The sequence below is a fragment of the Molothrus aeneus genome, unplaced genomic scaffold (assembly GCF_037042795.1).
Source record: "Molothrus aeneus isolate 106 unplaced genomic scaffold, BPBGC_Maene_1.0 scaffold_80, whole genome shotgun sequence".
Taxonomy (NCBI): Eukaryota; Metazoa; Chordata; class Aves; order Passeriformes; family Icteridae; genus Molothrus; species Molothrus aeneus.
Window position 1 is genome coordinate 198,790 of NW_027099232.1, and position 69,319 is coordinate 268,108.

Genomic DNA, 69,319 nt, shown 5'->3' on the forward strand with positions numbered 1-69,319 from the left:
CAGAGCTGCTCTCTGCCCACCGAGGACACGGCAAGCAGCAGGGACCTTTCTCCCACTCTCCAGCACGGAGAAGTGGGAAGCCAGAGGGAAGTTTACAGACACCGGGAGGCGGCGGCACGGGGCGGGACGGGGCGGGCGGTCTTACCTTGCAAAGCTGGCGGCACAAAGGGCGGGCAGCGCCGCCGCCCCGCCGGGATTTTCCGGCCCGCCGTCGCTTCCAGCACCTGGAGAGGGGCGTGCGCGGGCTCGGGGGGTGCAGCCCCGTTCCGACGGCGCTCGCCCGCCCCCGCTCGCTGCCCCCGGCCCGCGGAGCGCTGCGACCGTGCCTCCGCCGCCCGCCGAAAGCGGCCCCGCCGGGCCACCCCCCGCCCGGCCATTCTTCTCAGCCATCGTGTCCCTTTTGCACTCCTGAACGTCTTTCACCCCTGCCGGCCATTTACCGAGCCCGCCCCGCCCGCCGCTCGCTCCCGCCCCTCGCCCTTGCCTCGCTCGGCAGCCGCGTCGTTGCCCCGTGCCAGCGGCGAGGGGCAGGGCTCTGGCTCGGGGGGCTGCAGTACCGCGCTCTGGCCACAGGGCGGCAGACTCCCGGGTCCGCGATTTTCCCGCGCTTTTGGCCGCCATTTTGAGAAGGTCAATGAAGCTCCGCGACATTGGCGACGCGCCGCTCCCATGATGGCGGCCGAGAAAGGACCCGCCCCCCCACCCCCCCCTCCGCCGAGAGAGGCGGTTACTCAGATGCCGGTCAGAAAACCGCCGAAATACGCCCGCCCGCGGCGCCGCTGACCGCACAGCCCGTGCCGGGTACACCTGAAACGCAAGAGAAAATCCCCTCGGGACCGCGCCGGCGTCGGTGTTCCGTGCAGGCAGTGCGGATACACACACCGCGGTCCTCCGGCTGCCCACCCTTTTGGCCGCCATTTTGAGACAGTCAAACAAACTCCGCCACGCGCCACGCCCAAGAGGGCTGCCTGGCGGCGGCGGGCTGCAGTACCGCGCTCTGCCCACAAGGCGGCAGCACCGCCGCCCACCCCAGCCGGGCGCGCCGCGCGCCTTGGGGCTGCGGGCAGCCAAGGCGGCAAAAAAGAACAGGGGCGATTCCCCCCCGCAAAAAACTCCTCTAAAAATAAATGCCAAAAACCTGCCTCTTACCCAACAAGAACCAAATAAGCCCCCTTTCTTTCAAACCTTCTTGAAATAAATTTTATAGTTCTAGTTTTCCTAGTTCTATTCACGCGCATATTTATACCGGACATTGATGTGTTACGTCATTTATACAATCTGTTATGTCTATTCCTATTATCTGTATTTATTCATATTTTGTGGTTTTATCAATATCATTATATATTGATTGTATATTTATATACTTCGATTTAGGTTTCTATCATACTTTTATTATTCCAAAAAAAAATCCCATCTCTAACCAAACAAATACCAAAAAACCCTTCTTTTAAACTATATTGAAATAGTTTTATATTTATAGCTTGCATAATTATATTCACTTTTATAGTCAGAGTTTATACTGATGCATTCTCTTCATAATTACATATCACATATATATTATTCACATCATATAGATAAATTATTATTTTTATTATGTACCATATCTACTGCTACAAATTATTTTTTCTAATGTTTTCAATTTTTATATCAAACTTGATGTATTCATGAGATATTTTTACAAGTAGATTTCTACCTTTCTATCATTTGTATTTGTAGTTTTTATCATAAAACCCCTGCTTTTGCCAAGTAAAAAACAAAACCATCCTTTCTTTTAAACTACTTTTAATAATATTGTTGTATTTATATTTACCATATCTCTAATGTTTTAGATATTATATCATAGTGATGTACTATAACTATTTTATAGCTACTTCCTATAATATATAAGAAGATATATACAGTATCACTTGTATTACGTGTTGTATGGATTTATGTCACTTTAGATTTACAATCCTTTAATCATTTTATATATATATATCTGCATAGATTCGCAACACATTTCTATATTTAAAATTTCATTTGAGTTGTGTTTATATTTATCCTCTCTATTGATATATTTATAAACATACACAACGCTCTATTAAAAAATACAATATCTTATTGGAATATATCATGACTTATGTTACCTGTTAAATTTTAAATATAGATCGAATAGATCAAAATAAAAGTTTATTCCCATTTCTGCACATCTACTTGTTTTGTTTAAAGATAGCTATCCTTAGAATTTTACATTTAAAATCCAATTCCTAAATACAAGGACAAAACAAACAGCATCGAATTCCCACCAATGTCTTCCAAAACCATCAAGATACCTCCACCAGCCAAACAACTGCCAGCGAAAAAAACACACAACACTCTTTTCACTGACAGTTCTCATCACATCAGAAAAATGGAACCAAACGAAAAGAAAACCCTGGAGAAACACACGCAGCAAATCACAAAAGCCTCTAAAAAAACCCAAACCAACTCGCTCAACTCCAATCAGTGCCACTGACCCTGAACGTCATTTTAAAAACTAACCAAAATCCTACATCTACACTAACTCAAAGAATAAGCAATACTCTGTCAAAAGAACTTTAGAAAGCGAACTAATGAACGAAATAGAAAAAAAAAAACCTCAACCACTAAAAAATAAGAAAATAACTACCCAAATAAAAAAAAAAATACTTAAAAAGACCCACCATATAAACACCCACGTTCCCAAAAATAAAACTGATCAACAACCACCAAATACGTCAAAGGACAACAAAAAATGAAAAAAAAAAGAAAAGAAAATACATTTGTAAAACAAAAGTCCCCCAAACCAAATCAACTTTAATTTACAACAAAAAAATTATTCCCAGCTGAAGAATAAACGCATAGAGCCTCATTCGATCAAAATAAAAATACCACCCAGAAATAAACACAAAGCCTAAAGAGAAACGCAACCATTAACAATATCTCCCAAATGATCCCGTAACAATACAACGTACACTACAATCAAACAAACCAAATCAATAAAAGCCCTGGAAGACGATAAACACGAACGCAATTAGAGAGATTTTAAAAACCCCGCTGCTATTAACGACACGACGCCACCTCGACCCCACCGAAACAAACGCTACACGCCCACGCTAATAAAAGCCACCGCGACAGAATTAAAATCCGAGCCGCTGCTTCGCGCAACGACCCGTAGAAACCATTGCACGCCTTTAAAAACAGAAACGCCCGGCAAAAAAAATATCCGACTACAGAACTCGATTCAAACCAAACCTTTATCGTCACCACCTGAACCGAGAACCGTACCGGTCAGGAAGAACGCCAGAGCCCTTAGCGCACACCCACTGCGACCCACACAAAACCGGGCGATCGATCCCTACAGAGCACCTCCGAACCACGACACCCAAGAACTTGCGGCAGCCGAACCCCGCGCTGCCGGCCCCGGACGGAGCGCGGCTCCCGGCGGCAAAGCGGCTCCTCCGGCGCGCAGGGGCGGCGCCGCCCCGGAGACCCCCCCGGCCCCGCCCGCTCCCCCTGCCCGGGGGACCCCGGCGGCGCCCGAGCCCCGCGCCCGGAGCGGACAGAGCGGCGGGCACCGGCCGGGCCGGCGCAGCAGCGCCCGCGCCGCCTCTGCCGCCCTCGGCCGGCCCGGCGCCAGCCGCCCTCGGCTCCGCACGGCGGCTCGCACCGGCAGAGCGGCTCCGCCGCTGCCGCGCCAAATTCCCCGTGCGCCTCGGCAACCGCCCGGCCCGGGCCGGCAGCGCTCCCGAGCGGCAACGCTCCGGGCCGGGCCGCGGCCACAAGAAGCGCCCTCAAATGCAGCGGCACAGCCCCGACTGCAGCCCTGCAAACGCTGCCAGAGCTGCGGCTTCCCGCAACTGAACCCCGAAACTGACGCCGCGGGCGGCGCTCACCTCGCTTCAACAAGGGCAAAGAAATGGGTTCTCCCCTTCAAGTTCATCCCCTGGGAGAGCAGAAAAGAAGGGGCTTTCCTCCAATGAAATCCTTCAAGCCGTGTGGAAAGGGGGATTTGGACCTCAATTCAAACCCTTGCAAAGGAGGGACACCAGCGCTGTCCCCTCCATTTAAACCTTAGGATGATGAAAATGGGCTGGCTGCCTTCAAATCAAACCCCTCAGATGACAACAATACTTTGCCCATTCCCGTTCAAATGGAACGCAGGGATTCCCTGTCACCCCGGGGATACCCCTAACAGCCGGGAAAAGGCAGGTTTTCCTTCCATCAACACCCTTCGAACCGCAGGTGAAGGCGGATCCCTCCCAGTTCGAACACAGACAATATCAGGAGAGCAGCTGCTTGCCTCTCCTTCTTTTGTCTTCACAAGCTCCGTTTTTGGTCCTGGGGAACCGGGGAGGGGGGGACTGCCAAGATCAAATCGAAAAGGGAAAGGACCAAAGTCCCCGCTCCAAATCCACACGCGCTCACCCGTTCGGCTGCTGCTTCCCGGCACAAAGATTCGTCCCTCGGCACCTCCTTGAAGCGATGCTCCGCGTCTCCAAGCGCGCATCCAGGTGTTCGCCCAGACGCTGCGAGAAGCTCTCGCAGTCCTTCCATGAGACAGCCCCGGGAGCCCCCCATGAACCCCTCTTCTCAGCAGCTCCATGCAAAACGGAGCTGAGGCGAAGCCTCCCCCTAAAATTGCCTCCCCCCCCCCCGGCAGGAGCCGGCCCCTCATCATCCTCACAGCTCACACCTGGGGCTGCTCCGAGCCCCCCATCATCCTCACAGCTCACACCTGGCGCTGATGCCACTCTCCAACAGCGCCTCTCCCCGTCCAGCACACAGCCCGCTTCTCACAGACACAGAGCCAACAGACATCTGCTCCGGGTGCTGGCTGTTCTTAGTCCGTCTGCTTCCACAATTCAGACACGGACGTGCGCTGATGGCACTGAGGGAAAGCTTTCCAGTGCACAAAACTGTCATTCTGGTAGCACGCTTTGAGACGCCTTCAGAAATAGCAGAATCAGCGCCACCTCCTAAGAGCCCTGCTGAGGAACCCCGCCCTCCTTGGGACACCCAATGCAGCAGAGCTCGAAAAACAAAGGGAAAAGTCAAGCTTGGAGTGGAAAAAGACAATAGAAATACAGCAGCCTTTCAAGAAAGCCTTCACACAGCAATAGTGGGAACCGGTCACATTTCTTCTTTCCTTGCTCTCTGTAATGAGCACACAGAATAAGAGGAACAGGAGTGGGCCATGGAGAAGGACAGAGGAAAAGACAGAGCGCCAAACACACAGGGTGCTCAGAATTCATGTGATGAGAGGCTCAGATGTGTTTTGCACAGCACAATGAATGGTCTGATTTTCAGAAGACAATTGAGAACAGACAGCAAAACTGCCTCAAGGGTACAGAGGCTTCCTAAGAATTCTCCTGGAACAGGTAAAGAAGAGAAACCACACAGACTATCAATGCAAGACTCGAAAACCAGCAAGAGATTTACTCTTGTGTATTAAATGTTAAAAATCACATGCATAATTATAGAATATTTTAGTTCAAAAAATATTTCAAAAAACAACCCTGACAGTTTACCTGCAACTGCTATAAAATATCTATTATATATATATGAACATGATGGTTTTCTGTAACCAAAACCATGAGACAAGGATGCAACCATGCAGGTACTGCAGAGTGAACTGATGCCCTGCATCAGACAGTCTTGTCAAACTCCTGCTGGCAGAACTGAGCTCACCCCAGCCCACAGACGCACTCGTCCGCACACGGATTCACACGCAAGTGACAGCTGGGGAAACAAGGAGTGGCAGAAAATCAGATTTTGCACACTACAGCCAAGACTTGTGAAAGGCTGCAGCGGAAAATGCTGCAAAGGAGCCCGTGGTACAAGAAATGCAGGCTCATAGGCTGTCTCCTCCAGACATGCTGCTGGAATATTCTGCAGAGCTGGCCACATGCACAGTGCCCCCGAGCCCTGTAAGCAACATCAGAAACGTCAGCACGTGTTTCACCAGGCACTTAAACCTTAAGACACGGTTTAGCTCCTAAGGAAGGCAGCCAACAAAGATGTTTGTAACATTTACCAAGGAACAGATAGAAAAATGACAGGTTGCTCAGATCTTGGACCTTTTCCATTTTCATTCCAAGTCCCAGCCCCACCATCCACTTACCAGCCCCGCAGTGATTTCAACTCCCCCCAACAGGTGCCATCACAGGCCCAGGCAATATTCTACCATCGACGGGGTTTTCAGGCACAAGGTTGCAACAGAGAAAAGAAGACAGAGACAGAGAGAGAGAGAGAGAAGGAGACACAGAGAGAGAGAGGGAGGCAGAGAGACAAGAAGACAGAGAAAAGAAGACAGAGAGAAAAGGAGACAGAGACAGAGAGAAAAGGAGACAGAGAAGAAAAGGAGGGTGGGAAAACTGAAGGACAGGAGTTAGAGGGAAAAGAAAGTGGTTAGAATTAGACCTCAAGTGAAAACTTAGGGGTAGAGTGAAAAAGGAAAAGACTGAGAGCAAAAAAGACAATCCAAGGAAAAGGAGAACACGGAGAAAAAGAAACAAGAAGAGCGAGGGTGAAAGTAATAAAGAAAAAGAAATAAGGACTGAACTCCAGAGGTAGGAACCAGTTCTTTGTTATTTCATCGTCTGAAACTTTTTCCTTGGAGTGTGTTTGGGGAAGGATGGGAGATAGACCTTTTTACCTTTCTGCTTTTGTCTCTTTCTGTGGTGCATCATATCCATCCCTTCCATAGCTGAACCAGTGGGTCTGGACTTTCTGACAGGAATTTAACAGAAAGCTTTTTCAATCTTTTGTCCCCCTAGAAGCAGCCCAAGTTTTTGGGGCAATCTGTCTCAAAACAATTCTGTCAAATTTCCTTTTAGTTCTCGATGCTGCTCAGGCCCATCAGACTGACACAAAACCCCCTCAGTCATGTCCCCAGCCCCGGTGGAACGGCTGAGCTCTCTGAACTCCAGCCTTGCACTGTCCCACCGTAATTACATTGCAATTGTAGATAGAATTGTGGCAGGTTCTGGGCCACTGGCTCTGAATCCTCCTGAATCCTCAGGGCTGACCACGGCATTTGTCTGTACTTTCCTGTCCCTGGGGCTGATCACTCCGTGCTTGCCAAGGGACGGAACGCTCGCTCTGCACAGCTCCTTGGAGCTGAGGGTGCCTGCCGACACTGAGAGATGGGTGAGTGAGCGACCCTGTAATGTTCAGGTGGGTTCGGCTGATCTCGCGTTGGTTCGGCTTATCTAGTTCGGTTGGGCTTATCTAGTTCGGTCGGGCTTATCTAGTTCGGTCGGGCTTATCTAGTTCGGTTGGGCTGAACGCGGTTCCGTCGCGTTCCGTTCAGTTCACCTCAGCTAAGGTCGGATGGATTCGGCAAATCGCGGCCAGAGTCGGCCGTTCGGGTAGGCTCGGCTCCACTCGGCCACACTCGGCCGTCGCCGGCTCCACTCGGCCGTCGCCGGCTCCACTCGGCCACACTCGGCCGTCGTCGGCTCCACTCGGCCACACTCGGCCGTCGTCGGCTCCACTCGGCCACACTCGGCCGTCGTCGGCTCCACTCGGCCACACTCGGCCGTCGTCGGCTCCACTCGGCCACACTCGGCCGTCGCCGGCTCCACTCGGCCACACTCGGCCGTCGTCGGCTCCACTCGGCCACACTCGGCTGTTGTCGGCTCCACTCGGCCACGCTCGGCCGTCGCCGGCTCCACTCGGCCACGCTCGGCCGTCGCCGGCTCCACTCGGCCGTCGCCGGCTCCACTCGGCCACACTCGGCTATTGTCGGCTCCACTCGGCCACACTCGGCTCTTCGGCCCTGCCTGACTCTGCTCCGCGCTGCAATGGCGGCCGCTGGCAGGGCCCCGCTCCCCGGCCTGAGCCCCGGGAGGGGACAGAGCGCCGGGACAGCCGCCTCAGCCCGGGTCACCCTGTCCCTGCCCGCCCCCGCGTCCCCCGGAGCGCGCCCTGCAGCGCAGAACGCGGCCTTTGGGCCAGGAGCGGGGACAATGCCCTCGGCTCGGCAGCAGCGCCGGGAGGCAGCGGGCGGTGCCCTCAGGTGAGCGGCCGGAGGGGAGGGAGCTGGGCCGGGGGCACCGGGGCCGGGGGCACCCACAGGGGGCCGGGGCTGCTTTGGGCGCTGCTGCGTGGGACCCGCTGCGGGTGGCACGGCTCTGTCCCGGGCCTTGCGGCTCTCTGGGATCGTGTGCCGTGGAATAAAGCTGGGGCTCGTCCCAGCTGCGGGAACAGCGTTTTATTGGGTGAGAAACAGAGTTCACTGTCTCGAATTTTTACACGTTTGTTAAGGGATAAAAGGCAGCGCTGGGGTGCTTGGCTGTTTGCCAGGAGCACCCGGTTCCCTTAAACCGTGTTCTCTAGATTCTGTTCCATTGCAGTGGTGTGTGCATATTCATTAGAGTTTATACATATTCAAAGAGTCCTTTTCAGTTTAGATGTTCTTTTGCTTGGTTGGAATCTTCGTGCCATCTTGTGGATTACACCAATATACTTTATTTCTTCCTGTGGTGCCATCCTGTTTTATTTTCACTCCCTCGTTATTTGATAACGAGGGTCAGTAAATTTTTCCTTTTTTTTCAGTGCTCTGGTTTCTGTTTCTGTTATCTTGTGTTTCAGATAAGATTGTCCCCAGGTGTGGGAAATCACCTCATTATCTGACACCATTTTCTGAGTTCCTTACATGTAACAGCATTTGAACATTTCACAGTCTCTATGATGCTGCAGTCTAAACTAGTGTCTGTTACAGTGCTGTTTATGAAAGCTGTGCAGTGCATACACGAACTGACAGATTATCCTTGATCCAGAGCAGTAGTTACAGACTGTCCCCTCTCGGGAGTTTTGTGGTCAATAACACCGTGCCAGAGCTCAGACATGAATGGCAAGGGCAATACCTGCATTTGTTATGTTTCATTCTGGGCTGGGCTGAGCTCTGTTTGCCGGGAAGCAGCGGGATGGGTGTCCCTGTGCCCACCCCCCTGGGTCCCAGAGAGAAGCTGCTCCTGTGGCTGCAGCTGAGGGGCACTGGGAAACCTGAACGGTCCTGATGGAAACCGATGCCAAACCGGGTTTGGTTGGGTTTGGGACTTGCCATTTTCCCCTGATCCGTGGGTTTTGCCTTAGGAAGCAGAAACTGGGCACCAGGACATTTTGTTAGCCTAGAAGGGACGAGTTTGTTTGTATTTATGTCCTGAGGCACCTGGATCGATTTGGGTCTCAGTTGGCACCCGAGAGCCTCCTCTGTGTCCTGGGCGGGGTGGTGGCTACCAAAGGGGTAAAAGCTGGAGCAGGAGGGTGGGTGGAGAGGAGAGCAGTGGCTCTGTGGGGATTTGCATCTGGAAAGGGCCCTCAGTTTCCTGGCGGGAGTCCTGGAATCAGAGCTGAGAGTCGCTGAGCAGTGAGGATCGTGCAGCTGCAGTGCCGAGAGTGCAGAGGCTGCAGTGGGCGTTGTCTGCTCGCTCTCCTGATGTCCCATCTCTCATGCTGGGCTGGCACCCAGGCACCTGCAGGGCTGCACACCCTCAGGGCAGGGGTGGTTTGTAAATGTTTTAAATGCTGCAGCAGCTCCCTCAGGCTGGATGAGTGTGAGGATATCCAGCTCTGCCTTAGGGCTTGGAGCACGGCAAGGGTGCAGGGCTCACGGTCAGTCTTGTTTAAACACTTGTAATAGCAAAATATTTTAAAGCAGAGACTGTGAGGCAATAACAAAGGCGAGTCTGTGGCAAGGATAGGTCCGAGCTGTCTTTATTAAAGATCCACACTGCTGGATGTTGTGTCAGAGCCCTCTGGGGACAGAAGGTGTCCCCAAAGCTTCATGAAGCCCTTGTTTCCTGCTGGCAGGGCAGGGTGTGAGCCCAGCCTCGGGGGCTGTGTGGCTCCTCCTGCCTGGAGCAGGGACAGCCCGCGGGGCTGAGCCCCAGAGGTTCAGTTGCTGGAGCAGGTGGGGATCTCTTTGTGCCTGGGAATTGTCGCTGCTGCGTTCCTGGCCCAGCTGCAGGGTTCCCTCAGAGCCCGTGCCCTGCAGCAGCACTGGGAGCTCCTGGGCTGGGCAGGGAGCAGCTCTGGCCTGGGGCTCTCAGGCCCATCAGTGCCCATGGAAACCCAGCGTTTGTTCTGCTGCCATCAGCCTCTCTGCTGTGCCAGCCTCGCTGCCAGGGCACAGAGCTGTGGGAAGGCTCCATCCCATCTGTGCCAAGCGCTGCCAGCGCTTCCAGCAGCGCTGCTGGGGCACCAAGGGCTGCCTTTGGAGCCTGGCTGGCACAGAGGGTGACACACTCTGCCCTGCAGCGCCCAGCTGCATCCCACAGCTGCACAGTTCAGCCAGCAGGGAGCAGAGTCAGCTCTGGGCCCAAACCAGGTTTTGTCCCCCAGAGAGCCACTGAGCTTCCTGAGGCAGCACACAGATGTGCCCTGGCCTTTGGGGCTGATGGTGAGGGCTGCCAGGGGATTGTGATAAGGCTGAGCTGGAGCTTTCTTAGAAAAGCCATCAGCTGTAAGGAGAATCTCTGGCAAACAGGTGGCTGGGGCACTGGCTGGGAGCAGGTCCTGGCCTTTTCTCTTCTCTGCTTTAACCTGTTCTTAAGAGGAGCCCAAAACTGCAAAATGGAAAGGAAGGGGGCTGTGGGAGTGAAAGTTGCTTTGCATTTTTTGAAGTGTTGCTGTGGATTTTGGTGTGTCAAGTGGCACTACCAAAACAGCATTGGAATAACCAAACTTCAGGACTCTGCGCTTAATTCCTTGAATGTGTTTGTGTGGGTGCAGGAAATGCCAAATCCCAAAGCAATTCCATGTCTGTAACTTCAAGTGCAACATCTTTAAAAGCAAGTGCTCAGTGTGGGCTTTCCGTGTGGGTGCAAATGGCCCAAGGCCTTTCTTGTGTCCCAAAAGCAAAAAGCCTTTCCCTGGGAGGTTTTGGAGGGGATTCTCTTTGGGATTTCTTGTGGTGCAGCATCCCGGGTGTCCCTTCCTTTGTGCAAAGTCCAGTGGGAAAGGATGGAATGGCTGCCACGTGGGCTCTGGGATAAAAATGGTTCTGTTCAAATGAGGCAGAGAATGCAAGATGAAAAATGAGCATCCTTTTATTGTCTGAAATAGTCAGGAATAAAAGTGCTGGCAAAGGACACGTTTGTGTTTGAATTGGTGTCACCTCTCATGGGTAAAACCCCATAGTGAGCCAGCAGAGCAGAGCTATGAGAGCTGGGATCCTTGGACTTCCACAGTGGACATAATTTTCTTTTCTCCTCTCTTTCAGGGCAGGAAAAATCATCCAACTCCTCCCATCTTTGCCCGAAGCTTTGGTGTTGGAGCAGCCAAAGGCAAGAGGCTTCAGCAGCAGGGCTCTGCGCTGGAGGGCTCTGGTCCTGCCCACGCTGTGGGGTGAGTCAGAGGGACACAGGGCTCCCCTTTTCCTCTCTGCTGGCATGAGCTGCCATGGCAATGCCATTGCTGCCAGCCCAGCCCCAGCTGTGCCTGCTGGAGAAGGGCAGAGGTGCAGAGGCAGTGCCAGAGTTCCCTGGGGATGCTGGAGCTGTGGTGCTGGCTGTGCCCTAGGGCAGCTTGGGCACTGTCTGTGCAGCCCAGGGCTGCTCTGGGCCTTCCTTCGGGAGCTCTCAGTGCATGCCCAGCTCTGCCAGGGCTGGCAGCCGCTGCAGGGCTGGCTGACAGCCTCTGCTGGGGCTGGGGGCAGGCACGGCCCTGGCACAGGGGCAGGGGCAGGGCTGGCAGCATTTGGGAGCCATGGGAGCAGAGTGAGGGGTGGTGCTGGGCACAGGGGTCAGCCTGTGCTGGTGTCAGCACAGCCCTGCAGGGCCCTGGCATCTGGGAGCAGCTCCAGCTCTCCTGGGGCCCAGGGATGGGCTCTGAGGGACTGGCTTTGCCTGTGCCTTTCCAGGGCACAGGAACAAGGGCAATGTGGTGCCAGAGCTGGGGCCCAGCAGGCTGTATTTCCCTCTGGGAAAGCAGAACAGACTCTGGGCTGAGCTGAGTTTCCTGCAAGGGCTCAGAATCCAGGGAAAAGGGAGTTCAGGAATTGCATCTGCTGCTGGGAACATTGCCTTAGGCTTGCTCAGTTTGTGTCTGTGAGCAGTGGGCTCTGGGCTGGAGAGGGGCTGTTGGCAGCAAAAGATGGAGTCAATGCTCTGCAGGGATGTGCAGGGAAGGACTGAGTGGGAGGGAAGGGCAGTGTTTAGAAATGAGATCAGCATTTCTCCCAGAATTGGGGTGCAGCAGTGATGGGGGTGGTTGCGTTTGCTCTGGGCCTTGTTATTCCTTGTGCAATTTGCAAATTCTGCTGCATGAGTTACTGTCCAGTATCTTTCTAACAAAAACTGACAGAAATTGAGGTTTAGGAGTAGAACTGAGGTCCATTCACTGCACAATCTTGCCAAGGCTGGAGGACTGGGATGATGGCTGCTCTCAGCAAAGGTCACTTCTCAATGCTGTGTCAGATTTGCCGCAGTGCTGGGCAGGAAAGGTGAGGGTTTGGATCAGGAATTGTGCAAACAAGGCCTGGGTGTGGTTGATTTGTTTTGTTTTTCAGTGAGCTGGGGCTGGCACAGGGAATGGTGCAGGTGCTGCTCTGGCACCAGAGCTGCTGCCCTTTGGAGCCATGTTAAAGGTGTGACCATAGAACACTTTGGGGGCTGTTTTCAGCACTCTGGGTTTCAGAGCTGCTGTCCCCAGCCCGTTGCCAGCCCTGGGACATCTGCTCTGGTTCCAGGCTGTCCTTGCTGGAGCAGCCTGGTCCCTGCCGTGCCCAAGCCCTGAGACACAGAGGGAGCCCTGTGCCCAGGGGCCTTTGGCACCTTGTCAGGAACGTGGCAGCAGCCCCGGGAGCAGGCTGGGGGTGAGAACTGGGTGTTGGGAACTGAGGAGTGCTCATCTGGGCTGGGGGGAAGGGGCAGGAGTTTCCATGCCCCTGGAGCTTTCCTGCTGGCATGGGGCAGCACAGGGAGCAGAATTCATTGTGCCCCTGCCACGGGCAGTGCTGGCCTGGGTGTCTGTGCTGTGCCACCAGAGCGTGGCACTTTGCTGCTGTCACTGCCACTGCCAGCCCAGCTGGGGGCTGTGCCCTCCTGCCAGCCCCAGCCAGGAGCTCCAGGGGTGCCTCTGTGCCCTGCTGGGAGCGTTTGCTGGGAATGTGCCCCATCCCTGGGAGCGTCCCTTTGTCCCTGGGCTGCCAGCCAGAGCTTTGGGCTGCTCAGGCTCAGGCTGGGATTGCCAAAGGCACCGAGAGGGAGCAGCACAGGGAGGGGGCTCAGAGAGGGGCTGGCAGAGCCCAGCTGGCAGGCTGGGCTGGCTGCTGCAGGTGGGGCTGTGTGCACTGCAGGCAGGGAATGTCCCCTTCCCTCAGCAGCCCTGCAGATCCCAAGGGCTCCCAGAGCAGGATTTTATTCCTTACCTCCCTTTGTGGAGATTCATTCTCCACATTGCCATGAGCAATTCTTGGATTTCTCTAGGAGCAAACCTCCCAGCAGAGCCAGATTGCAGTGGAGGCCAGAGCTGTGTTTGGAGCAGGGAGTGCTGAGAGCTGCGTCTGCCTGTGCTGCCCCAGCCTGAGCACAGGCACAGAGAACAGCCTGGGCAAAGGGATTGGGGCAATGGCTGATGCCCAGGGAGAAGAGCACAAACCCACAGCCATTCAGCCTGACAGTCCCCTCCACCCAGAGCTCAGCACACATCCTCACAGGGAAGCCCAGCAGCTGAAGGGAAAAAAACCCACAGAAGAAAAAGGTGAGTTATTTTGCTGTAAAGTTATTTCAAGTTGTTATTAAAGCCCAACCAACATTTGCTCTTGCTTTTGGTTGGGTGAATAACAAGCAGTGGGCACAGGTGATGCCATTCATGTGGCTGAAAACCTGGTGTGATCTAGAGGGGATCCAAGAACTGTTTGTGTAGGGCAATGGAATGTGAGGGGATGTCAGGGGCAGTGAGGTGGCATTTTGGAGGGAATTGCTGAGGTCATTGAAGGGAGACCAGCAGACAATTTCCCTGGGAAATCCGAGGCCCCTCGGGCCCACAGCCAGGACTCTCCAGGGCTGAGGGGGCAGCACTGGAGACTCCCTGTGTCCTCCTTCCTTGGCAGCAGCCAGCAGGGAAGGGAGAAGAGGATCCCTGTGGGATGAGAGTGCAGAGAGCGAGCAGAGGAGCAGCCTCGGGCTGGAGAAAGGCCAAGGGACCAACACGGTGGCACCAGGGCACCTGTGAGGAACAGAATGGACACTTGGAGGCGAGGAGTGCATGGTTTGGGCAAAATGTCCGTGAATCTCCAGAGAGATAAGGAGGGGATATTTAGGAGGGAAACGCTGAGGTGATGAGTTCACCCAGCCTGGCACAAGGTGTGTTTGCACAGGCTGGGGCCAGAGGTGGAGGTCAACCCAAAGCCAGCCCTGCTCAGCCTCTCAATCCCAGGATAAGTTGTACAGGCTGCCCACTGAGGGATTAAAAATACATGAAAATGAAACCAAGAGCATTAATGAGATTCCTGGGAATCCCATTAACTTGTTGGCAGAGCTCCTGACACAGTTTGGAGCTTTGATGACAAGAATGCATTTCTTTATTTGGATTATTCACTGCGTGGGATATGGGGTTTGTTTGGATTTTAAAGCCCTCATGGTGGCTCTGACACTGCTCAGGAGCTGGTAGAGAAGCAGAGTCAGAGCTCCTGGCAGGCACAGGGTGTTTTCCCCCATAGTGGATTGTGGAGCAATTGTCTGGGACCTGGATTGTCCCTCTGGGTGATGCCACTTGCTGTGGTTTGTATCATTCCATCCATTTAATTCCCAAAACTTCTCAGCCCAGGGGTTGGAGCTGACAAGGCAGGACAAAGATTGTTCTCTGTGTGGTGCCCAGATTTGGGGTTCCCTGTCAGCTGTGCCAGTTCTGATGAGTTACACCCATAGCCCCAAATTCCCTGCTCCATTCCCGCTGCAGTAACCTCCCAGTGCCCCATGGAGTGTGGGCATTCCCATGCAGAGCTGCTGCCTTGGACAGCAGCTGTGTCAGGAGCCAGCAGAGCTTCCAAGGAAGCTCAGCAGCACAGGGACAAGGCCAGGGTTCTATTCCATAGAAGTGGCTGTTGGGAACCCTCAGCCCAATGGTGTCCCTGGGCTCACTGGCCAGAGCTGCCTGGAATGGAGCCCATTTCACCCCCCTGAGCTCCAGGATGGAGAACATCCAGTGGATGGTTTAGAGCAGGGGAAGGCAGTGGCCAGATGTGCTCCCAGCCTGAGCTGAGGCAGCCCCTGTGCCCAGGGGGGGACATCTCTCCCTGCAGAAGCTCAGCTCCTTTCAGAGCCTCAGCAGGGGCCTCTACAAATTCTTTTCTCTCAGGAAAGGGATGCCCAGCTTTGTCTTCAGCACCCCTCCAGTGGCACCTACCTGGGAAAGCTTTCCATCACTTCTGCACTTCCAGCTGGATCCCTGGAAAACTCCAAACTCCATCCCACTGATTTTCAGGTACCTCTGAGGGCTGCTGCCTGGGATTGAACATCTGTGGGGGAAGATGGCCTTGGCTTTGATGCTGCTGATGGCCGATGGCCTCAGGCTGGGGAGGAGGGAAGGGATTTGGGGTGCTGGGCCACAGCTGGCAGCTGTGTGGGAGCTCTGAGCCAGGAGTTGCTGCATGAGCCCCTCTGCAAAGGGCCCGTGCCTCCATTCCCAGCAATGCCAGCTGCTCCTTGGGGTCCTGCTGGGCTGCTGGTGTGGCTTTGTCCGGGCTGAAGCATTTCCAGGGGCCTGCTCAGAGCAGCCCCTGGCCCAGGAGCCACGGTGCAGGCACAGCTGCAGATGCCAAATACATGAGGGGCTGCTGCCTTTCAGGAGCTCCTGGCCTCCTCCTGCCCTGCGCTCCCAGCCAGCTGGGACACAGCCAGGGAACACCAAGGAGCATGGCTGGCAGCCAGCAGGAGACACCGAGGCCCCTGGGCCAGAAAAACAGCCCTGGCCTCAGCAGCCAGCATCGTTTGGAGCTGGCAGCACTCACCTGCAGGCAACGCCCCCCGGCACTCTCCAGAAGAGCTTTGGCCACGGAGCAAGGTAACCCTCAGGGCTTGTCTTGTTCGCTTCTTCCTGGGGAAACAAAGGGACATTGTGGGAGCACATTTACAGCTGCTGGGGAAATCCTGGCAAGGGCAGAACAATCAGGGCTATGGGGAAGAGTTTGGTGCTGCCATGTTGAGTGCCAGCCAGTTCTGCCCCACAGCCATTGCAGGGGCTGCTGTGTAAAGAAGCAGTAGCAGAAGGGAAGGAGCTGCATTTGTAGAGGAGTTCTCTTAGTGGCAGCAGTCATTCCCATCCCACACAGGGCCTTTGGAACAGCCCTGGGATTGGCCCAGGTGTTTGGAGCAGGGTGCTGAGAAGGCCAAAATTCTGGGTTTGATGCGCAGCTGGGCCGGTCCCTTCTCAGCATTTGACTTGATGATTCTCACGGCTCTAGAAATAAAGAACAAATCGTTTCCACTGGTTTTTTAACCCATGGGGTTTTTCCTAGCGTTTCCCTGGGGCTCCAGTCCCACCCCAGGCACAACGGGAGCGGGAGCAGCAACGCCTCGGCCCCAGCGGCCGTCCCAGAGCGGCTGCTCCTGGCTGGGAAGCTGCAGCCCCCAGCAGGGGCTGCGGGCACGGAGCAGGGGCTGCGGCCGCTGTGGCTCGTAGGGGAGCGCGGCGCTCGTGGCGTTACCGGGCCGGGGGCTGCGGGGCGGCGCCGTGTCCGCCAGGGGGCGCCCCGCGGGGCGGGCGGCGGCGCTGAGCGAGCGGCGATGCCCGTGGGGTCCCGGGGCCGGTACGGGCGGTCTCGGTGTCCTTCCCGCTGCCAGCCGCGATCCAGAGGCTGCTCCAGGGAAGCGTCGTTCTCCTGGCGAGCACGGCAGCGACACAGCACCGGCTCCCTGCTGCCGCAGCCGGAGCGTGCCTGGAGCCCCGGCGGGACCCAGCCCCGCGCTGGCCGCAGCCGGAGCGGCAGCGCCTGTCCCGGAGCGGCTTTTCCCCAGCGCGGCGGTGGTGGTCCCGATCCCAGCCCCAATCCCACCTCGATCCTCCGGCCCCGGCACTCATACCCTGCCCGCCGAGGAAGAAGCGGCTCGGCCCAGCTCCCACGGGAAATACCAGCAGGACTAGGATGCTAATCCCCAGGCCTGGATCCCGATCCCAGTCCCACCCGAGCGCCTTGGATCCCGCGCAGCACCAGTAGCAGCCCCCGACCCGGATCTCCGCACAGCGCTCCGACCGACGCTCCCGCCGCAAGCCGAGATGAGCATCCCCCGCAGAAAACGGGACAGGCGCCGATCGGCCGGGATTTATGGGCGGGCGGGGGGCGGGGGGAAGGTGGGGCCCCGAGGGCGGGGCCGGCACAGGTGCGAGGGGCGGGGCCTGCACAGGTGTGAGGGACCCCAGTGCGGCTGCGCGGGGCGGGGCCTTGGGGGATTTAAGGCGCGGGGAGGGCACGGCGGAGCCATTTGCTCCTGGGCGTTGGGTGAGGGAGGTTGTTGCCGGCCGGGGCCCTATATCTCTTTTTCTCTGCGTTTCTTTTCTCCTGCGTTTCTGTTGTGTTGTATTTCTGTGTATTTCTCCTTTCTACCCTCCCTTCCACCCCTCCCCCACCCCCTACACCCTCCCCCCCCCAAACCCCCCCCCTCCCTCTCCCCCCTAGCCCTCCCCTCCCTCCCCCCCTACGGCCGCCCCTCTCTCGTTCTCTACCCTACCTACCCTACCCTGCTTTCCCATCCTCGGGCTTCCCTCCCCAGCCGGACTCCCCCCTGCCCCCTCTCCCTGCTCCCCTTCCCCCCCACCAGTCGCTCCCCATCCGCCCTCAATCCTGCTCCTTCCTCCACCCTTCCTTCCCCCCAGCCCCGTCCCCTGCTGTCCTGCACACCCCGATTTCTCCCCAACTTCTCCTCCGTTGCCCTGTTCTCGTTCTCCATTCCCCACTCTCCTCCTTTCCTCGCAGCCGCGGGGCTCGGGGTGCCGGGCAATAATAAAGCCCTGAGGGCCGGAGCCCGGCGCCCCCGGCCTCGCTGGGGTCCCCACACGGGGCCGGAGCCGCTCTGCGGGTCCCCCCATTGCAGTCCAACACACCGCCCGACACCGCCGGGGCTCCGGCTTTCCCAACATCACACTGGGGGGGTCCTGGGGCGGGGGGCCCGAGTTACAGGGGCCCCCTCATTAGGAGGGGGTCCCAGGGGGGAGGGGGGTTTAGGAAGGGCCCCCTCATTAGGAGGGGGTCCCTGGGGGGAGGGGGGGATAGGAAGGGCCCCCTCCGGAGGAGGGGGTCCCGGGGGGGGTGGGGGCGGGCCCCCTCCAGAGGAGGGGGTCCAGGGGAGGGGGCGGGGCTTGGGGCGGGGTAATTCCCCCTCCAAGCCCCGCCCCCTCCCCTGGACGCCCTCCTCCGGACGGAGTGCCGCCCCGGCCCCCTCCAGGGACCCCCCTCCTCCGGACCGGGGCCCGGGGGGGAGGGTGGGGCGGGCGGGGACAGGACGGCAGGGGACGGTCGTGTGTCTGGCAATTTTTTTTTTTTTTTTTTTTACGTGGGTTCACGCTGCACAGTGACGTGCCCCCTCTGCTTCCCCCCCACCCCACCCTCCCCTCCCTCCCCCCCGGGCCCCTGTCCGGAGGAGGGGGTCCCTGGAGGGGGCCGGGGTGGGACCCCGTCCGGAGGAGGGGGTCCGGGGAAGGGGGCGGAGCCTGGAGGGGGAATCATTCCCCCCAGGCCCCGCCCTCTCCCCTGGACCCCCTCCTCCGGAGGGGGCCCTCCCCGACCCCCCCCAGGGACCCCCTCCTCCGGAGGGGGCCCCTCCTAACCCCCCTCCCCTCTGGGACCCCCTCCTAATGAGGGGGCCCCTCCTAAACCCCCCTCCCCCCTGGGACCCCCTCCTAATGAGGGGGCCCCTGTAACTCGGGCCCCCCGCCCCAGGACCCCCCCAGTGTGATGTTGGGAAAGCCGGAGCCCCGGCGGTGTCGGGCGGTGTGTTGGACTGCAATGGGGGGACCCGCAGAGCGGCTCCGGCCCCGTGTGGGGACCCCAGCGAGGCCGGGGGCGCCGGGCTCCGGCCCTCAGGGCTTTATTATTGCCCGGCACCCCGAGCCCCGCGGCTGCGAGGAAAGGAGGAAACGGGAGGACGGGGAGACAGGAGAGATGAGGGTGGTGAGGACGGGGAGGGAGAGGGGTCGGAGTGACGAGGGAAGCGGGACAGGAAGGGAAAGGCCGAGGGGGGACAAGAGGGACGGTGGAAAGAGGAGGAATAGAAGGGAGTAGTGGGGAAGGGACACGACAGGAACGAGTGGGGGGAGTCGGGTTTGGGAGGAGAGGAAAGGAGCGTTTTGGGGCGAGAGGGAAGGGGAGAAAGAAAGGGAATACGCGGGGAAGGAAGGAGGGGGGGTAGAGAGAGGGACAGAAGGGGAGGCCGAAGCCTCCGCGCCTTACCGGCGGAGCCCGCACACGGAGCTCCCGTCCGCACCGTGCTCTGAGTGAGCAAATGGCGGCCGAGGCGATTTCCGGGGTCTAAAACACCTCGGCCCCGCCCCGCGCAGCCGCTCTGGGGCCCCGCACACCTGAGCCGCGCCCGCCGTGCACACCTGAGCCGGCCCCGCCCCTGGTCCCGCCCTTTGTGCCGCCTGGCCCCGCCCCCGTTCTCTCAGGCCTCGTCCCTTGCGCCGCCCGGTTCCGCCCCTGTCCCCGCCCCCTGTTTTCAGGCTCCGCCCCCCGCACCGCTGTCCCCCGCCAGGCGGGGGCGCCGCGCTCGCACCGCGCTCCGTGTCCGCCAGAGGGCGCCCTGCGTGGTGCCGGCCCCACACGGCGGCTCCGCACCGGGGAACGGCCGCGATCCCGCACCCGGCAGCGCCCCGTGCCCGCGGCCATCCCGGGCCCCAAACCGGTCCCGGGCCCGCTGCCGCTTCCATCCGCCCGACGGGGGAGAGGCGGCACCGCCCGGCACATCCCAGCGACGCTCTGCCCCCCACCCCCGGCCGCGGTGGCACCGTCGCATCGCCCCATGCCCGCGCTCCGTGGCCCCGCCCCTCGCACCTGTGCCGGCCCCGCCCCCCTGTCCCCCCCGGTCCCGGGGCCATCGCTCGGGAGCCTCGCTCGGCGCTGTGCGAGCCCCGCCCGACGGCTGCTCCCGCCGGGGACCGCTCGGAGCCCGGGGCGCTGCGGCGGGGCCGTGACCGCGGCCTGGGCTGCGGGGGCCGAGCGCTGCCCGGCTCTGCCGGGGGGCCCCGGGCGGTGCCGCCTCTCCCCCGTCGCCATCGGGACTGGCATCGCTATGGGGCGGGAGGGGCCTGGCTCTCCTGAGCCCGCAGAGCCCCGTCCCGGTGTCACCTTCCGTGTCCCGGCGCCGCGGGCGGGAGTGGCGGGCAGGGAGCGGCAACCGCCGGCCCCGCCTTCCCGTCCCGCTCCGTCGGGCCCGGGCTCGCCGAGCCCCGGCCGGGACCCGCCCAGGCCCGGGGACACCGCGGCTCCCGCCCCGCCTCCTGCCCCCGGCACCTCCCCGCCCGCCCGGCAACGGCCCCGGGGCCTCCGGCACCCGAGACCGCGGCGGGGGCTGGGCCCGAGCCCCCGAACGCCGGCCCCACGGGCCCCGCAACGCCGCGCTCCCGGCTCCTCACCCCCCGCCCATCGGCACCGGGGAGAGGCCCCACGAGTGTCCCGGCTCCGGGAAGAGCCTCGGCCGCAGCTCGGCCTCCGCTGCCGGGCGCCACGAGGGAGCGCCTGAGCGCTTCTCTCAGCCCCGAAGCCGCCCCCGTCAGGCCGGGGCCGGGCCCGGACAGCGCCGGGCCGGGGCTCCGCTTTCCGAGCACTCGCACGCAGCATTTGGCCTCTGGCCCCGGGCCCCAAAATGCAGGACTCGGCCTCTGTGCTCGAGGCCTGGACGAGCCTCGTTCTGCACCCCCGAAACACAGGGCTCAAGTCCCGGCTTCACAGCCCTCGGCCTGGCCGGCTGGGACTGGGTCCAAGTGCCAGCAGCGGAGGACTTTGTCCCTGAGCCCTCCTCACCTTCACCACCACCAAAAAAAAAAAAAAACCCACAAAAAACAAAAAACAAAAAAACAAAAAACAAAAAAAAAAACCAAAAAAAAAAAAAAAACCAAAAAAAACCCCAACCAACCAAACAAACAAACAAAAATCCCAGCACTGTGATATCCCATTATCCCCAGCCGGGTTTGTTGCGCCGCCTCCGGCTCACGGAGCGATGCCGCTCGTGGCTCCGGGCGCTGCCGCGGCGCGGGGAGCAGCCCCGGATCCGCTCGGCCCGGGGGAAGCGAAGGGGTGCCCGGTGCCCGGGCCGGAGCGGGCAGCAGCGGGTGACGATCCGGGCGCTCCTGCCCGGCTCCTGAGCTCAGGCTGAGGCAGCTCCCAGCTGCCGCCGCCGGGAAGGAGCAGCTCCCCAAGGATGGCCGCGCTCCCGGGCCATGGCAGCTGCCCCGCCTCTCTCAGGGACAGCGGCAGCTTTGGCAGAGGAAGCGGAGCCCCAGCGGCCGGGGCTCGGCAGCAGCCGGCACCGAGCCCCTTGCACTGAGCGGGAGCAGAGGGACGGGCCCGAGCCCGGGACTCGCATCCCGCCCGGGGACTCGGGGACGCGGGCTCTCTGCTCGGGCTCCGCCAGGAGGAGGAGGCGGATGGGAGTGCCCGGGAGGAGCCGGCACTGCCGGCCGACAGGGCTGCTCCTGAGGGGAGAACTCGCTCTGTGCTCCTTGGGCGGGATCAAGGCATGGCCAGAAGCTTTCATATTCATTTTACAGACTCTCGCACACCGACCGCTACCAACGTGCACTGTGCAAAGCAGCCACAATGGCTGCAGGCTCCAAAACAAAGATAAACAACGCTGTTCTCCTTTCCTTCTTTACGCAATCACACCTAGCTAAGATTCCTAACACTGATGCCATTTTCTTTTGAAAACTCTGGCCAATACCATGCCACTGACTAGGTCTCAAAAGCAGAAAGATGACAGCCATCAATTAAAGCTGATGCCAGATCTTTGCCTATTTAGCTTTCCATGACAGAAATCCCTGGATGGATCCACGTGCTCCTCTGCTCCTATCAGCTGAGCTTTTGTCTCACTCTAATCTCATTAGGATGCCCTAAATCCAACCTGTTCTGCTTCTCAGAGCAAAGCCTGCTGCCATCTCTGCTCGTGACCTTTGCATGGCACACATTGTTAGCACACTGATAATGGCAAAACAAATTGCCTCTCCTTCTTTCTGCAGTGAACAGTTCAGCTTCTGGGGAGCTGCAGCTGTGACACTCATGAGCAGCTCTCAACATGATCTCAACGTGGAGCTGCTCTTTTCCAAGTCTGCCCCTGTAGAAAATCCACGTTGTTGGAAAATGTCACCAAAGCGGGAATTGCTGCTGGAGCTCTCTTAGCGCACAAGGGCAGAGCCATTCCTGGGGCTACAAGTGCCTCATTCCCACTTTTCACTGCTCTTGGATCAACCTATGTGTTCATTTCCATCTTCCTGAGAAGCCTTGATCTTTTGTAGTGGAATCAAAGCGAAGCAGAGCTGAGCAAAACCCCACCCGTTGCTATGATCCTTCCCACTGCTTTTATTGATGTTGTTCCAGCTGGATTTATTTCATTATGAAAAGGCAAATTCAAGAGTCTTTTTATCTCCACGGTTTACGTTGTCTTTTGCTGGCTTGGACTTTTGCTTTCTGCCCTTTGCCGGTCTGGGCACGTTCACCTTTCAGGATTCCCATCCTCTGCCCTGCCCGGGCTGCCTCTGGCTCAGCTCCCTTGGCAGCCGCTGCTTCCACCTGAGCTCTCGGCCTTTAGCTCGCGTCCCTTTCCATGGGCCACGCCTCCCAGCTGCTCCAGCCCGGGCATTCCCGCCTGGGAACAAGCAGGGATTCCCTGCCCTGGCCCAGGGAAGCCTCCGGCCCTGCAGGCATTGCCGAGGCTCAGGGGCCGCTCCAAACCTTTGGTGTCCCAGAGCTCCCGGATCAGTGCCAGGGCAGAGCTGGGAGCCTGTCCTAAGGAGCGGGACTGACGCACGCGGTGCCTGCAAAGTCCCCCATGGATATTGGATCCAGCTGGCAGGAGCAGGTGCGGCCAAGGCAGCCCATTCCATTTCCTGCCCACCGAGAGATCTCCAGCACTTCAGCCTGCTAAGGCTGGCACACAAATCCCTGCCCTGGGGCACGGCAGCGACTGCAGCGCACCCAGGAGAAGGCAAACGCAACGCCCGGGGCTCAGTTCTGAGGCTGGGATCGAGATTCATTCTCAGCCATTTCAAACAAGGATTGCACCCCACTGCTCAGTTCTTTCTGCAGCTGGGACTCCAGGAGGAGGAGAAAGGAGGCAGTTTACTGGAGCCCCTTTCCTGCCAAACACTGAGGGTCATTCAGGTGCTGAGAGAAAGCACAGCCAGGGAGAGCTGCCCCTGCTCTGCTGGGATTGCACCCTGCACTCACGAGGGACAGGTGGCTCTGTGAAATCGGTCTCAGCATTTTTGTGCCTCATAGCTCCCACTGAAATGATTTTGACCAGAACTGAGACTGCTGAGCGTCACTGAGCAGCACAGGAGACATCCAGCAATGCCCATGAGCTGGCAGAGATGATTGCTGGCGATGGCCTGAGCCCTGGGCTGAGAGTTCCAGTGGCAGCAGCAGTGACAGCCACCCCGGCATTGCCCAGAAACAGGAGAAACCACCCCTGCCCTGCCTTTGGGGAGAATGTCTGCTGTGCATCTCCCAGTTACAGCCCCAGCGCTCCCTGGGCTCCTGCAGACATCAATTCCTTCTGCCTTCCTCACAAGGCATCTCCACTCGTTCCATCGTCTGCCTGCTGGGCAATGCTCCCCTCCTTATTGCACAGGGGAGAGCGAGGAACTCTGCAATTGCCTGCACTGAGCTCCTCTCCCATCATCTCCCACTCCTTTCATGGCCTCACCAGCCAGGAGAAACATTCAAGGGGGAAAAAGTGTGCTGTGCTCTAGGCAAGGCCAGAAAGGGGCCTGAAGAGACAGATTTTGGATTAACTCTGGCTGGAGAAAAGCAAAGGCAATCAGGATTGCCTCAAAATGAACACAAGAAAGGAGGGGATTGTTAAAGCCATTTATAGAGTCAGATTAAGGTCTGTTCCTCAAGGTTTTGGCTTTTGGCACTTCCGTAAGCAGCACGACAGACTGTGGGCAACTGTGACAGACTGCACAGAGGAGGGGGTTTTTATAAATAATATAAATAATAAAAAATAGAGATATTATTTTTATATTGTATATTTCTTATATTTATTTGTAATACATATTTATAGATATTGGTATCTATAATATATATTTGTATATCTATTTTTATATTATTTATATTATTTATAAAAAAAACCAGCCTATAACCAAATAAAATCAAAAAATCCCCAGTTTATTTTAACTATATTTAAATACTTTTAGATTTACAATCTAGATTTATATGTCGTTGGATATATATATAAAATAGACTATCATTTATATATATTATGGTATGTTACAATAATATATTATATATTATAGTTTTACATATTTATCTATTTGTTTTCTATATTTATGTTTACCACTATCATTTAATATTTATTTTTATGTTTATATTTATTTCTACTTTAATCTATATATTAGACCATATCAATTCATTGACCCAACGCATCAGAACCACAAAAATCCTGCGCCTTCATCAGCACCGGTACGCAGCCCACGCTCATCCCATCGCAGCATATCCAAACAAAACCTATTTCTAGGACTAACAGAACAAAGACCCCACGACATTTAACCCTAAGAAAAACTCAAATCAACCGAACTGTCAAGAAATTTGAAATCCCACTATAACTAGCCCAAAAGCTCCGTACATTCTCATCGTAAACTTCCTCCTAAACCAATGGCTCAAAACCCCAAAAAACTCAGATACACATGGAAAATGACAGAACTGCTAGTAAAAACAAACACCAATTAAAAAAATCAAACCAACTCACTAAACTCAAAACCCTACAACTGACCCTAAACATTACTATAAAAACCCCCAAAGCTCTACATTTATGCTAACCCACAAATAATAACCAATCATCTATAAAAATTATTTTAAAATATTAAAAAAGCATGAAAATAAAAAATCTAAACTATTAAAATACTAAAAAATATCACTACCCAAATTTAAAAACATATTGCCTATAAAAACCCACCATATAAATGCCCCTGTCTCAAAAAATAAAACTAAAAAAAAAATCAAACCAGAAAGAAATCGGAACTTAGGAACACTAAAACCAGAACGTTCAAGAAGTTCCACCATATCCCTGATCATACACCAACTACAAACAACATGAAACAATACAAACAATTCTTAAAAACCGCCTTAAAACCACTACATTAAAAACCCTTTCAACAATTCAAAACTGCATTGAACAAAAGCCATCTAATAAATTAACACCCAAAACTCCAGCAGCCCAGCTGGCCCTACCAAATCTCTCTGTTGATACATACAGTAAACAAAACCAAAATCCCAGGAATACCTGTCAGAAGTCTAGGAAAGAAACCTCTTGAAATTGATCCTACCTCAAATACAAACCAACCCGTCCAGAAAGTGAGCTTCACTCAAAAAACTATTTACACAGAGTTAATAAGACCAAGAAATAAAACAAAACACCATATACCACCAACAAATACAACAGTGAAGGAAAAAAATCTACTTTTTTTTCTTTTTTATTTTTTAAACTAACTTCTTTTATTAGCCAGAACAAAAGGTTTTGCCAGGACTGTAACATCTTCTCCTTCTCCTTCTGAAATGTCCCTTCTCCTTCCCAAATTCCTTACAACTTCTGAGTTTAAATCCAAGCCAAAAGCAAAATTCGTGCACTTGTGAGTCCGGTGCTCCTGTCAGATTCTGTCTCACTCCACATCTTCTCACACTTTCAGTCTGAGCGCTGTCCTGCCCTGATGAGTTTGACAGAAGCATTGGCACATGTTAAGAGAGCATTTCCCTCCCTGCCTCCCTCGCCAGAGCTGGTTTCCTTAGCGCATTTCAATCGATCCCAAGCCCGCAATGATGCGCGCTCACCTCAAGGCTCACAGCAAGCACGCAGCAGCTCAGGCTGACTTGGCTCCAGGGCTCCGTGCCTTGGATAGCTGAGAAAACTTCCCATGAGCCTCTGTCCCAAGACATTGGAATGCAATTGCCCTGCGCATTTGGTGGCAGCTTTGGGTCCCTCTGGGGGACGGCACCCAGCGTGACCCCCGCCCCTCGCCCGCCCCCCACCTGCTCCTGCACCGCAGTGGGGCTCCCTCTCCTGGGCACCTCGGGGTGCCCCCAACGGCATCAGAGCCCCGAGTCTTCACCCCCCCCTTTTCCTGACCCCCAAAGAAGGCTCAGAACGAATCCGACTGCCCTGGACAGCAGCGCAGCGCTTCCCCCAAGCCCTTCCCACACGTGCATGGCCCCAGCAAGGGATTCTGCTGCAACAAGAAAGCGGGGGCAGCCCCCAGAAGGCTTGAGGTTCCTGCCCAGCCTCGCTGTCACGGGCCGGGGGCAGCGAGAGAGGGAGCGGCACAGACGGCGGGGACGGCCCGGCACAGGGCGGGGGCCGCTCTCAGCGCGATGCCGGCAAAGCCGCAGCTCCGGCGCTGTCGGCCGGGCTGCTTGAGCGGCACGGGGGGATCCGCCGAGAGCCTCCGGCCCCGCGCGGGGACTCCTGCAAGGGCCCAGGGGCGCCGGGCTCCGGCCCTCGGGGCTTTATTCTCCGGCAGCCCGAGCCCCGCGGCTGCGGGGCAAAGAAGGAAAGGGGGCACGGGAAGAGAGGAGCGAGAGCAGCGCATGAGAAAGGGCGGCGAGGGAGCTCGGGCTGCGCAGGAAAGCGGGACGGGAAGGGAAAGCCCGGGACGAGGGTACAGGGAGGCTGGGCAGAGGAAGGAGAGAGGGGGAACAGAAGGGAGTAGCGGGCTAGGGACAGGACAGGAAGGAGCCGGGTTTGTGGGGGGAGAGGGAATGGGGGAAAGGGAGCGAGAGAAGGCGAATACGGGGAGAAGGAAGGAGGGCTAGAGAGAGGGACAGGCGGGGAAGCCCCCCAGAGCCCCGGCTGCACCCCGAGCCCGGCCCGGCGCCTCGCCCTGCCCGGGATGCTGCGCTCGGCGGAGCTCGGCTCGCTCCGGAGACGCTCGGCTCGAGTCGGCTCTTGTCGCCTCAACTCGGCTCTTGGCGCCTGCATTCGCCTCTTCGGCAGAGCTCGCCTCGCTTCGGCCCAACTCCCAGCCGCTCTGTGCCTTCGGCGCGCCTCGGCTCCGCTCGCCCCGGTTCGCTCGAGGCCGTCAGGGTCGGCCGCTCTCGCCTTGCTTCGGCCGAGCTCGTGCGATTCCCCCGAAGGCGGCGTCGTTCGGTTGTGTTTTTAGAAATATCTTTCTCTATCGATTGTATCTTTCTATAGTTAGATTTATATTTCTAGAATACTTCCATTAATCCAAATAAAAACCCCATCTCTAACCAAATAAATACAATAAATGCCTTCTTTTAAACGATATTGAAATATTTTTATTTATACTTTGTAGAATTACATTCACATTTATATTTATAGTTTCTTTTGATGCAATCTATTAATAATTATCTATAATATCTATAAAATTCTAGTCATGTATTTAAATTATTATTTATATTATGTATTGTATCTACTGCTGCAACTGATTTTTTCTTCTACTTTTAAACTATATGTATTTATGATATATTTCTAGACTTAGTTTTCTACCTTCATATTGTTTGTATTTATAATTTTTATAATCAAAACCCTGCCTATTGACAAGTAAAAAAACCCCACTTTATTTAACGACTTAAAAACTATTTTTATATTTATAATTTTCCTATTTCTATTTATAATTTGCTCTCTAGTACGTGATAACATACCTGCTCCTGCACCGCAGTGGGGCTCCCTCTCCTGGGCACCTCGGGGTGCCCCCAACGGCATCAGAGCCCCGAGTCTTCACCCCCCCTTTGCCTCTAGTTAGAAACTACACTGGAACTTTTTTCTGGAAACAAAGACACGACCTAAATCCTCTCCCCATGTCCTAGACAGATAGATGTTCAGTTCTTAGTTGACTGGGCAGCAGTTTCTTCAATAGAACGAGAAACAATATGGAAACGTTTTAGCTACAAGCAAATAGGCAAATCTGAACAAGGTCCTGGTGGCCAGCCGCTGCAGTTATTTTGAAGCAATTTTTTAAACAATCAAGTACTGATCCCACAAAAAATAAAGCAAAAAGCTGACTACTGGCTAAGAAAGAAGGAAAAATTAACTTTTGACGACAACAACAACATTCCAAGGACACAGGCTTGTTTCCAATCTCATACCTTATTACTACCTCTCTTGGGAATTCTCATCGTGGATCCCAAAAGGAATAAATCCCTCAGCGTGTCCTAAAGCACCAAGGAGCTACCTACAAGTGAAGGTGGCTACTTTCAGTGCAGACACAGCTGATGACACAGCAGTAGCGCAGTTCTATGCTGCCCAGGGATAATACTGTCTCCTCTTCTCCAGCAGCTGACTCTCTCCTGCCATGGTTTCTGTAAATGCATCAGAGCACGACCTTAAACACAAACAGGCAAGAAAACACCATCAGAAGTCTTGCATTAAGCACTACAAGAAGGGTTCCAAGCAGAGACCAACAGAATTTCAAGGAAGCAGTATGCAATTAAACCACCTCAGACTCGTTCAAGTATCCGGCAGGTAGACGGAACCAAAATGGAACCATTCAGAAACGACAAAGAAAACCTCCCCAAGTATTTATACAGGAGTCCTTAACGTCAGAAATGGGATGACAGGTTATGTTCAGATAAGATGAATGTTTATTTGGATGTAGAAATAAACTTCTCTCATGGTCCTTTGCCAAAAAATAGAACCTACAAGTGAACACCTACACCTGCCTAAAAAGACCTAACGAGCCCCTGGCAGCCACCGGCATCAAAGCACAGGGGATGTTTCTAATCCAGGCTAAGGAGAACAACATCACCTTTTGTTCTCTCCAGTTTGTTTCCTCTGCAGTCCTATTTGCTCCTTATGATTTTTACACTCTCTGTATCTTCTCGGGCAGCGCTGAGTCTGACGACCGGGATACGAGAGTCCTTCCCTGCCCTACGGAGAGAACCAGGAAAAAAAGTTAAAAAAAGAACAGGGCAGTTTGAAGTTAATACTTCCGACGAGAAGCAGCACCTGACAAACAGAGTGAACAAAGCGTGACACCTCCCTGGGGACAGAAGACTTACAAACTCTCCGGGATTTACAATCCCAGTAACCAAGCCCTTCAGCACAGCAGCCAAGTGTCCCATTAGGTGGTGCTGCACCAAAGAATGATCCGAGAGGTTCCAAAGAGTGAAACGCACGTTATTTTCCAAAGACGTAAAATCGTGCAAAATAACAAAACTACAATAGATCTAAACTACAGGGCAAGAGTACAAGTGTTAACTTGAGGAGCTGGAACCATCCAGGTGAGCAACTGCTACCTGGATCCTCAACAGAGTTTGAGAAACCCTCCAGGATACAGAAGGGTTTTCCCCAGAAATTACACAGGCCGAGTTTTGACAGAAGTACACTTGCCAGATGCTCAGAAACGTCACCCATCCTCCTCCGGGTGTCCTGAGAGAGCTGCGAATGGCTCTCACGTGGTTTGAGCTGGTTCTGTAAGGGCTCAGGGTGAATTTCACCAGATGCAACCAAACTGGGCAACACCCAGTGGGACAGAAGGAACCCAAAGCTTGGGTAAGCAGAGCTCCAGCAAATACTGAGGAAACGGACAGAACAGGGTAACAAATAATAAACATACCTTTTTTTTTTTTTTTTTTTTCAGATGAGCAAAACAATTAAGGAGAAGGTGGAAAACTCACCATGACTGAACATTTCATCACCTGTAAGCTGACCATCCTTAGCATAGAGGACTCCAAATTTAAAATTCACCGATCCCTGGGAAATAAAACCAGATATTGTATGATAAACAGTCAAACAGAAGACGTAAAAATTTGTTCCTCTAAGGACTTTCATGTATGTACGTATCTTTGTATACATCCTACACATTAGAACATACATTTTATACCATCTCCCAATACACAATAATTTACCTTTAAACTTTGATAGTATAGCATAAAATCATGAACTTATATTGGTGATCTATTATTATTAAGTTGGTGCTTCAAGTTATTTTTGCTGTCAGGTTCAAAAAAACATTACTTCTTTTTACTGTAACGAGCAATTGATTTAGAAGTCATCAAAAGCCCATCAAAATACAAAGCTGCATTCACCGGACGGGTCTGTGAGCAAGAAGTAGTCAGGCTTGTACTCACCTCTTGCCCTTCAACAACCAATAAATCCTGTCAACAAAAACAGCATCTTCAGCCCCCTCCTATTAAAGATTCTACAAGGATGATGCTTTTATTTGTGTTTAGTAGAAGTTTGGATTTGAAATGGCCAGTTCAATGGAGAAAGAGACAGTTTAAGTAGTATTAGATTATTATTCTTATTATTATTATTATTAGCTACTGGAAGAAACAAACCAGTGGTATCCATACTTAATTACTTCTATTTCCAGGAAATCATAAAGAAAAAGAACCAAACAAAAAAAAGTCACTTCCTACCTTTTGTATCTCAGGATGAAAAATGTCTCTTGGGCTCTTCTCCAGTTTCTCCAGACTCCTGGCACTGAAATGCAAATGAACGAGTGCTTTAGAGGAGGGCAAGTGCACATTCCAACCCCGAACCACCAACCGATTGCAGTTACAGCGCTTACAAAATGAATCGTTCCCAGAGCCTCTGGGAAATGGAACGGTTGGTGCAACTGCCATTTCTTCCCCAAAATACTGACTTCCAACACTTCCTAAACTTAGTTTGCATTTTAAAAACAGAAATTAGGGAGACTCAGGGTGGAGATCAGGTTGAAATTGATTTCCTTCTAAAGCACAGGGCTCTGTTCCATCACCCTTCACTTTGGCTCCACACAGAATCACGGGGAGCATTTTAGGAGGGCTCAAGAACCAATTCTATTTCTCTCTTTTTTCTAGTTCTCTCTCTTCCTAAATCATTCAAGGCAAGTCAAATGAAAAAGGACAAGTTCAGCATCAAATGCACACTTTTCCCCTTTGTCTGCTCAAGAACAGGCTTTAAAACCACTTCTTGCTGCCTTCAACGATTAAGACTTGCAAAACAGTTTCACAAGTTTGATAGGTTTATCATAAAAACCACAGAACGCAAGCTCTGAATTACAGGAAAAGGTACACAGGCAAATATCTAAACTGATGGTGGCTTGTCAATCCATACCTTAATGGAGATTGCACTGAGAATGGTTTTGTGGGACTCCAAGGGAGACAGATTTTCTGAGTACCCTGAAAACAAGAAAAGCTGGGATATATTACAGGACATACCCACTTTTCTGCATATTCAAATAGGATTATTAATAAAAACAATTAAGTTAAAAAAGAAGGAAGAAAACCAAGGTAATTTTACTCAGCTATATTTACTGCCGATTTAGAGAAAAAAATAGTCACGGGTGCTGCAAAGAAAAAAAAAAAAGTGAACCAGAAACGCCTACAGTAGAACTTTAAAACAATTGCTTGGATAAAAGCAGCTCATGGAACATGAAGTAGAAAAAAAGCGAAACCAGTATCAGACCTGCCTATTTTCTCACCATTGCACAAGAAAAATCCGACAAGCGGTATAAAGGCACTGCCTAAAACCGATCCTAGGATGTAACCAAGAACAATTGAGGCATTTGCTAACCTAAACGGAAACCTTTTCCGGACCCTAGTGTCAAATCACACGTTTTGTCTTGCAGCAGCTCGAGGTTGGAGAGCATTTCCCCTGGGGGTCGGGAGGGTAGGGGCACCAGGGGCTGAGTTTGCGGATCGCACCTGTGCCAGCAGAAGGATCCAGCCCGGCGCTCCTTGCGCTCGCCATTCTCCGGGCCATCGCTGTGTTTTACTGCTCAGCGATGCCGCTCCATCTGTTTGCGTGGAAGAAAGAGCCACGAGCACTGAGGCACTCAGCAGCCGTGTCATTCCAGCCGCTCGTCCGCCCCCGCCCGCAGCAGCGGCAGCAGCCCGAGGGACACGGCTGCAGCTCGGCGGCTCCCGCGCCTCCGCCAGCCGCCGCACAGTGACCGCGGCAGCGCCCGGCGCCGCTCGCCCGGGGCGGCTCCTGCAGCTCCCGGTCCGCGGCAGCAAAGCACCGCCTGGCGCTCCGCCATCGGCGGGCGGCAGCGCGCCCCGCCCGAGCCGAGCCCCCGCCACCGGGACCGCTGAGCGAGGCCGAGGCACCGGGCGGACGCCCCTTCCGCGCCGCTCGGCTCCGTGCGGGCGGCCGGCCGGAGGCTTCGCCCCTCCAGCGTCGCTGCCGCGGCTCCGTCCCGCGCGGGAGAGGCGCCGGGAGCTCCCCGCGCCCAGCCCGCTCCCCCGGCGCGCGGCCGCCTCGGCCCGCCAGCCATTCACATGGCGCGTCGGCCGTTGCGTCAGACGCCGCGCTTTACGGCCGCAGGGCCTGCCGGGAGTTGTAGTCTCGGACTGACAGCCACCGCTCCGTTTTCCGCCACCGGGAGCTGCGGTCCCGCCGGGGGATCAAACGGCTCCTTCGCTCCTGGGCGCGGAAGCACCTTAGGCAGCACCGCCCCTCCCGAATGTCCTTTCTTTTCCACTCCAACTCTTTTTTCTGTTTTTCACTCTGTTTTTTCACCCCTTTTTCCACTTTCGCTCTTTCTTTTTCACTCTCACCCTTTTCCTTTTTCATTTTTTTTCTTCCTTTCTCTTCCTTCCTTTTTTTTTTCTTCCTTTCCTTTTTCCTTTTCTTTCTTTCTGTCTGTCTTTCTTTCTTTCTGTCTTTCTCTTTCTGTCTCCCTTTCTCTATTTCTTTCTCTCTCTCTTTCTTTCTTTCTGTCTCTCTCTCTCTTTCTCTCTCTTTCTTTCAGTCTATCTATTTCTTTCTCTCTTTCTTTCTTTCTCTCACTCTCTTTCTGTCTCCTTCTTTCTGTCTCTATTTCTTTCTCTCGTTCTTTCTCTCGCTCTCTTCCTGTCTCTCTCTTTCTTTCTGTCTCTCTCTATTTCTTTCTCTTTCTTTCTCTCGCTCTCTTTCTCTTTCTTTCTGTCTCTCTCTATTTCTTTCTCTCTTTCTCTCGCTCTCTTTCTGTCTCTATTTCTTTCTCTCTCTTTCTTTCGCTCTCTTTCTGTCTCTTTTTGTCTGTCTTTCTCTATTTCTTTTTCTCTTTCTTTCTCTCGCTCTCTTCCTGTCCCTCTCTTTCTTTCTTTCTGTCTGTCTTTCTCTATTTCTTTCTCTCTCTTTCTTTCTTTCTCTCCCTCTCTTTCTGTCTCTTTCTTTCTGTCTCTATTTCTTTCTCTCGCTCTCTTTCTGTCTCTCTCTTTCTGTCTGTATTTCTTTCTCTCTCTCTTTCTTTCTCTCACTCTCTTTCTGTCTCTATTTCTTTCTCTCTCTCTTTCTCTCTTTCTGTCTCTCTCTTTCTTTCTTTCTTTCTTTCTTTCTTTCTTTCTTTCTTTCTTTCTTTCTTTCTTTCTTTCTTTCTTTCTTTCTTTCTTTCTTTCTTTCTTTCTTTCTTTCTGTCTCTCTCTCTTTCTCTCTGTCTCTCTCTCTCTTTCTTTCTTTCTCTCTTTAATCATTTCTCTCTTTCTTTCCCTGTATTTCTAATCTTGGATTTCCATTCTAGCTTTAGAATAAAAAAGCAGCAGTAGAAACGTTCAGGCTACCGGGGAGTGCAAAAAACCCCAAAACGGTAATGATTTTAGGAAAACTATTTCCTCCATGGGAGCTGAAATTTTCTACAGCTGCAGGTGACATAGAGCTTTTATTTCTTCTTCTAGATAGTTGATACTTAATACTCTATTTATACAGCGCCCCCTGCCGTCTGCATGGGCGCACTGCAGGCACAGCGCCCCCTGCCGTCTGCATGGGCGCACTGCAGGCACAGCGCCCCCTGCCGTCTGCTTTGGCGCACTGCAGGCACAGCGCCCCCTGCCGTCTGCATGGGCGCACTGCAGGCACAGCGCCCCCTGCCGTCTGCTTTGGCGCACTGCAGGCACAGCGCCCCCTGCCGTCTGCATGGGCGCACTGCAGGCACATCGCCCCCTGCCGTCTGCTTTGGCGCACTGCAGGCACAGCGCCCCCTGCCGTCTGCATGGGCGCACTGCAGGCACAGCGCCCCCTGCCGTCTGCACCGGCGCACTGCAGGCACAGCGCCCCCTGCCGTCTGCACCGGCGCACTGCAGGCACAGCGCCCCCTGCCGTCTGCACCGGCGCACTGCAGGCACAGCGCCCCCTGCCGTCTGCACCGGCGCACTGCAGGCAGAGTGCCGCCTAATGACGTCACCCCGTCGACACGGCGCCCCGTCCCGGACACGCCGACTCGAGAGGCCGTCGCGATCTTGTGCGGCATTCCGTGACGGCCACGGCGCTGCCAGCCTATATGGCATAATTTTACGGCAGTCGCGCTTTACGGCAGTTTTGCGACAGTCGCGCTTTACGGCCCCTTTTGCGACAGTCGCGCTCTACGGCCCCTTTTGCGACAGTCGCGCTTTACGACACCTTTTACGACAGTCGCGCTTTACGGACCCTTTTGCGACAGTCGCGCTCTACGGCCCCTTTTACGACAGTCGCGCTTTACGGCCCCTTTTGCGACAGTCACGCTTTACGGCCCCCTTTGCGACAGTCGCGCTTTACGGCAGTTTTGCGACAGTCGCGCTTTACGGCCCCTTTTACGACAGTCGCGCTCTACGGCCCCTTTTACGACAGTCGCGCTTTACGGCCCCTTTTGCGACAGCCACGCTTTACGGCCCCCTTTGAGACAGTCGCGCTTTACGGCAGTTTTGCGACAGTCGCGCTTTACGGCCCCTTTTACGACAGTCGCGCTTTACGGCCCCTTTTGCGACAGTCGCGCTTTACGGCCCCTTTTGCGACAGTCACGCTTTAAGGCCCCCTTTGCGACAGTCGCGCTTTACGGCAGTTTTGCTACAGTCGCGCTTTACGGCCCCTTTTGCGACAGTTGCGCTTTGCGGCCCCTTTTACGACAGTCGCGCTTTACGACCCCTTTTGCGACAGTCGCGCTTTACGGCCCCGTTTGCGACAGTCGCGCTTTACGTCACCTTTTGCGACAGTCGCGCTTTACGGCACTACCCTTTATGGAAATTTTATGGTACTTTACAGCACTTTACGGTTTTTATTTTGTTTTTAATTTATTTTTACGGTTTTTATTTTGTTTTTAATTTATTTTAAATTTATTTTAATTTTTTAATTTTATTTTTTACTTAATGTTTATTTTAAATTTTTCTATTTTTAAAGCTTTTTATTTTATTTTTAAAATTTTATTTACTTATTATTTTTAATTTTTCTATTTTTAAAGCATTTATTTTTTATTTTTATTGTTTATTTAAATTTTATTTTTATTTTTTCTATTTTAAAAGCTTTAATTTTATTTTTTAATTTTATTTTTTATTCTTCTATTTTTAAAGCTTTCTGTATTTTTCTAATTTTATTTTTTATTTTTTATTTTTCTATTTTTAAAGGTTTTTAGTTTTTTTTATTTAGTGCTGCCCAGACCAACTCAAGCGGGTGATTGTGGTGGTGTTTGAGGGTCTTGCATTACGGCACTACCTTTTATGGAACGATTACAGCACTTTACAGCACGTTACAGTTTTTATTTTGTTTTTCATTTATTTTAAATTAATTTTGTTTTTTTTAATTTTACTTAATTTTTATTTTTAATTTATATATTTTTAAAGCATTTTTATTTTTTTAATTTTATCTTTTATTTACTTATTATTTTTAATTTTTCTATTTTTAAAGCTTTTTTTAAATTTTATTTTTTATTTAATTTCTATTTTTACTTTTTCTATTTGTAAAGCTTTTATTTTATTTTTTATTTTTAATTTTTCTATTTTTAAAGCTTTTATTTTATTTTTCTATTTTTTATTTACTTAGTTTTAATTTTTCTATATTTAAAGGTTTTTATATTATTTTTTTTATTTTATTTTTTATTTACTTACTATTTTTAATTTTTCTATTTCTAAAGCTTTTTATTTTAATTTTTTAATCTTATTTTTTATTTTAGTTTTAATTTTTCTACTTTTAAAGCATTTATTTTCTATTTTTATTTTTTATTTAATTTTTATTTTTTTTTTTTTTATTTTTAGAGCTTTAATTTTATTTTTTAATTTTATTTCTTATTTTCCTATTTTTATAGCTTTTATTTTATTATTCTAATTTTATTTTTTATTTATTTTTTATTTTTAATTTTTCTATTTTTAAAGCATTTATTTTATTTTTTAATTATATTTTTTATTAAATTTTTATTTTTAATTTTTCTATTTTAAAAGATTTTATTTAATTTTTTAAATTTAATTTTTTATTTTTTATTTTTCTATTTTTAAAGGTTTTTAGTTTTTTTTATTTAGTGCTGCCCAGACCAACTCAAGCTGGTGATTGTGGTGGTGTTTGAGGGTCTTGCATTACGGCACTACCTTTTCGGGAACTCTTACAGCACTTTACAGCACTTTACAGTTTTTGTTTTTCATTTATTTTAAATTAATTTTGTTTTTTTAAATTTTATTTAATTTTTATTTTTAATTTTTTTATTTTTAAAGCATTTTATTACATTTTATTTGGTGCTGCCCAAACCTGCTGTAGTGCATTTTTATACTTTGTAATACTTTGAAGTCATTTTGTTTTGTATCCCCATATTTTTCCCAAATGGTTTATCCCCAACTGTACCCCCCTCCTTCTACCTGTGTTATCCCTCTCCCGGGATGAGATCATCCCCAAATGCCCACCCTGCCTCTCTGTCAATCACTCAGCCTCCCATCCCCTCCATCCAGAAGTTTCGGTCCAAGTCGTCGAGTGATCAGCCAGAGGCCAGGGGTCAGCCCCCCAAGCCTTGCCCCATACGCTGTCCTGTATGTCTGGATCCACCAGCATCCATCCCTTAGGGTCACTTAATGGTTGGTAGGATGTTACCTACTTTTGGTTTCCACCTCCCTTTAAATGTGACCTTGACACATCTCCCGGGGCTCTCGGCAGGAGGCCCCTGAGGTGCAGGAGCTCCTTTGGGACTCCTAATAAAACCTTGGATTAACCCCTGCTAAGAGTCAGCCCTTTATCATCTACCGCTGTCTCTGGTGTCTCTTGTGCTGCACAGGGGCCCAGCCCAGGTGCCCTCAGCACCCTCGGGGCACAGAGAGTGTCTCCCCCCAGCCCAGGTGCCCTCAGCACCCTCGGGGCACACACAGAGAGTGTCTCCCCCCAGCCCAGGTGCCCTCAGCACCCTCGGGGCACACACAGAGAGTGTCTCCCTGCCAGCCCAGGTGCCCTCAGCACCCTCGGGGCACACACAGAGAGTTTCTCCCCCCAGCCCAGGTGCCCTCAGTACCCTCGGGGCACAGAGAGTGTCTCCCCCCAGCCCAGGTGCCCTCAGCACCCTCGGGGCACAGAGGGTGTCTCCCCTCTCTCGGCCGTGTCGGGGCTGCCCCCCCGGTGTCTGCCGACTCGGGACCGGCCGAGGGTTACTGAGAGGCTCGCACAAACCCGCTCGGCCGCTGATTGTGGTGATGAGGGTCCCCAGGACGAGGGAAGAGACGAGAATCTTGACTCCACCTTTCAGAAGGCTGAAATATTATTTTATCATCTCTATTATATTAAAAGAAAATGAGATATTAGAACTACACTAAAAGAGCAAGGAGACATCAGAAAGCTGGAAAGGAATGAATAATAAAAACCTGGGACTGCTCACAGCCCCGACGCAGCTAGACCATGATTGGTCATCAAGTAGAAACAATGCACAGGAGACCAATCCAAGATGCCCCTGTTGCTAAACCATCTCCAGCCCACACTCCACAGCCAGCAGATTGTTACTGGTTCCATTTCTGTTCTGAGGCTTCTCAGGAGAAAAATCCCAGCAAAAGGATTTTCATCAAACACGTCAGTGCCAGGTGATGGCACAGGCAGCATCGGCCGGCCGAGGTCACTGTGTCATCCCTGCCAGCCCAGGTGTCACAGCAAGGAGGAGAGAGTGCACCCTGTGCTCACCCTGCAATACAGAGCAATACAACACAACACACATATTAACACAAGATGATAACCTTTTTCTATTTTCATTACATGTGGATTTATTGTTATAGGAAACCCAAACCAACAAAAGCACACAAAAAACAGCACTCATCTACCATTAACACCCCCTTCAGATGACACACGAAGTCACCATCCCTCTCATCACAACTGCTAAATTACACCCCAGCAATCATTGGTCCTCGGGAACGTGGTTTCCGGGAGCCTCAAAAAAATCCTCCTCCTTGACAAAAAAACCCCGGTCCCTGGACAGTCTGTGCCCAAACTTTGGTGATGAACGTCGCCTCACAGACTGACCGGGACCGAGGAAAAAAAAAAAACCAGCCGGGGGGGGGGGGGGGGAACCCAGCTGGGGATTTTTTATTCTAAATTTAAAAATGAGTTAAAAAACTTGAAAAGCAAAAGTCACACACACAAGGTTAAATCCAGTAATCCAGTCAGCATGCGCTGACACATGCGGAGACGAGCAGACGCAGACAGACACAGACACGTGCTCTCACACACGCTCACACGCTCTTCCCACTTACACGCTCGCTGCGGCCCTTACTCGAGACGCTGAAGAACGTGCTTGACACATCTTCTGGCTGCGCTCCTTGACGTCAAATGGTAGATTCTGGGGAAATCGGCAGCCTCAGGGACCTGTGAGACGACAGGAAGCGGTCAACGAGTGGCTATCTGACAGCTAGGACTTGTCTGCACTCTGGACCAGTAAGTTTTCTACCCAAAATCCCATAAAAGACAGATGAACAGTAAAGTTTTTATAACTCTTCTACCTAACTGTGACTACGTGCCCTGGCAGGGCAGCTCCAACCTTAAGTGGTACAGTATAAGTACACACAACAATGTAAGTCGATGCATACAGTGCAAGTGTACATAGAGTGTAGGTACATACAGTATAAGCCAGCACAGGTACACACAATATAAAAGCCAGGACTTGAGATAACTCGCTGGAAGATCAATTCTTGAGTCCTATACCCTTGAGAAGATGGAACTTATAGAAGTACTGCAGTCACATGAGGAGGGTGCAAGACACTCCCTCTAGCAGTCCAAGAGAAGGGCATGGAAAAAAAGGCACTACCAAAGCTGGTAGTGAGAAGGAAGATGGATGTGAACATCTTGTCCGTTTGAGACATTCCTGTCTCAAAGAGTAAAAATGTAAAGATGCCAGAAGAAGGGATATCCAGAAAGGAACGTGAGTAGAACACGGCCTATATGGCACAGAATAGTGCCGATAAAGCATCGAGACGTAACAAAGGCCTATGACATGGAAGACAACGGACACAGACACGGACAACATAACATAGACATGGGTGACATAACACAGAGACAAGTGGCAACTGCCTGGCACTGTCCCCTTAGGGACCCGAGATGCCTAGCGCAAGATGAGCCAGAGGCTGATGATGCCAAAGGAAAGGAAGCCCTATGACGATAGCACGTGATGATGAAATGTAACTCGTTAAAAGAAGTTAGTGCCAAAGCAGTTAAGAGGATGCTCGAGAGGCTCAGCGAGCCTAGAGAAGGAAGCCGAGGGCGGGTGACCGTGGCTATAGCTCCGGACCTGAAGGCGAGCTACTCAGGGGAAACATCCGTGACCATGTTGAGTCGAGGAAGGCGGACGACACAAAGTACACAAAAATGTGGAGATGGGTCGGAACTGCCCTGCCCAGCAAAGGCCCTGGCGAGGCTGAGGGGAAACCCTCTCCCTTTACTTCCAGACAGCCCACCCCACTACAGACCTCTCCGCTAAGCTGACAACTGATTGCCCTCTGTGATAGTAAAGGTTTGTCCCCTTCTCCCAACCACTGGCCCCGACACTTCGCTTTTGGAAGATGAGAGGACAAAATCCATCCTCGGTCGGACGTGGATGTTGAAACGTGCTCCGTGTGTGCCTCGGTGCTGTCCTTTCCAACCTTTGGCTACGAGGCTCCTCAGGGTACCTAAGACAAAACAGAAAAGGTGACTATTGCCCTCAAAAACAGTAACCCCCAGGGCTCCTCCGCACCCCTGCCCCAGCTCACCTCAAATCTTGATTTGACTCCAGAGGGTGCCCAGAAGATACCTGCGAAAAGAAAAGGTACACCCTTAGCATGCTGCTGTGTAACGCTCACCTATGAGTCAGCCTGCCTAAACCCCGACTCACCTGCCCTCCTCCGTTCCTTGGCATGCCTAGGGCAGCGACAGCACCTGCAAAGAAACAAAGCAGAAAAGCATGCTGAGACACTGTGAAAACACAACCTACAAATCTGACAAGGATGCCACACTGATACCTTAAGCTGCACACACCTGGAATGGGCATGCTCGGCCAGGATAGATGGCAAGCGGACCACCTAAAATAGAAAAAAAAAAGTGGAGATGCTTAGAGCTGCACCAGAAACTGAGACATCAGCAAAAACAACTGCTTCTGTACACTACTCAATGCTCACCTCGCCCACTCAGCCTTGACTGCTGCTCTCTGCTTTGACTTCCTAAAAAGTGAGACAAAGAAGACTGCTCTAACAGCCATCATTTATGCTCCCTCTGCAGAGACAAACAGTGACTGACCTGCGCGGGGGAATCCCCTCACCCAAGATGGGGGGCTCTGCCCTGGATTTTATCCTTCTGCACCTGAAAGAAAGGACAAAAGTCAAAGAGCTGCAGGCTAACTTAAGAGCTCCAGACATCTTGTGTCCACCTACAAATCCCACCTAGAGTCCAACTACACCCCACATTACAAACATCGAGTCCCCGGGACTTCTCCTATTGCACCAGGCTATGCAGCAGGGCAGAGCAGCTCCGGCACAAATGTGTGCGCAGACACCCGTGACACAGGACAGGACAAACAACGGGGACACAACAGGAACAGAAATCTCTGGGTAAGGAAAATGACAGCGAGCACCGAGAGGACGCAAAATTAGAAGACCGAGGTGAAACTGATGGCGGGCTGATGAAGTTCAGAGAACCCTGGAGGAACAAGATGCTAAGTGAATGATTTATTCCAAGAACTGCAAAGATGGATGCCCGAGAATCCTACGGTCAGAAGCCTCTACCTGTCCCCACATTCTTACAAGTCCTAATCCATCATAACAGAACCTTGCAGGGTGCAGCTGTCTGTACAGCTCAGAACAAGACCTGACAAGACATCTGACTGGATGCTTCGAAGAAGAGTTGCTATTCTGATACCTGTCTGAGCTACCGAGTTAAAAGTTCCATGGCATCGGTGCCAGGGCAAGGAACGCTGAGAGTACAGATGCTAAGACTGGTGCCAAGGTTTCTGACAGGCCCCTCAAAGGGCTATGATAAAAGACATGAGATATCCAACAACACAGAATACACAAAAGACAAGGGACACAATACACACCGGGACTGCTCTGCCCTGCTCACCTCAGCACTGGGATCAAAAGTGAGATTTTGCTTTTATGGGGCCTAAGGGGCCACTTCATGGACACTCCTCACCGCCAAAGAGGACTCAAACCCCCCCCTCCCAGTAATTCCCAAACCAGCACCCTGCTTTCATCCCCCATGGGGGTCGTGGCCCTCTACTTCTCTCTCAGACATCCGGGGATGCCGGTCTCAGGTGCGAAGAAAGGAAACCTCGTCAGCCGGGAAGGTCCTGCTGGCACCAGGCTGGTGTCTCTTAGACAGCTATATTAAAGAAAACCAAACATCAAGGCCGGATCGTGGCACCACATCGGCCAAAACCCCACAAGCCTGCGACTCACCCTTCTCCTAAGAAGGCCCGGCTCCTCGGGCCGCACGCTCCGGCCGCGCTCGGAGGCCGACGCCGTCGTCGTGGGGTACGCCTGGGTTAAGAGGACAGGAGGTGACGTGGCATTGCTGAAACCTGAGCGGACCCTCGCTCCTCCTCCCTACTTCCCTGACTCACCGCAACTCCACGGCAGTTCCTGATGGCTGCCTGGAACGCAGGGCTCGTGAGAGCGGCAAACCCGGTCCGTCGGCCCGTTGGGGATGGGAGCTTGGCATGCTCCGAGCAGATGGCCTAAGGAACAAAAACGAGAATGGAGACTTAGACTTGCCCCAGGAATTGAGACCTCAGCAACAAGCAAGGCTACTGCTCACTGCTCACCTTACCCTCTTGCACTTGACTGCTGAGATCCAGCTATACTTCCTAAAAATAAAGACAAAGAACAGCGCTGTAACAGGGCCACACTTGACACTCCCCCTGCACAGACAAATGGTGACGGACCTGCTCAGGGGAACCCCCTCACCCAGGAGGGGGTGCTCTGCCGTGGATGCAATGCATCTGCACCTGCAAGAGAGTTAGAACATATGTCAAACACCTGCAGGATGACTCAAAAGCTGCAAACACCTTATATCAATCTAGGAACAGCATCTAGAGTCCAAGTACACCCCACATGAAAAATTTCAACCCCCCAGGGCTTGTCCTATTACACCAGGCTATGCGGCAGGGCAGAGCAGCTCCGGCACAAATATGTGCGGACACCCGTGACACAGGACACACAGGACACGACAAACAATGGGCACACAACACGGACAGAAATCTCTTGGCAAAAAAGATAACTGCAAGGACCGAGAGCATGCCAAATGAGATGACCGAGGTGAGACTGATGGCAAGCTGACGTGGCTCAGAAAACCCTGGAGGAACAAGATGCTAACTGAATGATTTATTCCAAGAACTGCAAATATGGATGCCCGAGAATCCTACGGTCAGAAGCCTCTACCTGTCCTCACATTCTTTCAAGCCCTAATCTGCCATAATGGATCCTGGCAGGGCATAGTTGTCTGTACAGCTCAGAACAAGACCTGACAAGACATCTGACCGGATGCTTCCAAAGAGAGATGCAATTCTGATACATGTCTGAGCTCCCCAGGCAAAGGTTGTATGGCATGGGTGGCAGACCAAGAAATGCAGAGATCACAGAGGATAAGAACAATGCCAAGGTTTCTGACAGGCCCCTCAAAGGGCTAAGGTAAGAGACATGAGATACCCAAACAACACACAAGGCACGATAGACAAGGGACATAATACACACCGGGACCGCTCTGCCCTGCGCACCGCAGCACTGGGATCAAAAGTGAGACTTGGCTTTTATGTGGCCTAAGGGGCTGCTTCATGGACACCCCCCCACCTCCAAAGTGGACTCAAAAACCCATCCCAGTATTTCCCAAACCAGTACCCTGCTTTCATCCCCCCTGAGGGTCCTAGCCCTCTACTTCTCTCTCAGACATCCGGGGATGCCGGTCTCAGGTGCGAAGAAAGGAAACCTCGTCAGCCGGGAAGGTCCTGCTGGCACCGGGCTGGTGTCTCTTAGACAGCTATATTAAAGAAAAACAAACATCAATGCCGGATCGTGGCACCACATTGGCCAAAACCCCACAAGTCTGCTACTCACCGTGCTCCTAAGAACGCTCAGCTGCTCGGGCCGCACGCTTAGGGCACGCTCGGAGACCGAGGCCGTCGCCACAGGGGATGCCTGGGTTAAGAGGAGATGAGGTGATTTGGCACGGCTGAAACCTGAGTGGACCCTCGCTCCTCCCCCCTACTTCCCTGACTCACCACAACTCCTCAGCACTTGCCGGAGGCCACCAGGATGGCACCTTTAAATAGAAAAGTTCAGGGCTTCATCACCAAGTCCTGTAATGCATCCACAGGGCTCACATTTGCAGGAAACCCGGAGCATCGGCCGGCTGGTGACGGGGGCTCGGCATACTCCGAGTGGATTGCCTAAAGCGCACAAACGAGAATGGAAGCTTAGAGCTGCACCAGAAATTGAGACCTGAGCAATAACAACTGCTTCTCTCCACTGCTCACCTTGACTGCTGGTATCCAGATTTGCTTCCTAAAAAGAAAGACAAAGAACAGTGCTGTAACAGATGCATCATTTACACTTCTGCTGCAGAGACAAACGGGGCCTCACCTGCGCGGGGGAAACCCCTCACCCGGGATGGGGCCCTCTGGCACACATTTAATCCATCTGAATCTGAAAAAAAAGTTAGGACAAAACTCAAACTGTTGCAGGATAACTTAGGAGCTCCAGACGTCTTGTGTCCATCTACAAATCCCATCTAGAGTCCAACTACACCCCACATTACAAACTCCCAGGGACTTCCCCTATTGCACCGGGCTATGCGGCAGGGCAGAGCAGCTCCGGCACAAATGTGTGTGCTGACACCCGTGACACGGGACAGGACGCGACAGACAGGGGGGACACAACAGGGACAGAAAGCTCCTGGCAAGGAAAGTGGCTGCAGGGACTGAGAGAATGCAAAAGGAGATGACCGAGGTGAGACTGATGGCAACCTGATGAGGCTCAGAGAACCCTGGAGGAAGATGCTGGCTGAAGGATTTATTCCAAGAACTGCAAAGATGGATACCCAGGAATCCTACGGTCAGAATCCTCTCCCTAACCTCGCATTCTTACAAAGCCTAATCCGTTGAAATGGAGCATTGAGGAGCACGGCTGTCCGTGCAGCTCAGAACAAGACCTGAAAAGCCACCCGACTGGATGCTTCCAAAGAGAGATGCAATTCTGATGCCTGTCGGAGCTACCGAGTCAAAAGGTCAATGGTCTGGGTACCAGGCCAAGGAATGCAGAGATTACAGATGCTAACAGTGATGCCAGGGTTTCTGCTTGGCTCCTCAAAGGCCTAAGGTAAAGGACATGACACATCCAACCACACAGAACACTCAATAGACAATTGACACAGTACACACCGGCACTGCTCTGCCCTGCGCACCTCAGCACTGAGATCAAAAGTGAGACTTTGCTTTTATTTCCCCCCCAAGCCTAAGGGGCCGCTTCGTGGACACCCCTGTCTCCAAAGCGGACTCAGAAACCCCTCCCGGTGGGTCCCTGCCCTGCGCCCTGGTTTCATCCCCTCTGTGGGTCGTAGCCCTCTACTTATCTCTCAGGCATCTGGGGATGCCGGTCTGTGTCAGGTGCAAGGGAAGGCTGCCTCGACAGCTGGGAAGGTCCTGCTGGCACTGTTGTTAAACAGCTTCCTGTTGTTTCTTCGTCTGCTCCAATAAAGAAAACGAAATATCAATGCATAACCTCAGCAGCACATTGGCCAAAACCCAACAATTCTGCCACTCACTCTTTTCCCAAGAATGCCCGGCTCCTGGGGCCGCACGCTTCAGCCACACTCGGAGGCTGACGCCATCGTCGTGGGTACGCCTGGGCTAAGAGGAGACGAGGTGATGTGGCGCTGCTGAAACCTGAGCGGAGCCTCGCTCCTCCTCCCTACTTCCCTGACTCAACGCAACTCCTCGGCCATTGCTGAAGGCTGCCCTGGTGACACCTTTAAACAGAAAAGGCAGAGGCTTCATCGCCGAGTCCCGTGATACTTCCCCAGGGCTCGGGAGAGCGGCAAACCCGGCGCGTCGGCCGGTTGGTGCCTGGGGCTTGGCGTACTCCGAGCGGATTGCCTAAAGCGCAGAAACAGGAACAGATGCTTAGAGCTGCACCAGAAAGTGAGACTGGAGCAATAACAACTGCTTCTGTACGCTACTCAGTGCTCACCTTGCCCACCTCACCTTGACTGCTGATGTCCAGCTTTACTTCCTAAAAAGAAAAAGAACAGAGCTGTAACAGAGTCACACTTTACACTCCCCCTGCAGAGACAAACGGTGACTGACCTGCTCGGGGGAACCTCCTCACTCGGGATGGGTGGATGGATTTTGCCCTGGATTTTATCCTTCTGTGTCTGAAAGAAAGCGAGGACAAACGTCAAAGGGCTGCAGGATATCTTCACAGCTCCAAACATCTTCTGTCTATCTAGGAATATCATCTAGAGTCTGGCAACACCCCACAAACTGCCTGTCCCTGAGCCTTGTCCTCTTGCGGCAGCCTCTGCGGCAGGGCAGAGCAGCTCCGGCACAAACATGTGCAGACACCCGTGACACAGAACGTGACAAACGGGGGGACGTTAAACACGACACATTATACTTGTGGTGAGGGCCTCGAGGGGAAAAGGCAAAAGGGACCCCAAAGACACAGTAGGTAACACGGTACACCGGACAACACGACGTGGACCGGAACTGCTCTGCCCTGCCCGCCTGCACGCTGCCATCAAATGTGGAGTCTCTCCCTTGAGCTGTCCTAAGAGGCCCCTTGGAGAAGATTGCTTTTCCCTCTGCTAATTTTTCCATCTGTCCCAGGAACTCCCAACCCACTGCTCTCCCATCTCCAGGCCGTGGCCCCGACTTATCTTTTGGATGATCGGCGATGTGAATCCACGTTGCACCTGAAATGAGTCTGCCTCGGAGGGCCCCGTGATCGCCTGTTAGCCTCTCGGTCAGCTACAATAAAGAAAACCAAAACCAACGTATGAGTTCAGAGTTATGTGGGCCAAATCCCAGCAAGTCAGCTACTTGCCCTCTCCTGAGTGTGCCTGGCTCCTTCAGGCTCCACCTTCATCCTGATTCCAAGGGTGTGGCCTTTATTATGAGTGGCACCTGGGTTAGAGAAAAGCAAAGTTAAATGGCATTCCTGTGAGTGCACTGGATGACCTTGTGTGAGGAAGACATGGGAATGCCTCTGCTATGCTTCTGAAAAGCCTTGTGTGTGGGGGCCCTCAGATAAACACCCTTTCTCACCCTGCTGCCTGCAAACCCCCCTGCCCCCCAATAACTCCTAACTGGATACCTGCTCACCCTCCCTCTCCCAGTCACAACCCTCAACTCACCTGAAGCCTCAGTCTCAAACATCATTTTTGACACTGGGCAGATGCCTCCTGTGACATGATGAATCTGCTGAAAGAAGTGCTGTGCTTGACACAACCTGGGATCTCTGGAAGCTGTGCACCTCCTAAAAACAATAAAAACACAAAACAAGAACAAAACCAGAAATTGCAAATGCACTTTACCACCCCTAAACACAAAATCGTGAACTTAAATACTCCCTGTATTCCATGCCATTTTCTTCACAGGATCTTCCAAGCCTCTGTTGCTTTAGATGCCCAGAAACACCTGCTGAAAGCAAGCTGAGATAAGCTGAAAGAGCCTCTTCACTGAAATGACAGGAGAGCCCTTACCCCAGCACATCCCAGAGAGGGAATGAAGCCCCTCAGCAAAGGCTGGGGTTAATATAGCCCTGATGGTGCCGGCCTCCCATTCCCATGATGCCTGGGAAAAGGGAGGGGGCTAATCCCACTGAATATAAAAGCCCCCAGAGCAGCTGCAGCTGTTTGGCTCCTCTGACTCAAATTCAAAGGGAGGAAAGGCCTTGTTATAGAAGAAAGCTCTTCAGAAAAATAACAGCGCTTTCTTTTTTGACACAACTACTAGGAGCAGAAGAACAGAAAAATTCTAAGACATAAAGCAGTGTGTTTAGGTAGCATACCTAGATAAATTGGGTAATTTGCTGTTAACTTACATAATTTTTCTGTGATTAATAAAAGCCATCTAATAAATTAACACCCAAAACTCCAGCAGCCCAGCTGGCCCTACCAAATCTCTCTGTTGATACATACAGTAAACAAAACCAAAATCCCAGGAATACCTATCAGAAGTCTAGGAAAGAAACCTCTTGAAATTAATCCTACCTCAAATACAAACCAACCCGTCCAGAAAGTGAGCTTCACTCAAAAAACTATTTACACAGAGTTAATAAGACCAAGAAATAAAACAACACACCATATACCACCAACGAATACAACAGTGAGGGAAAAAAACCCACGTTTTTTTTCTTTTTTTTTTATTTCAACTAACTTCCTTTATTAGCTCGAACCAAAGATTTTGCCAGGGCTGTAACAACAACAACTTCTTTTTCTTCTTCTCCTTCTGAAATGTCCCTTCTCCTTCCCAAATTCCTTACAACTTCTGAGTTTAAATCCAAGCCAAAAGCAAAATTCGTGCACTTGTGAGTCCGGTGCTCCTGTCAGATTCTCTGTCTCACTGCACATCTTCTCACACTTTCAGTCTGAACGCTGTCCTGCCCTGATGAGTTTGACAGAAGAATTGGCACATGTTAAGAGAGCATTTCCCTCCCTGCCTCCCTCGCCAGAGCTGGTTTCCTTAGCGCATTTCAATCGATCCCAAGCCCGCAATGATGCGCGCTCACCTCAAGGCTCACAGCAAGCACGCAGCAGCTCAGGCTGACTTGGCTCCAGGGCTCCGTGCCTTGGATAGCTGAGAAAACTTCCCATGAGCCTCTGTCCCAAGACATTGGAATGCAAACCCAGCTCCGTCTCAGCGTCTCGGTGGGAGCCAGGAGCACATCTGGCTGAGCCACAAAAAATCCCTTCTTGGGCAGCTGCACTCTGCCGGAAAGGGGAAACACGTGCTAGTGTACAGCAGCTCAGAAACAATTCTTTTCTAATGTTACCTGCTCTACTTGACTGCTCGCTAACACAAGTCTCATTTTACCATTGCAGGGAGAACGCTGTAGGAAAATGTCTGATGAGCAGCCACAAAGGCCTCACTCCTGCTACACAGCCTGCAACACCCTCGGCAGAGCGGAGCAGCCAAATCACCACACTCTCCTTGCCATGGGCAAGGGTAGAAGATGACTGGGGGAGGCATATAAAAAGAAGGGAAACGCTCCTACAAATGCACAGCCATTTGCTTTCAGAAGCCCAGAGTTCAGGATCTTCTCTAGGAAGCCAGACATGACATGATATTTCTAAGATTTTCTTCTTCATCGAAGGAAATGTACGTACATACACGCTCTTACAAGTGTACCTACAGTTTTGGGGTTTTTTTTCTTCTGAAGCTCCAAGAATGATTTCCCATCTTGAGTCATTCAGAAGAAAGGGCCCCTGTGACTCAGGTCAGAAGGGCACCTGCGTTTTTGATCACGACAGCTTTTGGGTTTACCCAGTGAGCAGGAGCAGCCAGAGCTGAGGCTCAGCAGAGGCTGACCCCGGCCAGCCCCTTCCTCCCTTCCCTGTGTCACAATGACTTCCAGGCAGAAGGATGCAAAGCAGGTTTGTGTCTTTTCTCTACAGTGCCAATAGGTAAAAGATGTAGGCTTTGAAATAACTCATGACCCTCTCTTTGAACTCTCCCAAGGACAGCTTTAAAGAAAAGACAGAAGATTGCTGCTAAATCCATATGGGATAAGGACGAGAGCAGCAAGGAGGGCAGGTGTGTCCCCCCCGCAAGGGTGCACCCAGAGCCCCGGGCAGGGACGGAGTCACTGACTGCTCTCTGGGGACGAGACCCTCCCTGCAGGTGACACTGGCTTGTCCTCTCCCTGTGGCACAGGGACCTCCAGGCTCTATGACCAGCCTCATTTTGTCAGCATCCAGGTGCTGTGCTAGAGCCAGAGGGGTCAAGGCTTTCCAGAACCATAGGATCCTTGCGGTTGGAAAAGCCTTCTAAGGACATCGAGCCCAGCTGCTGCCCCAGCACTGCCAAGCTGCCCCCCCAAATCAGGTCCCTAAACACCACATCTTGACATCCTTGACATGTCTCCAGGCACGGGGACTTCCCTGGGCAGCCTGCTCCTATGCCTGACCACCCTTTCAGTGAAGAAATTGTCCCTCCAATCCAATCTAAGCCTTCCCTGCTGCAAGTTGAGGCCATTTCCTTTTGCCGTGTCACTTCTTACCCGGGAGACCTCGGTACTTCAACCTTACCTGCTCCTTCCCTAGGCGGTCTCTGGCTTGGCTGGATGAGAGGAGAAACACTCCCACCACAGGAATGGCACCTCAGGAGGTCCCACACCAAGGCCAGGGGGAGCAGCCGTCCTCGCCAGAGCTCGCACGTCGCTTCTCAGAGATTGGCTCTGCTTTTCCTCCCGGGCAGATCTCTGCTGAGTGCTGCACAATTGCCTGTTTGGAGGAGGGGGGGGAAAAGAGGTTAGCCAAGTTTTTTATCTAGACTTAGCTGATGGCTTTGCCTCCTCCTGACTTCCTTCTGCTACAAAAACAGCTGCCTTTGGACTTCTAGGGGCAACTTGCACGTTGCCTGAAAAGGAGCTACAGAAAAGCGCCTCATTTTTAAAGCCTCAGCCAAGAAGACAGATAATTGCAGCTTCTCCATGCCCACTGCCTGCAGAGCTGGCAGGCACCAGGCCAGCTCTGCTCCTCCTTCAAGTTGTTCCCAAATCTGCTGGAAGAACTGAAGGCTACTTTGGCCTTCCATTGCTCTGCTTGTCCCGAGAAAGAGCTTTGAGTGTTGTTACCCCTCCAGAAAGGAAGGGCCTTTCTGTCTCACACGCTCGGTGACACAAGGCTACGCCAAGCTGCAGCAGCCTCTGCTCCAGGTGGGAAGGGCTTCCTTCCTCCTCTGGCACCTGGCTGGCACAGGGCATGCTCTATGGAAGCACGTCCCTGCCCACGGCGGCAGCAGCCTTGGAATGAGGTGATCTTTAGCGCCCCTTCCAACCTGAATTATTCCATGATTCTGTGAACTGAAAAAAGCGGGGAAAGAAATCTGTAAAGGTCACTAAATGCATCAAAGCACATCCCCATGGATCCAATCCTCAGCAGCCCATCCGGCCAAGGTCAGAGCTGCTCTCTGCCCACCGAGGACACGGCAAGCAGCAGGGACCTTTCTCCCACTCTCCAGCACGGAGAAGTGGGAAGCCAGAGGGAAGTTTACAGACACCGGGAGGCGGCGGCACGGGGCGGGACGGGGCGGGCGGTCTTACCTTGCAAAGCTGGCGGCAGAAAGGGCGGGCAGCGCCGCCGCCACGCCGGGATTTTCCGGCCCGCCGTCGCTTCCGCCGCCTGGAGAGGGGCGTGCGCGGGCTCGGGGGGTGCAGCCCCGTTCCGACGGCGCTCGCCCGCCCCCGGCCCGCGGAGCGCTGCGACCGCGCCTCCGCCGCCCGCCGAAAGTGGCCCCGCCGGGCCGCCCCTCCCCCGGCCATTCTTCTCAGCCATCGTGTCCCTTTTGCACTCCTGAATGTCTTTCACCCCTGCCGGCCATTTACCGAGCCCGCCCCGCCCGCCGCTCGCTCCCGCCCCTCGCCCTTGCCTCGCTCGGCAGCCGCGTCCTTGCCCCGCCCCCGGCAGCCAGCGGCGAGGGGCAGGGCTCTGGCTCGGGGGGCTGCAGTACCGCGCTCTGGCCACAGGGCGGCAGACTCCCGGGTCCGCGATTTTCCCGCGCTTTTGGCCGCCATTTTGAGAAGGTCAATGAAGCTCCGCGACATTGGCGACGCGACGCTCCCATGATGGCGGCCAAGAAAGGACCCCCCCCCCCCCCCCCCCCCCCCCCTCCGCCGAGAGAGGCGATTACTCAGATGGCGGTCAGAAACCCACCGAAATACGCCCGCCCGCGGCGCCGCTGACCCCACAGCCCATGCCGGGTACACCTGAAACGCAAGAGAAAATCTCGCCGGGACCACGTCGGTGCTCCGTGCAGGCAGTCCGGATACACACACCGCGGTCCTCCGGTTGCCCACCCTTTTGGCCGCCATTTTGAGACAATCAAACAAACTCCGCCACGCGCCACGCCCAAGAGGGCTGCCTGGCGGCGGCGGGCTGCAGTACCGCGCTCTGCCCACAAGGCGGCAGCACCGCCGCCCACCCCAGCCGGGGGCGCCGCGCGCCTTGGGGCTGCGGGCAGCCAAGGCGGCAAAAAAGAACAGGGGCGATTCCCCCCCGCAAAAAACTCCTCTAAAAATAAATGCCAAAAACCTGCCTCTTACCAAACAAGAACCAAACAAGCCCCCTTTCTTTCAAACCTTCTTTAAATAAATTTTATAGTTCTAGTTTCCCTAGTTCTATTCACACGCATATTTATACCGGACATTGATGTGTTACGTCATTTATACAATCTATTATGTCTATTCCTATTATCTGTATTTATTCATATTTTGTGGTTTTATCAATATCATTATATATTGATTGTATATTTCTAGACTTCGATCTAGATTTCTATCATACTTTTATTATTCAAAAAAAAAATCCCATCTCTAACCAAACAAATACCAAAAAACCCTTCTTTTAAACTATATTGAAATAGTTTTATATTTATAGCTTGCATAATTATATTCACATTTATAGTCACAGTTTATACTGATGCATTCTATTCATAATTACATCTCACATATATATTATTCACATCATAGAGATAAATTATTATTTTTATTATGTACCATATCTACTGCTACAACTTATTTTTTCTAATATTTTCAATTTTTATATCAACCTTGATGTATTCATGAGATATTTTTACAATTAGATTTCTACCTTTCTATTATTTGTATTTGTAGTTTTTATAATAAAACCCCTGCTTTTGCCAAATAAAAAACAAAACCATCCTTTCTTTTAAACTACTTTTAATAATATTGTTGTATTTATATTTACCCTATCTCTAATGTTTTATATATTATATCATAGTGATGTACTATATATATAACTATTTTATAGCTACTTCCTATAATATATAAGAAGATATATACAGTATCACTTGTATTATGTGTTGTATGGATTTATGTCACTTTAGATTTACAATCCTTTAATAATTTTATATCTATATCTGCATAGATTCGCAATACATTTCTATATTTAAAATTTCGTTTGAGTTGTGTTTATATTTATCATCTCTATTGATATATCTATAAACATACACAACGCTCTATTAAAAAATACAATATCTTATTGGAATATATCATGACTTATGTTACCTGTTAAATTTTAAATATAGACCGAATAGATCAAAATAAAAGTTTATTCCCATTTCTACTCATCTACTTGTTTTGTTTAAAGATAGCTATCCTTAGAATTTTACATTTAAAATCCATTTCCTAAATACAAGGACAAAACAAACAGCATCGAATTCCCAGCAATGTCTTCCAAAACCATCAAGATACCTCCACCAGCCAAACAACTGCCAGCGAAAAAAACACACAACACTCTTTTCACTGACAGTTCTCATCACATCAGAAAAATGGAACCAAACGAAAAGAAAACCCTGGAGAAACACACGCAGCAAATCACAAAAGCCTCTAAAAAAATCCAAAGCAACTCACTCAACTCCCAACAGTGCCACTGACCCTGAACGTTATTAAAAAAATAACCAAAATTCTACATCTACACTAACTCAAGGAATAAGCAATACTCTGTCAAAAGTACTTTAGAAAGCGAATTAACTAACGAAATAGAAAAAAAAAATCTCAACAACTAAAAAATAAGAAAATAACTACCCAAATAAAAAAAAAAACTACTTAAAAAGACCCACCATATAAATACCCACGTTCCCAAAAATAAAACTGATCAACAACCACCAAATACGTCAAAGGACAACAAAAAATGAAAAAAAAAAGAAAAGAAAATACATTTGTAAAACAAAAGTCCCCCAAACCAAATCAACTTTAATTTACAACAAAAAAATTATTCCCAGCTGAAGAATAAACGCATAGAGCCTCATTCGATCAAAATAAAAATACCACCCAGAAATAAACACAAAGCCTAAAGAGAAACGCAACCATTAACAATATCTCCCAAATGATCCCGTAACAATAAAACATACACTACAATCAAACAAACCAAATAAATAACAGCCCTGGAAGACGATAAACACGAACGCAATTAGAGAGATTTTAAAAACCCCGCTGCTATTAACGACACGACGCCACCTCGACCCCACCGAAACAAACGCTACACGCCCACGCTAATAAAAGCCACCGCGACAGAATTAAAATCCGAGCCGCTGCTTCGCGCAACGACCCGTAGAAACCATTGCACACCTTTAAAAACAGAATAGCCCGGCAGAAAAAATATCCGACTACAGAACTCGATTCAAACCAAACCTTTATCGTCACCACCTGAACCGAGAACCGTACCGGTCAGGAAGAACGCCAGAGCCCTTAGCGCACACCCACTGCGACCCACACAAAACCGTGCGATCGATCCCTACAGAGCACCTCCGAACCACGACACCCAAGAACTTGCGGCAGCCGAACCCCGCGCTGCCGGCCCCGGACGGAGCGCGGCTCCCGGCGGCAAAGCGGCTCCTCCGGCGCGCAGGGGCGGCGCCGCCCCGGAGACCCCCCCGGCCCCGCCCGCTCCCCCTGCCCGGGGGACCCCGGCGGCGCCCGAGCCCCGCGCCCGGAGCGGACAGAGCGGCGGGCACCGGCCGGGCCGGCGCAGCAGCGCCCGCGCCGCCTCTGCCGCCCTCGGCCGGCCCGGCGCCAGCCGCCCTCGGCTCCGCACGGCGGCTCGCACCGGCAGAGCGGCTCCGCCGCTGCCGCGCCAAATTCCCCGTGCGCCTCGGCAACCGCCCGGCCCGGGCCGGCAGCGCTCCCGAGCGGCAACGCTCCGGCCCGGGCCGCGGCCACAAGAAGCGCCCTCAAATGCAGCGGCACAGCCCCGACTGCAGCCCTGCAAACGCTGCCAGAGCTGCGGCTTCCCGCAACTGAACCCCGAAACTGACGCCGCGGGCGGCGCTCACCTCGCTTCAACAAGGGCAAAGAAATGGGTTCTCCCCTTCAAGTTCATCCCCTGGGAGAGCAGAAAAGAAGGGGCTTTCCTCCAATGAAATCCTTCAAGCCGTGTGGAAAGGGGGATTTGGACCTCAATTCAAACCCTTGCAAAGGAGGGACACCAGCGCTGTCCCCTCCATTTAAACCTTAGGATGATGAAAATGGGCTGGCTGCCTTCAAATCAAACCCCTCAGATGACAACAATACTTTGCCCATTCTCGTTCAAATGGAACGCAGGGATTCCCTGTCACCCCTGGGATACCCCTAACAGCCGGGAAAAGGCAGGTTTTCCTTCAATCAACACCCTTCGAACCGCAGGTGAAGGCGGATCCCTCCCAGTTCGAACACAGACAATATTAGGAGAGTAGCTGCTTGCCTCTCCTTCATTTCTTTTGTCTTCACAAGCTCCGGTTTTGTTCCTGGGGAACCGGGGAGGGGGGACTGCCAAGATCAAATCGAAAAGGGAAAGGACCAAAGTCCCCGCTCCAAATCCACACGCGCTCACCCGTTCGGCTGCTGCTTCCCGGCACAAAGATTCGTCCCTCGGCACCTCCTTGAAGCGATGCTCCGCGTCTCCAAGCGCGTATCCAGGTGTTCGCCCGCCCAGACGCTGCGAGAAGCTCTCGCAGTCCTTCCATGAGACAGCCCCGGGAACCCCCCATGAACCCCTCTTCTCAGCAGCTCCATGCAAAAGGGAGCTGAGGCGAAGCCTCGCCCTAAAACAGCCTCGCCCCCCCCCCCGCCCCGGCAGGAGCCGGTCCCTCATCATCCTCACAGCTCACACCTGGCGCTGATGCCACTCTCCAACAGCGCCTCTCCCCGTTCAGCACACAGCCCGCTTCTCACAGACACAGAGCCAACAGAAATCTGCTCCGGGTGCTGGCTGTTCTTAGTCCGTCTGCTTCCACAATTCAGACACGGACGTGCGCTGATGGCACTGAGGGAAAGCTTTCCAGTGCACAAAACTGTCATTCTGGTAGCACGCTTTGAGACGCCTTCAGAAATAGCAGAATCAGCGCCACCTCCTAAGAGCCCTGCTGAGGAACCCCGCCCTCCTTGGGACACCCAATGCAGCAGAGCTCGAAAAACGAGGGCAAAAGTCAAGCTTGGAGTGGGAAAAGAGAATATAAATACAGCAGCCGTTAAAAAAAGCCTTCACACAGTAATAGTGGGAGCCGGTCACATTTCTTCTTTCCTTGCTCTCTGGAATGACATCAATACGAAGTAAAAAACCCACACGAAACCCAAGGCAGAGCTGGGATTTTACACGTCTTCCTTTTGGCTCTCGGGATGACAAGCGCCTCTTCCGGGACTGCGACACGATTTGGGCGCTGGCAGAGAACGGAGGCAAAAGGTGCCAGAGAGCCCCTTCTATCGCCTTCAGCCCCTGCAGCTGTTCTGAGGGTTCCAGGGCACAGCTCGGTCCGTTCCTAGATCAAAACCTCACGGCAATATCTTCAGAACTACTACCCATCTCCAGTCGGAACCTTCTACATTCCTGGAAACAAATGAGTGCGTAGAGAGGGTTTCTCCCCAGCTGAGTTTAGAGACCAATTCCTATTCTTTAGCAATACCTAGAAAACCGAACGCCTTGCCAGGTTTTAGCATCCTACACCCACTCACCCCTCCCTCCCTGCGCATTTGGTGGCAGCTTTGGGTCCCTCTGGGGGACGGCACCCAGCGTGACCCCCGCCCCTCGCCCGCCCCCCACCTGCTCCTGCACCGCAGTGGGGCTCCCTCTCCTGGGCACCTTGGGGTGCCCCCAACGGCATCAGAGCCCCGAGTCTTCACCCCCCCCCCTTTTCCTGACCCCCAAAGAAGGCTCAGAACGAATCCGACTGCCCTGGACAGCAGCGCAGCGCTTCCCCCAAGCCCTTCCCACACGTGCATGGCCCCAGCAAGGGATTCTGCTGCAACAAGAAAGCGGGGGCAGCCCCCAGAAGGCTTGAGGTTCCTGCCCAGCCTCGCTGTCACGGGCCGGGGGCAGCGAGAGAGGGAGCGGCACAGACGGCGGGGACGGCCCGGCACAGGGCGGGGGCCGCTCTCAGCGCGATGCCGGCAAAGCCGCAGCTCCGGCGCTGTCGGCCGGGCTGCTTGAGCGGCACGGGGGGATCCGCCGAGAGCCTCCGGCCCCGCGCGGGGACTCCTGCAAGGGCCCAGGGGCGCCGGGCTCCGACCCTCGGGGCTTTACTCTCCGGCAGCCCGAGCCCCGCGGCTGCGGGGCAAAGAAGGAAAGGGGGCACGGGAAGAGAGGAGCGAGAGCAGCGCATGAGAAAGGGCGGCGAGGGAGCTCGGGCTGCGCAGGAAAGCGGGACGGGAAGGGAAAGCCCGGGACGAGGCTGGGCAGAGGAAGGAGAGAGGGGGAACAGAAGGGAGTAGCGGGCTAGGGACAGGACAGGAAGGAGCCGGGTTTGTGGGGGGAGAGGGAATGGGGGAAAGGGAGCGAGAGAAGGCGAATACGGGGAGAAGGAAGGAGGGCTAGAGAGAGGGACAGGCGGGGAAGCCCCCCAGAGCCCCGGCTGCACCCCGAGCCCGGCCCGGCGCCTCGCCCTGCCCGGGATGCTGCGCTCGGCGGAGCTCGGCTCGCTCCGGAGACGCTCGGCTCGAGTCGGCTCTTGTCGCCTCAACTCGGCTCTTGGCGCCTGCATTCGCCTCTTCGGCAGAGCTCGCCTCGCTTCGGCCCAACTCCCAGCCGCTCTGTGCCTTCGGCGCGCCTCGGCTCCGCTCGCCCCGGTTCGCTCGAGGCCGTCAGGGTCGGCCGCTCTCGCCTTGCTTCGGCCGAGCTCGTGCGATTCCCCCGAAGGCGGCGGCGTTCGGTTGTGTTTTTAGAAATATCTTTCTCTATCGATTGTATCTTTCTATAGTTAGATTTATATTTCTAGAATACTTCTATTAATCCAAATAAAAACCCCATCTCTAACCAAATAAATACAATAAAAGCCTTCTTTTAAACGATATCGAAATATTTTTATACTTTGCATAATTATATTCACATTTATATTTATAGTTTCTTTTGATGCAATCTATTAATAATTGTATATAATATCTATAAAATTCTAGACATGTATTTAAAGTATTATTTATATTATGTATCGTATCTACTGCTGCAACTGATTTTTTTCTTCTAGTTTTAAACTTTATCTGTATGTATTTATGATATATTTCTAGACTTAGATTTCTACCTTCATATTCTTTGTATTTATCATTTTTATCATCAAAACCCTGCCTATTGACAAGTAAAAAACCCCGCTTTATTTAACGACTTAAAAAATATTTTTATATTTATAATTTTCATATTTCTGTTTATAATTTGCTCTCTAGTACGTGATAACATACCTGCTCCTGCACCGCAGTGGGGCTCCCTCTCCTGGGCACCTCGGGGTGCCCCCAACGGCATCAGAGCCCCGAGTCTTCACCCCCCCTTTGCCTCTAGTTAGAAACTACACTGGAACTTTTTTCTGGAAACAAAGACACGACCTAAATCCTCTCCCCATGTCCCAGACAGATAGATGTTCAGTTCTTAGTTGACTGGGCAGCAGTTTCTTCAATAGAACGAGAAACAATATGGAAACGTTTTAGCTACAAGCAAATAGGCAAATCTGAACAAGGTCCTGGTGGCCAGCCGCTGCAGTTATTTTGAAGCAATTTTTTAAACAATCAAATACTGATCCCACAAAAAATAAAGCAAAAAGCTGACTACTGGCTAAGAAAGAAGGAAAAATTAACTTTTGACGACAACAACAACATTCCAAGGACACAGGCTTGTTTCCAGTCTCATACCTTATTACTACCTCTCTTGGGAATTCTCATCGTGGATCCCAAAAGGAATAAATCCCTCAGCGTGTCCTAAAGCACCAAGGAGCTACCTACAAGTGAAGGTGGCTACTTTCAGTGCAGACACAGCTGATGACACAGCAGTAGCGCAGTTCTATGCTGCCCAGGGATAATACTGTCTCCTCTTCTCCAGCAGCTGACTCTCTCCTGCCATGGTTTCTGTAAATGCATCAGAGCACGACCTTAAACACAAACAGGCAAGAAAACACCATCAGAAGTCTTGCATGAAGCACTACAAGAAGGGTTCCAAGCAGAGACCAACAGAATTTCAAGGAAGCAGTATGCAATTAAACCACCTCAGACTCGTTCAAGTATCCGGCAGGTAGACGGAACCAAAATGGAACCATTCAGAAACGACAAAGAAAACCTCCCCAAGTATTTATACAGGAGTCCTTAACGTCAGAAATGGGATGACAGGTTATGTTCAGATAAGATGAATGTTTATTTGGATGTAGAAATAAACTTCTCTCATGGTCCTTTGCCAAAAAATAGAACCTACAAGTGAACACCTACACCTGCCTAAAAAGACCTAACGAGCCCCTGGCAGCCACCGGCATCAAAGCACAGGGGATGTTTCTAATCCAGGCTAAGGAGAACAACATCACCTTTTGTTCTCTCCAGTTTGTTTCCTCTGCAGTCCTATTTGCTCCTTATGATTTTTACACTCTCTGTATCTTCTCGGGCAGCGCTGAGTCTGACGACCGGGATACGAGAGTCCTTCCCTGCCCTACGGAGAGAACCAGGAAAAAAAGTTAAAAAAAGAACAGGGCAGTTTGAAGTTAATACTTCCGACGAGAAGCAGCACCTGACAAACAGAGTGAACAAAGCGTGACACCTCCCTGGGGACAGAAGACTTACAAACTCTCCGGGATTTACAATCCCAGTAACCAAGCCCTTCAGCACAGCAGCCAAGTGTCCCATTAGGTGGTGCTGCACCAAAGAATGATCCGAGAGGTTCCAAAGAGTGAAACGCACGTTATTTTCCAAAGACGTAAAATCGTGCAAAATAACAAAACTACAATAGATCTAAACTACAGGGCAAGAGTACAAGTGTTAACTTGAGGAGCTGGAACCATCCAGGTGAGCAACTGCTACCTGGATCCTCAACAGAGTTTGAGAAACCCTCCAGGATACAGAAGGGTTTTCCCCAGAAATTACACAGGCCGAGTTTTGACAGAAGTACACTTGCCAGATGCTCAGAAACGTCACCCATCCTCCTCCGGGTGTCCTGAGAGAGCTGCGAATGGCTCTCACGTGGTTTGAGCTGGTTCTGTAAGGGCTCAGGGTGAATTTCACCAGATGCAACCAAACTGGGCAACACCCAGTGGGACAGAAGGAACCCAAAGCTTGGGTAAGCAGAGCTCCAGCAAATACTGAGGAAACGGACAGAACAGGGTAACAAATAATAAACATACCTTTTTTTTTTTTTTTTTTTTCAGATGAGCAAAACAATTAAGGAGAAGGTGGAAAACTCACCATGACTGAACATTTCATCACCTGTAAGCTGACCATCCTTAGCATAGAGGACTCCAAATTTAAAATTCACCGATCCCTGGGAAATAAAACCAGATATTGTATGATAAACAGTCAAACAGAAGACGTAAAAATTTGTTCCTCTAAGGACTTTCATGTATGTACGTATCTTTGTATACATCCTACACATTAGAACATACATTTTATACCATCTCCCAATACACAATAATTTACCTTTAAACTTTGATAGTATAGCATAAAATCATGAACTTATATTGGTGATCTATTATTATTAAGTTGGTGCTTCAAGTTATTTTTGCTGTCAGGTTCAAAAAAACATTACTTCTTTTTACTGTAACGAGCAATTGATTTAGAAGTCATCAAAAGCCCATCAAAATACAAAGCTGCATTCACCGGACGGGTCTGTGAGCAAGAAGTAGTCAGGCTTGTACTCACCTCTTGCCCTTCAACAACCAATAAATCCTGTCAACAAAAACAGCATCTTCAGCCCCCTCCTATTAAAGATTCTACAAGGATGATGCTTTTATTTGTGTTTAGTAGAAGTTTGGATTTGAAATGGCCAGTTCAATGGAGAAAGAGACAGTTTAAGTAGTATTAGATTATTATTCTTATTATTATTATTATTAGCTACTGGAAGAAACAAACCAGTGGTATCCATACTTAATTACTTCTATTTCCAGGAAATCATAAAGAAAAAGAACCAAACAAAAAAAAGTCACTTCCTACCTTTTGTATCTCAGGATGAAAAATGTCTCTTGGGCTCTTCTCCAGTTTCTCCAGACTCCTGGCACTGAAATGCAAATGAACGAGTGCTTTAGAGGAGGGCAAGTGCACATTCCAACCCCGAACCACCAACCGATTGCAGTTACAGCGCTTACAAAATGAATCGTTCCCAGAGCCTCTGGGAAATGGAACGGTTGGTGCAACTGCCATTTCTTCCCCAAAATACTGACTTCCAACACTTCCTAAACTTAGTTTGCATTTTAAAAACAGAAATTAGGGAGACTCAGGGTGGAGATCAGGTTGAAATTGATTTCCTTCTAAAGCACAGGGCTCTGTTCCATCACCCTTCACTTTGGCTCCACACAGAATCACGGGGAGCATTTTAGGAGGGCTCAAGAACCAATTCTATTTCTCTCTTTTTTCTAGTTCTCTCTCTTCCTAAATCATTCAAGGCAAGTCAAATGAAAAAGGACAAGTTCAGCATCAAATGCACACTTTTCCCCTTTGTCTGCTCAAGAACAGGCTTTAAAACCACTTCTTGCTGCCTTCAACGATTAAGACTTGCAAAACAGTTTCACAAGTTTGATAGGTTTATCATAAAAACCACAGAACGCAAGCTCTGAATTACAGGAAAAGGTACACAGGCAAATATCTAAACTGATGGTGGCTTGTCAATCCATACCTTAATGGAGATTGCACTGAGAATGGTTTTGTGGGACTCCAAGGGAGACAGATTTTCTGAGTACCCTGAAAACAAGAAAAGCTGGGATATATTACAGGACATACCCACTTTTCTGCATATTCAAATAGGATTATTAATAAAAACAATTAAGTTAAAAAAGAAGGAAGAAAACCAAGGTAATTTTACTCAGCTATATTTACTGCCGATTTAGAGAAAAAAATAGTCACGGGTGCTGCAAAGAAAAAAAAAAAAGTGAACCAGAAACGCCTACAGTAGAACTTTAAAACAATTGCTTGGATAAAAGCAGCTCATGGAACATGAAGTAGAAAAAAAGCGAAACCAGTATCAGACCTGCCTATTTTCTCACCATTGCACAAGAAAAATCCGACAAGCGGTATAAAGGCACTGCCTAAAACCGATCCTAGGATGTAACCAAGAACAATTGAGGCATTTGCTAACCTAAACGGAAACCTTTTCCGGACCCTAGTGTCAAATCACACGTTTTGTCTTGCAGCAGCTCGAGGTTGGAGAGCATTTCCCCTGGGGGTCGGGAGGGTAGGGGCACCAGGGGCTGAGTTTGCGGATCGCACCTGTGCCAGCAGAAGGATCCAGCCCGGCGCTCCTTGCGCTCGCCATTCTCCGGGCCATCGCTGTGTTTTACTGCTCAGCGATGCCGCTCCATCTGTTTGCGTGGAAGAAAGAGCCACGAGCACTGAGGCACTCAGCAGCCGTGTCATTCCAGCCGCTCGTCCGCCCCCGCCCGCAGCAGCGGCAGCAGCCCGAGGGACACGGCTGCAGCTCGGCGGCTCCCGCGCCTCCGCCAGCCGCCGCACAGTGACCGCGGCAGCGCCCGGCGCCGCTCGCCCGGGGCGGCTCCTGCAGCTCCCGGCCCGCGGCAGCAAAGCACCGCCTGGCGCTCCGCCATCGGCGGGCGGCAGCGCGCCCCGCCCGAGCCGAGCCCCCGCCACCGGGACCGCTGAGCGAGGCCGAGGCACCGGGCGGACGCCCCTTCCGCGCCGCTCGGCTCCGTGCGGGCGGCCGGCCGGAGGCTTCGCCCCTCCAGCGTCGCTGCCGCGGCTCCGTCCCGCGCGGGAGAGGCGCCGGGAGCTCCCCGCGCCCAGCCCGCTCCCCCGGCGCGCGGCCGCCTCGGCCCGCCAGCCATTCACATGGCGCGTCGGCCGTTGCGTCAGACGCCGCGCTTTACGGCCGCAGGGCCTGCCGGGAGTTGTAGTCTCGGACTGACAGCCACCGCTCCGTTTTCCGCCACCGGGAGCTGCGGTCCCGCCGGGGGATCAAACGGCTCCTTCGCTCCTGGGCGCGGAAGCACCTTAGGCAGCACCGCCCCTCCCGAATGTCCTTTCTTTTCCACTCCAACTCTTTTTTCTGTTTTTCACTCTGTTTTTTCACCCCTTTTTCCACTTTCGCTCTTTCTTTTTCACTCTCACCCTTTTCCTTTTTCATTTTTTTTCTTCCTTTCTCTTCCTTCCTTTTTTTTTTCTTCCTTTCCTTTTTCCTTTTCTTTCTTTCTGTCTGTCTTTCTTTCTTTCTGTCTTTCTCTTTCTGTCTCCCTTTCTCTATTTCTTTCTCTCTCTCTTTCTTTCTTTCTGTCTCTCTCTCTCTTTCTCTCTCTTTCTTTCAGTCTATCTATTTCTTTCTCTCTTTCTTTCTTTCTCTCACTCTCTTTCTGTCTCCTTCTTTCTGTCTCTATTTCTTTCTCTCGTTCTTTCTCTCGCTCTCTTCCTGTCTCTCTCTTTCTTTCTGTCTCTCTCTATTTCTTTCTCTTTCTTTCTCTCGCTCTCTTTCTCTTTCTTTCTGTCTCTCTCTATTTCTTTCTCTCTTTCTCTCGCTCTCTTTCTGTCTCTATTTCTTTCTCTCTCTTTCTTTCGCTCTCTTTCTGTCTCTTTTTGTCTGTCTTTCTCTATTTCTTTTTCTCTTTCTTTCTCTCGCTCTCTTCCTGTCCCTCTCTTTCTTTCTTTCTGTCTGTCTTTCTCTATTTCTTTCTCTCTCTTTCTTTCTTTCTCTCCCTCTCTTTCTGTCTCTTTCTTTCTGTCTCTATTTCTTTCTCTCGCTCTCTTTCTGTCTCTCTCTTTCTGTCTGTATTTCTTTCTCTCTCTCTTTCTTTCTCTCACTCTCTTTCTGTCTCTATTTCTTTCTCTCTCTCTTTCTCTCTTTCTGTCTCTCTCTTTCTTTCTTTCTTTCTTTCTTTCTTTCTTTCTTTCTTTCTTTCTTTCTTTCTTTCTTTCTTTCTTTCTTTCTTTCTTTCTTTCTTTCTTTCTGTCTCTCTCTCTTTCTCTCTGTCTCTCTCTCTCTTTCTTTCTTTCTCTCTTTAATCATTTCTCTCTTTCTTTCCCTGTATTTCTAATCTTGGATTTCCATTCTAGCTTTAGAATAAAAAAGCAGCAGTAGAAACGTTCAGGCTACCGGGGAGTGCAAAAAACCCCAAAACGGTAATGATTTTAGGAAAACTATTTCCTCCATGGGAGCTGAAATTTTCTACAGCTGCAGGTGACATAGAGCTTTTATTTCTTCTTCTAGATAGTTGATACTTAATACTCTATTTATACAGCGCCCCCTGCCGTCTGCATGGGCGCACTGCAGGCACAGCGCCCCCTGCCGTCTGCATGGGCGCACTGCAGGCACAGCGCCCCCTGCCGTCTGCTTTGGCGCACTGCAGGCACAGCGCCCCCTGCCGTCTGCATGGGCGCACTGCAGGCACAGCGCCCCCTGCCGTCTGCACGGGCGCACTGCAGGCACAGCGCCCCCTGCCGTCTGCATGGGCGCACTGCAGGCACATCGCCCCCTGCCGTCTGCTTTGGCGCACTGCAGGCACAGCGCCCCCTGCCGTCTGCATGGGCGCACTGCAGGCACAGCGCCCCCTGCCGTCTGCACCGGCGCACTGCAGGCACAGCGCCCCCTGCCGTCTGCACCGGCGCACTGCAGGCACAGCGCCCCCTGCCGTCTGCACCGGCGCACTGCAGGCACAGCGCCCCCTGCCGTCTGCACCGGCGCACTGCAGGCAGAGTGCCGCCTAATGACGTCACCCCGTCGACACGGCGCCCCGTCCCGGACACGCCGACTCGAGAGGCCGTCGCGATCTTGTGCGGCATTCCGTGACGGCCACGGCGCTGCCAGCCTATATGGCATAATTTTACGGCAGTCGCGCTTTACGGCAGTTTTGCGACAGTCGCGCTTTACGGCCCCTTTTGCGACAGTCGCGCTCTACGGCCCCTTTTGCGACAGTCGCGCTTTACGACACCTTTTACGACAGTCGCGCTTTACGGACCCTTTTGCGACAGTCGCGCTCTACGGCCCCTTTTACGACAGTCGCGCTTTACGGCCCCTTTTGCGACAGTCACGCTTTACGGCCCCCTTTGCGACAGTCGCGCTTTACGGCAGTTTTGCGACAGTCGCGCTTTACGGCCCCTTTTACGACAGTCGCGCTCTACGGCCCCTTTTACGACAGTCGCGCTTTACGGCCCCTTTTGCGACAGCCACGCTTTACGGCCCCCTTTGAGACAGTCGCGCTTTACGGCAGTTTTGCGACAGTCGCGCTTTACGGCCCCTTTTACGACAGTCGCGCTTTACGGCCCCTTTTGCGACAGTCGCGCTTTACGGCCCCTTTTGCGACAGTCACGCTTTAAGGCCCCCTTTGCGACAGTCGCGCTTTACGGCAGTTTTGCTACAGTCGCGCTTTACGGCCCCTTTTGCGACAGTTGCGCTTTGCGGCCCCTTTTACGACAGTCGCGCTTTACGACCCCTTTTGCGACAGTCGCGCTTTACGGCCCCGTTTGCGACAGTCGCGCTTTACGTCACCTTTTGCGACAGTCGCGCTTTACGGCACTACCCTTTATGGAAATTTTATGGTACTTTACAGCACTTTACGGTTTTTATTTTGTTTTTAATTTATTTTTACGGTTTTTATTTTGTTTTTAATTTATTTTAAATTTATTTTAATTTTTTAATTTTATTTTTTACTTAATGTTTATTTTAAATTTTTCTATTTTTAAAGCTTTTTATTTTATTTTTAAAATTTTATTTACTTATTATTTTTAATTTTTCTATTTTTAAAGCATTTATTTTTTATTTTTATTGTTTATTTAAATTTTATTTTTATTTTTTCTATTTTAAAAGCTTTAATTTTATTTTTTAATTTTATTTTTTATTCTTCTATTTTTAAAGCTTTCTGTATTTTTCTAATTTTATTTTTTATTTTTTATTTTTCTATTTTTAAAGGTTTTTAGTTTTTTTTATTTAGTGCTGCCCAGACCAACTCAAGCGGGTGATTGTGGTGGTGTTTGAGGGTCTTGCATTACGGCACTACCTTTTATGGAACGATTACAGCACTTTACAGCACGTTACAGTTTTTATTTTGTTTTTCATTTATTTTAAATTAATTTTGTTTTTTTTAATTTTACTTAATTTTTATTTTTAATTTATATATTTTTAAAGCATTTTTATTTTTTTAATTTTATCTTTTATTTACTTATTATTTTTAATTTTTCTATTTTTAAAGCTTTTTTTAAATTTTATTTTTTATTTAATTTCTATTTTTACTTTTTCTATTTGTAAAGCTTTTATTTTATTTTTTATTTTTAATTTTTCTATTTTTAAAGCTTTTATTTTATTTTTCTATTTTTTATTTACTTAGTTTTAATTTTTCTATATTTAAAGGTTTTTATATTATTTTTTTTATTTTATTTTTTATTTACTTACTATTTTTAATTTTTCTATTTCTAAAGCTTTTTATTTTAATTTTTTAATCTTATTTTTTATTTTAGTTTTAATTTTTCTACTTTTAAAGCATTTATTTTCTATTTTTATTTTTTATTTAATTTTTATTTTTTTTTTTTTTATTTTTAGAGCTTTAATTTTATTTTTTAATTTTATTTCTTATTTTCCTATTTTTATAGCTTTTATTTTATTATTCTAATTTTATTTTTTATTTATTTTTTATTTTTAATTTTTCTATTTTTAAAGCATTTATTTTATTTTTTAATTATATTTTTTATTAAATTTTTATTTTTAATTTTTCTATTTTAAAAGATTTTATTTAATTTTTTAAATTTAATTTTTTATTTTTTATTTTTCTATTTTTAAAGGTTTTTAGTTTTTTTTATTTAGTGCTGCCCAGACCAACTCAAGCTGGTGATTGTGGTGGTGTTTGAGGGTCTTGCATTACGGCACTACCTTTTCGGGAACTCTTACAGCACTTTACAGCACTTTACAGTTTTTGTTTTTCATTTATTTTAAATTAATTTTGTTTTTTTAAATTTTATTTAATTTTTATTTTTAATTTTTTTATTTTTAAAGCATTTTATTACATTTTATTTGGTGCTGCCCAAACCTGCTGTAGTGCATTTTTATACTTTGTAATACTTTGAAGTCATTTTGTTTTGTATCCCCATATTTTTCCCAAATGGTTTATCCCCAACTGTACCCCCCTCCTTCTACCTGTGTTATCCCTCTCCCGGGATGAGATCATCCCCAAATGCCCACCCTGCCTCTCTGTCAATCACTCAGCCTCCCATCCCCTCCATCCAGAAGTTTCGGTCCAAGTCGTCGAGTGATCAGCCAGAGGCCAGGGGTCAGCCCCCCAAGCCTTGCCCCATACGCTGTCCTGTATGTCTGGATCCACCAGCATCCATCCCTTAGGGTCACTTAATGGTTGGTAGGATGTTACCTACTTTTGGTTTCCACCTCCCTTTAAATGTGACCTTGACACATCTCCCGGGGCTCTCGGCAGGAGGCCCCTGAGGTGCAGGAGCTCCTTTGGGACTCCTAATAAAACCTTGGATTAACCCCTGCTAAGAGTCAGCCCTTTATCATCTACCGCTGTCTCTGGTGTCTCTTGTGCTGCACAGGGGCCCAGCCCAGGTGCCCTCAGCACCCTCGGGGCACAGAGAGTGTCTCCCCCCAGCCCAGGTGCCCTCAGCACCCTCGGGGCACACACAGAGAGTGTCTCCCCCCAGCCCAGGTGCCCTCAGCACCCTCGGGGCACACACAGAGAGTGTCTCCCTGCCAGCCCAGGTGCCCTCAGCACCCTCGGGGCACACACAGAGAGTTTCTCCCCCCAGCCCAGGTGCCCTCAGTACCCTCGGGGCACACACAGAGAGTGTCTCCCCCCAGCCCAGGTGCCCTCAGCACCCTCGGGGCACACACAGAGAGTGTCTCCCCCCAGCCCAGGTGCCCTCAGTACCCTCGGGGCACAGAGAGTGTCTCCCCCCAGCCCAGGTGCCCTCAGCACCCTCGGGGCACAGAGGGTGTCTCCCCTCTCTCGGCCGTGTCGGGGCTGCCCCCCCGGTGTCTGCCGACTCGGGACCGGCCGAGGGTTACTGAGAGGCTCGCACAAACCCGCTCGGCCGCTGATTGTGGTGATGAGGGTCCCCAGGACGAGGGAAGAGACGAGAATCTTGACTCCACCTTTCAGAAGGCTGAAATATTATTTTATCATCTCTATTATATTAAAAGAAAATGAGATATTAGAACTACACTAAAAGAGCAAGGAGACATCAGAAAGCTGGAAAGGAATGAATAATAAAAACCTGGGACTGCTCACAGCCCCGACGCAGCTAGACCATGATTGGTCATCAAGTAGAAACAATGCACAGGAGACCAATCCAAGATGCCCCTGTTGCTAAACCATCTCCAGCCCACACTCCACAGCCAGCAGATTGTTACTGGTTCCATTTCTGTTCTGAGGCTTCTCAGGAGAAAAATCCCAGCAAAAGGATTTTCATCAAACACGTCAGTGCCAGGTGATGGCACAGGCAGCATCGGCCGGCCGAGGTCACTGTGTCATCCCTGCCAGCCCAGGTGTCACAGCAAGGAGGAGAGAGTGCACCCTGTGCTCACCCTGCAATACAGAGCAATACAACACAACACACATATTAACACAAGATGATAACCTTTTTCTATTTTCATTACATGTGGATTTATTGTTATAGGAAACCCAAACCAACAAAAGCACACAAAAAACAGCACTCATCTACCATTAACACCCCCTTCAGATGACACACGAAGTCACCATCCCTCTCATCACAACTGCTAAATTACACCCCAGCAATCATTGGTCCTCGGGAACGTGGTTTCCGGGAGCCTCAAAAAAATCCTCCTCCTTGACAAAAAAACCCCGGTCCCTGGACAGTCTGTGCCCAAACTTTGGTGATGAACGTCGCCTCACAGACTGACCGGGACCGAGGAAAAAAAAAAAACCAGCCGGGGGGGGGGGGGGGGAACCCAGCTGGGGATTTTTTATTCTAAATTTAAAAATGAGTTAAAAAACTTGAAAAGCAAAAGTCACACACACAAGGTTAAATCCAGTAATCCAGTCAGCATGCGCTGACACATGCGGAGACGAGCAGACGCAGACAGACACAGACACGTGCTCTCACACACGCTCACACGCTCTTCCCACTTACACGCTCGCTGCGGCCCTTACTCGAGACGCTGAAGAACGTGCTTGACACATCTTCTGGCTGCGCTCCTTGACGTCAAATGGTAGATTCTGGGGAAATCGGCAGCCTCAGGGACCTGTGAGACGACAGGAAGCGGTCAACGAGTGGCTATCTGACAGCTAGGACTTGTCTGCACTCTGGACCAGTAAGTTTTCTACCCAAAATCCCATAAAAGACAGATGAACAGTAAAGTTTTTATAACTCTTCTACCTAACTGTGACTACGTGCCCTGGCAGGGCAGCTCCAACCTTAAGTGGTACAGTATAAGTACACACAACAATGTAAGTCGATGCATACAGTGCAAGTGTACATAGAGTGTAGGTACATACAGTATAAGCCAGCACAGGTACACACAATATAAAAGCCAGGACTTGAGATAACTCGCTGGAAGATCAATTCTTGAGTCCTATACCCTTGAGAAGATGGAACTTATAGAAGTACTGCAGTCACATGAGGAGGGTGCAAGACACTCCCTCTAGCAGTCCAAGAGAAGGGCATGGAAAAAAAGGCACTACCAAAGCTGGTAGTGAGAAGGAAGATGGATGTGAACATCTTGTCCGTTTGAGACATTCCTGTCTCAAAGAGTAAAAATGTAAAGATGCCAGAAGAAGGGATATCCAGAAAGGAACGTGAGTAGAACACGGCCTATATGGCACAGAATAGTGCCGATAAAGCATCGAGACGTAACAAAGGCCTATGACATGGAAGACAACGGACACAGACACGGACAACATAACATAGACATGGGTGACATAACACAGAGACAAGTGGCAACTGCCTGGCACTGTCCCCTTA

The 69,319-nt window shown here is 51.3% G+C and overlaps 2 protein-coding genes and 4 long non-coding RNA genes across 10 annotated transcripts; 2 read left to right on the forward strand and 4 right to left on the reverse strand.

The window, feature by feature from the left end:
* Positions 1–13,697: 13,697 nt before the first annotated feature.
* On the reverse strand, positions 13,698–16,653 carry LOC136571161 (uncharacterized). 2 transcript variants are annotated; one of them, XR_010785665.1, is made up of 3 exons: positions 15,959–16,650; positions 15,355–15,466; positions 13,698–14,175 (listed from the first exon to the last, which is right to left on the reverse strand). It is a non-coding gene; the product is annotated as an uncharacterized lncRNA (long non-coding RNA). The 2 variants fall into 2 exon arrangements; XR_010785666.1 differs by lacking the exon at positions 13,698–14,175 and adding an exon at positions 14,514–14,784 and having other exon boundaries at positions 15,959–16,653.
* Positions 16,654–27,602: 10,949 nt separating this feature from the next.
* On the forward strand, positions 27,603–30,316 carry LOC136571162 (uncharacterized). The gene is made up of 2 exons (XR_010785667.1): positions 27,603–29,660; positions 29,749–30,316. It is a non-coding gene; the product is annotated as an uncharacterized lncRNA (long non-coding RNA).
* On the reverse strand, positions 28,088–33,123 carry LOC136571160 (GTPase-activating Rap/Ran-GAP domain-like protein 3). 4 transcript variants are annotated; one of them, XR_010785662.1, is made up of 7 exons: positions 31,799–33,123; positions 31,209–31,273; positions 30,530–30,593; positions 30,239–30,265; positions 29,786–29,861; positions 28,915–29,036; positions 28,088–28,491 (listed from the first exon to the last, which is right to left on the reverse strand). XR_010785662.1 is itself a non-coding variant. In XM_066571513.1 (6 exons), exons 1-6 carry the CDS (start codon positions 31,943–31,945, stop codon positions 28,969–28,971), a joined length of 447 nt encoding a protein of 148 aa, XP_066427610.1. In that variant the 5' UTR covers positions 31,946–33,123; the 3' UTR covers positions 28,088–28,968. The 4 variants fall into 4 exon arrangements, 1 of the variants encoding a protein (XP_066427610.1); XM_066571513.1 differs by having other exon boundaries at positions 28,088–29,036; XR_010785664.1 differs by lacking the exon at positions 31,209–31,273 and having other exon boundaries at positions 28,915–29,861.
* Positions 33,124–44,760: 11,637 nt separating this feature from the next.
* Positions 44,761–45,529, reverse strand: LOC136571181 (uncharacterized). The gene is made up of 3 exons (XR_010785680.1): positions 45,499–45,529; positions 45,060–45,263; positions 44,761–44,979 (listed from the first exon to the last, which is right to left on the reverse strand). It is a non-coding gene; the product is annotated as an uncharacterized lncRNA (long non-coding RNA).
* Positions 45,530–58,284: 12,755 nt separating this feature from the next.
* Positions 58,285–60,178, forward strand: LOC136571174 (uncharacterized). Its single transcript, XR_010785676.1, has 2 exons — positions 58,285–59,522; positions 59,611–60,178. It is a non-coding gene; the product is annotated as an uncharacterized lncRNA (long non-coding RNA).
* LOC136571173 (GTPase-activating Rap/Ran-GAP domain-like protein 3) lies at positions 58,367–62,985 on the reverse strand. The gene is made up of 6 exons (XM_066571518.1): positions 61,661–62,985; positions 61,071–61,135; positions 60,392–60,455; positions 60,101–60,127; positions 59,648–59,723; positions 58,367–58,898 (listed from the first exon to the last, which is right to left on the reverse strand). Exons 1-6 carry the CDS (start codon positions 61,805–61,807, stop codon positions 58,831–58,833), a joined length of 447 nt encoding a protein of 148 aa, XP_066427615.1. The 5' UTR covers positions 61,808–62,985; the 3' UTR covers positions 58,367–58,830.
* Positions 62,986–69,319: the final 6,334 nt, after the last annotated feature.

What these genes read in the sequence shown, in the direction of transcription:
- LOC136571160 (XM_066571513.1), bottom strand. Translation starts at nt 31,945, where the DNA reads ATGACACGGCTGCTGAGTGCCTCAGTGCTCGTGGCTCTTTCTTCCACG. An exon ending in TCAGTGCAATCTCCATTAAG is followed by an intron (nt 30,594 to 31,208) that starts GTATGGATTGAC and finishes TTTGCATTTCAG; the next exon opens with TGCCAGGAGTCTGGAGAAAC. An exon ending in TGGTTGTTGAAGGGCAAGAG is followed by an intron (nt 29,862 to 30,238) that starts GTGAGTACAAGC and finishes TTTATTTCCCAG; the next exon opens with GGATCGGTGAATTTTAAATT.
- LOC136571173 (XM_066571518.1), bottom strand. Translation starts at nt 61,807, where the DNA reads ATGACACGGCTGCTGAGTGCCTCAGTGCTCGTGGCTCTTTCTTCCACG. An exon ending in GGATCCTTCTGCTGGCACAG is followed by an intron (nt 61,136 to 61,660) that starts GTGCGATCCGCA and finishes TCTTGTTTTCAG; the next exon opens with GGTACTCAGAAAATCTGTCT. An exon ending in TCAGTGCAATCTCCATTAAG is followed by an intron (nt 60,456 to 61,070) that starts GTATGGATTGAC and finishes TTTGCATTTCAG; the next exon opens with TGCCAGGAGTCTGGAGAAAC.